The sequence below is a fragment of the Ceratotherium simum genome, chromosome 9, assembly GCF_057802395.1.
Source record: "Ceratotherium simum simum isolate JZ-2026a chromosome 9, ASM5780239v1, whole genome shotgun sequence".
Classification (NCBI taxonomy): domain Eukaryota; kingdom Metazoa; phylum Chordata; class Mammalia; order Perissodactyla; family Rhinocerotidae; genus Ceratotherium; species Ceratotherium simum.
In genome coordinates this window covers 82,227,323-82,299,411 of record NC_141908.1, presented here as the reverse complement: position 1 = coordinate 82,299,411, position 72,089 = coordinate 82,227,323, and the positions used below count along the sequence as shown (strand labels likewise).

Below are 72,089 nucleotides of genomic sequence, written 5' to 3'. Positions count from 1 at the left end.
CGTTACCAAAAGACAGGGGCATGGATTCTGGATGAGCAAAAAAAGAACAACTGTCCACTATATATCATTCCAAAATGCAATTTAAAAGAAGAATCTTTTAAATCAGAAAGCTTCTTAATGAGTCTGTTAATGAATTTAAAATTTAAATGTCAACAAGTCATGACTTAAATTTAGTGTTCTGTTCTTTGAGTTATTGGGAATAACTTGAGGAAATGCCATACTGTTTATAGATTGTATTAAAGATGAGAATAATTCCCCTGAAGAATAATGTCAGGGAGAGACAAAGGACAGTGGTTGTACAAGCAGGTGAACACGTGGACCTTCTGCGCTTGCCTACTAACCCACTTTATACTCAACCCTGAAGAATTCGATTTACCTCGCCTTGAAATCATTAAAAAATAAATAAATAAATAGGCCTGCAAAAATTCTGCCTGGGCTGCAAAACGTGCACGGCTGCCCTCCATGTTACCATCCTCCTCTCGCTGGCTTCTCTCATGGGCAAATGAAGAACATACACACTGATACAGTCAAGCACACTCAAACATCTCTCCTCCATGGCTTCCTGGGAACCAACCCCCTACCAACACACCCCCAAAACAAACAGAACTGAAGGGGTGTGGAGGGACGGAGGGGACTGTTTACTCATGAGGCTTAACATAATTTCTTTTCTACCCACAGCATGTGGCAGGAGGTGATTTTTGCAAACAAATTAACCTCTGTGCTCTTCAGGGTCAATAATACTTTCCCATTTTACTGGGGAATTTGAATTATTGACTGTCTTGTGTCTTCATTCCCTAGAAGGTGAATTGAAGGAATTCATGTTTTTCAAGTAGTTTTTAAAAAAAACTTGTTTATATCTTTCTAACAATTGGCATTTTACTAGCATTATTTTATTCATCCTTGATTGTTTTGCAAAATGAGATAGTGACTAAAAGCACTAATTCCACTTCCTAGTGAGGCACAGAGAGGATAAGTCTGCGACTTTGAGAACAAACTAGTTTCAGAGTATTCATAGAAACTTCTAGCACAAGCTGGCCCAGTGTTGGATACATTAAGTGTCTGTATTCCAACATCTACATTCCCCTGGATGCTAATTCCTAAGACTTTGAGGGGGAGGCTGTCTTCCAAACTGATCACATGATGATTTTCTGAGGCCCATTTTAATTATTTGTGCCTTTAAAATCAAACTTAAATATTTGAAGCACTCTGAAAAGGAGAGAGTAAATGATCAGACATCTCAGTACTTATCTGAGAGCCTAGATACCTATTCAACTCATCAAAAACATATTTTAGAAGGCCATATTTGAACTCTTTATTAAAACAAACAAACAGCAACAAAATACCTTTACAAGTCGTTGAAAAAAGCATGGTGATGAAGAATAAAAAGTGGGAGGCTTGGGATTCCAGATAAAAATTCTAGCACTGCCTGTTGCCAGCTGTGGGCAAATTACATATTTCCTCTTAAAGCTTTAGTTTCCTCATCCATAAAATGAAGAAAATACATAGTGCAGGTTTTGCGGTGAGAATTAAAAAAAGGCTAATGTATGCAAAGAAGTTGTGAGCTCTCTGCAGACAGTATGAATCACTAGATGCAGCAATTAGAAGAGAGAATCCATGCCTAGTAAGCAGACTAAAATGACTTGAGATTTAATGTCTATTTGCTCTTTTGCAGGAAGTAGATCACCAAGTTATTTTTCTTTGGGTGAAGAGCAGATGAGTTCAAAGTCAATCTCTGGTTCCTCATACCCCCTAAGACTGCTCTCCAGGAAAGGGAGGGTTTGCCCTCCTTTTGCAAGGTCAGTCTCCTTTCATTTTTTCCCCAATCCCTCCCCACCCCTACACCCACTTCTCTTTTATACGTTTAGTTACTTCATAGCTTTTCTCTATAGTCTGTTTTATGCCTTCTTTCCTCCAGTGTAAGAGAGAGACAGCTTATTTGATGATATTTCTCATTCACTAAAGAAAGTGCTAATTCAAACAGCTACAGGGTCTGAAGAGGAGACACTACTCTGACCAGGAGAGCCAATGGCTAATAGCCATTGTGCTAACTTTCAGTATGGATTATTATTATTATTGAGCTTAGAGCACCTTGGCTGTTTGCCCAGCATGTCCTTGCTAACTCAGGGTCACAAAAAAGAGTAACTCTCTGCCACAACTCAATAAGACATGGGATCCGCATGATTAAAATGGCCTTAGCATTTGGAATTCTGAAATAATGGTATTCCAAATTAAATTAAAAATGGGTTAGATTGCTTTCAGTGGAGAATTGCTATTACCCTATACCTTTCTTGTTGCTTCCCTCCGAAGTCTTTATTGACTTCAGTGTTGCTCGGATCTGATATATCTGTCCTATTGTTCGGAGGAATTTCAGATACTTACAAAGACTTACCAAATTAATAAATTAATGGAGGGAAGTTGGAGAAATAAAGAAAATGAGGTGACTTAAATACATACACACATCCCTAGCGGAGGTTGCTGCTGTGGTAGACACTTCCTTTAATGAAACCAGAGCAGAATCTATTGTTCAGTAGCCACTTTCTGAGTGAATGTGTTTAGTCGGGACATGAGACCACTGGCCCTCGGACAACTCCTGCTCATTTACCCTACAGCGACCACGCAGACCATTTTGATAATTAAATTCCCAGAAAACCTGTTCTGAATTACCCAATAATTGACTAAATTTGTATTTAGATGCCGTTGCTGATGAGAACAAAGCACCACGCAGCAATGCTTTCAGTTTCCCCATGGTTTTATGACCTTATTGGACCACCAGGGACCTGGTACATCCCAGGAGGAATACTTTTCAATTTAATTAACCTGCAGACATTTAGCATAAAGAGTAATAAATAACAGACGAATACTCCCCTTTCTCCTATTTGTCCCTTACAGAGAATTACAACTACTAATAATATAATAATTGACATCCACAATGAAAATACACAGCCAGGGAGGTGATTAGACAGGGAGGGGTGTCAAGTGGAGCCTCAGAGGGCTGCTCAGGTCGTCTCTACACTAGAGCTGGTGACGGAGTTCTTGGCTTTAAGCCGCTACCTTGGAGGCAAAGAGAGAATTCGCTACTTTCACAGGCGGATTTCAGGAGTCTCAGGAAGGGGCACTGCCCTGCACACCCCCTTCCTTACCAGCACACAGAGCCTCTAACTAGAAACAAAGCCATTCTATCCATTGTTACATGGAAGGTTTCGAATGTGAAGTCTCCCTGGCGAGGGAGGGGATGATGTAAGTGCATCAGCAAAGAGGGGCAAAGAAATGACTAATGTCACATCTCTCCTGAGAGCTGATTTTAATGAGCAAAGCAGGGAGAAAGGCCTGGGTTTGAAGAGGGATGGGGAGGGAACCAGAGTCCAGGGCTTATCACACTTCACACTTTCCCTGGGACTGTTTTGGTGGTGAAACCTCATCCTTTCCTCATCTGAAGGGAAGGCCCTGGTATGTGGATGTGTAGTAAGCATTTACTGTGTGCCAGGTTCTGGGAGAGGTACTTTCCCACACGGGGTCTCTCGTAATTATGACAACACTGCTGCAAAATAGGATTCCTAATCCCCTCTTGCTGGAGAAGAAATTGAGGCTGGTGTGCATAAATTAATTTATCCAAGATCACCTGGCTTCTAAAGAGCAGAGCAAGGATTGGAGTCAAGGCCAGCCTGGTCCGAAACCCACATGTTTTTTATTCCCATCATGATAGCTCATAACAGAGCTTGATCTAAAGTGTGGGGATGATTTTTTTTTTTTTCCAAAATATCAACTCAGTCAAAATTTTGCCATTAACCTTGGAATATTTTGGTGAAAGGAGTCAGAAGGACTAAGTCCATTTTATAGATGAGATCGAAAAAGGGTATGCTGGGACCAACCCTGGTTTCTATTGCAAAGCAGAAAGTAATTAGGGCTCAGTGTTCTGATGTGATACTCAATAGCCGATTTGACCCCTCCCTTTGGGTCTCAGGTACCTCAACTCAATCTGTGTACAAGTGAACCCATCGTCTTGTATTAGCCCATTACCCATACTCCTTTCCTGCCCTAACCTATTCCCTCTCGTGTTGCCTTTCTTGACTAGTGGACACTGTCATTCATCTTTACTCACTTTAGACAGGAATCTAAAAGTACTTCTATATTTCTCCCTCTACTGTACCTCCTATTCTGCCCCCAAATCTAATCAGCCCTATTGAGTATACTTTCCAAATTTCTCTCAAATCAGTTCTTCCTTTTCTCCTTCTCCGGTGTCAACTCCTTGGTTCATGCCCCATCATCTCTCCTCTGCATGAATGCTATCATCCGCTAGATGAACTGGCCACACCACATCCTACCTTCCCACGCTGCCCAGTCACACTCAGATTGATGACAGACTGGTTTCTCCAAAATCCAAAGCCCAATGCATAGAAAATGCTGAATGAATGAATGATAAACAAAAAAAATTAAAAACAAATCTACCCTCAAGTACAAATATTAGAATAGCAACAAGTTAGCTAGAAAAAAATACAAGCTGTTTGTACCCCTTTAAGTTGAGGTAAGATATACACACAGTGAGATGTAAATCTTAAGTGTTAAGTTCAATCGGTTTTGTCAAAGTATGCACCTATGTAAACAACACCTCAATCAAGACATAGAACATTTCCATAGTGCTGGAAATTTCCCTCACGCCTTTACCTGATGACTAATGATGTTGAGTATTATTCATATGCTTATTGGCCATCCGTATTATCTGCTTTTGTGAATGTCTGGTCATGTTTTTTGCCCGTTTTTAAATTTGGTCGTTTGTAATTGTGGATTTGTGGGAGTTCTTTATAAATAAGAATGAGAACTTTGTCACATAAAACTCATGTGAATGTATTTTCCCAGGCTTACTTTCTCACTTACTTAATTGTGGTTTTTGAGGAAGAGAAAAATTTGAATTTTGATGAAGTCTATCTGATCTACTTTTTTTCTTTTATGGTTAGTGCTTTTTGTGACTTGTCTAAGAAATCTTTGCCAACCCCAGGATTCAGTGATACTCTTCTGTTTTCTTCTAGAAACTTGACATTTTAGCCATTATGTTGAGGTCTAGAAGCCATTTAAAATCAATTTTGTGTGTATTGAGAGGTAGGGGTCACAGTTTTTTATTTTTTCCCCATGTAGATATCCAACACTATTTGTTGAAAAGATTTCCTTTCCCCATAGAATTGCTTTGGTGCCTTTGTTGAAAATCAGTTGACTGTATGTTTCTATTTCTGGATTCTGTTATGTTCTACTATCCTGGTACCAATTCCACACTGTTGATTAACATACCTTTATAGTACATTTTAAAACTGGTAGTGCAAGTACTCCAACTTTCTCAAAATTGTTTTGGATATTCTAAATCCTTTGAATTTTCCTATATATTTAAAAATATTATCCTGTCAATTTTCACAAAGAAAAGCCAATTGAGATTTTGATTGAGATTGTGTAGAATCTTTAGATCCGTTTGGGGAGAAATGACGTCTTAACAATAATGATTTCCAATGCATGAACAATGATATATTTCTCCATATTTTTTAGGTTTTATTTATTTTCTCATAGATATAGGTCTTGCACACCTTTCATTCAAAATATTCTTAGCTATTTGATGTTTTTGATGCTATTTTATATATTTTTTTAATTTCATTTTCCAATTATTTGCTGCTAGTATACAGAAATATATTTAGAATATTCTACATAAATAATCATGTGAATATGTGAATAAATTTAGTTTTGCTTTTCCTTTCCAATCTTTATGCCCTTTATTTCTTTTTCTTGCCTTAAGATTTCCAGTGCAATTTGAATAGAAGTGGTGGAATTTGCATGCTCCCAATGTTAGAGAGAAGAGATTTAATGCTTTACCATTGAATATGATGTTAGCTTTAGGCTTTTTGTAGATGCAGCTATAGATCAGGTTGAGAAAGTTCCTTTATATTTTCTGTTTACTGAAAGTTTTTTTCATGAGTGAGTGTTGAATTATGTCAAATATTTTCCTGCCTCTATTAAGATGATCACATAGTTATTCTTTTTCTTTCCTGTTAATGTGGTGAATTATATTGAATGATTTTTTAATATTAAACCAGTTGTATGTTCCTGGGATGAACCTCACTTGGTCATGATGTATAATTCTTTTCATATGTCACTGAATTCAATTTGCTAATATTTTATTAAGGACTTTAGCATCCATATTCATGAGAGATATTGTTCTGTAATTGTCTTTATTGTAATGTCTTTGTCAGGTTTTTCCACAGGGATATGTTGGCATCATAAAATGAGTTGAGGAGTATTTGCTCCTGTGTTTCTCTCCATTGCCAGAGAAACACATCTTTGTAACTTTTTGGTTTGCTTTTTGTTGCTATAAGGCAGTGATTTTCAAATCATCTAAAGAGCTCATTAGAACAAAAATTGGTGGGCTCTTACCCCCAAATTCCTGATTCAGTGAGTCTGGGTAAAGACTGATAATTTTCATTTTTAACAAATTCTTAGTGATGCTGATATGGATAGTCTGTAAACCAAACTTTGAGAGCCACTTTTCTAGGGCTTAAAACATGCATCTTTCATTTATCATAATTTACTTAGAGTTAATATTGTACCATGTCACATAAAATGTATGAAAGTTTCAACAATAAAATTCAGTTTAATTGCTATCTTTTGTGCTATTGTTGTCATATGTTTTATATGTACCTAAGTAATAAAAACAAACTACAATTTTATTTTTTTTACTTAAAGAGTGATTTTTTTCAGCAAAATTAAGAGAAGGAAAATATATCTTTTATATTTAATCTCATATTTACAATTTTAGATTCTCTTTATTTCTTCTTGTAGATCCGAATTTCTAACTGTTATTGTTTCATTCAGATTGAAAAACTTCCTTTAGCATATCTCCTAGTGCCCACATGCTGGAGTTCTCTCAACTTGCACTTGTCTGAAAAATGTCTCATTTCACCCTCATTTTTAAAGGATATTTTCACTGCATACAGACTTCTGGTTGAGCGTTGTTGCTATTGTTTTCACCACTTTCAAAAAGTCACCTCGTTGTCTTTTTACTTTAATTGTTTCTGGTGAGAAATCAGCCATATTCACATCTTTATTCTCTTGAATATAAAATGTCTTCTTTTTTCTTCTGGCTGCTTTTAAGATTTTCTCTTTATCTTTGGTTTTCAGTAGTTGTTGTGATGTTCCTATATGATTTTTTTTTTTTTAATTTTACTTGGGTTTGTCAGGCTTCTTGGATTTAAAAATTGATATTTTTCTTCAAATTGAGGAAACTTTTAGCATTTATTCTTCATATATTCATCTATTTTTCTGCTCCACTCTCTCTCCTTCCCTTTTGTATCTCCAATTACATATGTTAGACTGTGTGACATTGTCCTACAGACCAATAAATCTTTGTTCATTTTTTCCCCTATCTTTTTCAGATTGGATAATTTCTCTCGATCTGCCTTCATGTTCACTAACTTTTCTGTAGTCTCCCATACATTTTTAAGCCTATCCAGTGAATTTTTCATTTTAGGTACTGTACTTTTCAGTTCTAGAATTTTATTTATTCTTTTTACAGTTTCCATTTCTCTGTTGAGATTTCCTATCTGTGTATTTATTATGACCACCTTTTCTTTTAAGCCTTTGAACATATTTACAATAGCTGCTTTCATGTTTTTTTCTATCTTATCTAGGCTATTTAGGGATCTATTTCTCTTTATTGCTTTTGTTCCTTATTATGGGTCACATTTTTCTGCCTCTTCTCATATTTCTTAATTTCGTATTGTATGATAGACTTTGTGGATGATTTGTTGTAGGAAACTGAATTATGTCATCTTCTTCTAAAGAATGTTGAGTTTTCTTCTGGGAAGCAGTTAAATAACTAGATGATCTTTCAGGTTCTGTTAGGCTTTGTTTTATCCCTTTTTAAGGGCAGATCTATTTTGGTTTTGACCTTAATCTTGTATTGTGGCCCCTACTCTAGGATATGATTCTTATTCCTGAAGTGTGGCCTTTCAGAGTTCTCCACCAAATGCGCCAGGTGCCCAGTGAGGTCTCTCCATCCTGCATGCACCAGAGCTCCAATGTTTGCTGGCCCTGCACCACTCCCTATGTCTCCATCAGCCCTCAGCCCTGCAGCAGCTGCTGTCTACTAGGGCTTCATTGAATCTCGCCCTACAGAGCTTCAGCCCAGCCTGGAGCCAAGAACATGTGGTGAATCCCACACAGACTTCTGGGAAGCCCCCTCTTGGAGCTCCCTTTTTTTGGTACCCTGACCTGAAAATTCCAGGGACTTCTGCAGTCTAGAGTTCTGATCTCTCCCTTTTCAACTCAGCAATACTGCCATTCCACTTGGGCTCCAATTTTCTACATTGTGGCAGGAAAATGCCCCCCACCAGAAAGCCATGGAGGTTCATCTTATTTGTTTCTCTTCTCTCAGGGGTCACAATCCTTCACTGCAAGTTGTTCAATGCTTGAAAAACAGATCCTTATATACTTTAACCATCTTTTATACTTGTTTATTGTGGGAAGGCAAATCTGGTACCAGTTACTCCCTTATGGTTGGGAGCAGAAGTTTGAAAGTTGTTTGTATCCTTAAGTAAAGATTTTATGACTAACCACAAATGTGTTTGGTGAAAACAGTGCAGTAGAAACTGAAGTTGTCTCACTGCCCTCCCCTCTGCCCCACCCTCACCCCCCATGCACACACACACCAATCATCTGCAAATTCTGAGCTCTGGTTACTGCTGGGTGTTCCAATGTGGCTAGGACTGTGTGGCTAAGACTTTGACTCCGATGGTGTTTTAAATTTTATTCATGAGTTGCCATGAATTAAAAATTTGAGAAGTTTGACATAAAAATCCAGAGTTTCGAATTCTTTTTTACAATGGAAAGATCTGGTGGTACTCGATGTGCATGGCAACAGTAGCCTGGAGCAGACTAGTTGTTTCCTTCTTCAGAGAGGATATGTGTTTTCTGGTCTGCCACAGTCCCAAACCAGTCCCTTTCACTCAGTCATGTTGTCAGTCTGATCCCTGTAGCTATTTGTATATGTGATCCTGGCATACAGGCAGATAATCTGACACATAGGTAGTATGCCCACAATATCCAGTGTGACCCAACCCATCACTGCCACATTCCCATGATAGCTTTATCCCATGAATACTCCCAGTTTTCCTAAGCTCCTTCTGGGGATGTGACTATCTCATTAAAGAAAAGAAATAAAGGAACAGGGAGCAGAGATGTGGAATGGAGTTAAGTTTCGCCAGCATATCCTGGTCTTCATGCAGGTGGAAGCTCATCAGTAAGTGGTCAAGGGCCAGCCACGCTGTCTGCTTCCATTCTGATTCCAAGGTTAAGACGTGTTTATGCCTTTCAGCCAACAAACCTCTCCCTTGCTTAAAAGCTTCTCAGATATTACTTTCCTGGAAATTCAATTTGGCCCTATTCTGAATTTTATACCTGTAGTTTTGCTTAAAAACTCAAAGAAATGAAAAACCATAATTGTTTTCCTTATGCAATAGGAAAATGATCTTTGTGTTTTATAATCAAAACATTGCTTTTTTAAAAATTCATTTTGTGTGCATATGTGTTTTTAGGGATAAAAATATTAACTAACATGTTCTGAATACTTACTACGTACTAGGCACTCTGCTAAGCATTTTATATGAAAGATGAAATTTTACCTTCAACAACAGTTCTGTGAGGTAGGAATGAATCTTCTGTTTTTAGGGATGAGAAAGTGAGGCAGGGAGAGGTTAAATACCTCGACTGAGATCAAATGGCAAGTAAGTAATGAAGTTGGAATTTGAAATCTCTGAATTGAAAATGAAAATCTGAACCAGGTGTAAACTGGGTTGTGCCCTTTGACTCCCTGAGTGTCATGGTTACGAGCAAGAGTGTCAAGGTCATGGTGCAGATCCCCACCCGCTGCCGCTCTCGCAAGTCCCCACTGGCACAATCGGGAGGAGCCTTTCATACCTAGAGTTACACTGCATGGTGGCCCTGCTGATTCGAATATTCACTATGAAAAGGAACCCTAAAAGTGCACAGCTCTTTAGAGTAGAAGCCGGCAAAACATGCAGAATAAACCACAAAATGTCACAATGAAATGTGCAAATCACACAGGAAGTGAATATGAGCCTTTGTGCTCTCCCCTGACTTTACAGCTCGTTCCTCGGTGTTGACCAGCCAGCTCTTACACTCAGAAAGTAGGAAGGACAGGGGCTTGAAGAAAAGCCCTGTAGTGTTCTCAGGGCCAAAACGCCCTGGAAAGACCTGGCTGAGGAGACCAGTAAACCATGAGGAGTGTTCTCTTTTCTCACTTCTCACTCAGGGTCACGAAATATTGAAGCTGGCAGGGGCCTAGGAAGGTAGTTTTCTCCAGCCCTCTCATTTTCCAGATGGGGCAACTGGAGGCCAGAGATGGGGTCTGACTCCCCAGCGACCAAGTTGGTGATGGCAGAATGGAGTCTGGAGCCCAGGCCTCCTGGCCCTCCACTCCAGTGCTCTTTGCACAGGACCACGGTGCCTCCGCCGGGCAGGACTTAGGGTCTGCTCAGAGTTGACTCTGCTCATCCTTTGGCTGTAGGAGCAGAGGAGGAGCAATGCATACACGAAGGAGCTGACAGTGGGAGAACAGCGATGATTCAATCAAGAGCCAAAACATCACGTTATTAAAAATAGAGCTAACTTTTTCCCTTCTATTACCACCCAAACTTTTTCATAGAAATTTCCAAGCCGTCTTCCAAGAGATTGGAAGTAAAGGGAAACAGAGAGTATAGTTTTATTTTATTGGTTACTTCTCTGATAATTAGTGCCAGGAAGCAGAGAAATTAATATTGTGAGGGTCCCGAGGACACAAGGATGGGGTATGTAACTCCTCACTTGTTTCAGCGCTTGGACATGGTGCCTGTGGCGTGATGCTCTTTCACGTATAGTGCCCCATCGTCACAAGTGAAGACATGCGCTTGCAGAGGTGACCCGATTTTCCTCAGGTTGCATGTCTACTAAGTCCAGAGGCCCTAGCACCTCTGTATTTTCCGTTATTCTTTCTGTGCATGTGCAACCCTCAAATCAAATCTATCTAGACTTAAAGGAGACATCGGGATGGGGAGGCAAATTCTGAGCAGTGGACAGAGCTGGGATATTCTACCTATAGACAGATACAGGCTTACTAGCTGCATGGCGATGGCCAGTCACTCAACTTTGCGAAGCTTCAATTTTCTCATCCGCAAAATAACAACAATAATAGCTGCCTCATGGACTAATATATGGACTAGATGGTCATCCTTACATTACACAAAATAGTTTTCACGTAGTAAATGTTCACGAGATGTTAGAACTTCTCCCCAATTCCCTGTCCACATAAAATACTCAAGAGTGACAAGAACAGAAGATCTATAACTGGTTAGGTATAATCAAATTATCAACAGAAATACCTAACCACAACTGCAGTGTGCCTTCTGATCACACTGCTCCATGGCACAGCTCTGTTCCCCTCTTTTTATGACTTTTCAGATACTCCTATTGGCATGAAATAAGGCAGAATATAGCTTTTTAACCTTTCCTAAGCCTCTCTATTTAAATCCCTCAGATAAAACTCTGCCTCTACTTTGATGTGCTAAGTTAGTATGTGTATGGATTTTCAAGAGAGAATAGTTGAAAAGAATAAAGACTATAAACAGGCCTCTCTTCTGAGGCTATAAACTTGGGCACATACTCATGTCAGTCATGTTCTCAGGTTTGGAAATGGAAACAGAGGTCTAAGATGTTACGTTACACATGTCAATAATAAAGCATACATTCTAGTTAAAGATAAGGATATCTTTCATGGGCTTATAACCACAGAAATGATCATAAGTGAAAGTATCTAGTAAACTGCCAAGAATTAATATAATGAACTGTAATCAGATTTGTAGTGGAAGACCTTTTGTTGTGTCTTCCCAGACCTCACTTCACCGTTTTCTAAGAACTGTCCACCCACCGAAATGGGCGGGCTTTTGTAGCTGTATTTGTATTAACTAACAATTCTTTTACTGATCATAGCTGATTGAATCAAAGATGGACAGTGGGCCCAATCTGAGCCAATGAGATTCTCTCCTAGGAGTTTGGACCTAGGGTGGTAATCAATTAGTTGGGAGCCTTGATGCAAGGAGGGGATGTGGTTCTAGGGCTGGAACCATGATGTCCCACCATGTGCAAAAGGAGCTGGTGTGAAGAGAGACAAAAATAAATTAGGTACCTGGAGAGAAGTAGAGGCAAGTGACCCCACAGAAAAAGTGGCAATGGCCCTTCTGGTTCTCATGGATCATCCAGGCCCTATTTCCTTCTTTCCTGGAGACTAAGGGTTGTTGAGTTCTATGAGATACACGTGGATCCTTCCAAAAAATTCTCATTTTCACACATCTGAGTTTGTGTTACTTGTATAAAAATCTCTCTTGACTAAGACAGTGTCTAAGATGATTAAGTGGTCAAGGTTATTATCCAGCCACTCTCCACTGGAAGCTTCTTGTTGGGAAGGCTGAGTTTCTCGTGCAGCAGTCCAGGGGAGCAGGGCCTCTGCCAGACATAGCTGCAAGAATCTCTTTGTTCAAGTTCACCTGCTGCATGGTTCTATTTCTTGTCCATGTACACGTATTCTCCCCAACTAAGCCGGCAGCTCCTTTAGGGAGACGACTCTCCTTATTCATCTTCTCATCCCCTGTAGCACCTGGACTCTGATGCTATTGAATTTGCTGATGGTGTTTGTGTAAAAAGAAAAAAAAAGAAAAAACTTTCTACTTCAATAATCTTCCATTTGAGCAAAACTTCTCTTGCCTCGATTTAGGAAATAATCACATTTCTTTCTTTTTTTGTTGTAACAAATCTCCTCAGCTTTGTGTCAATGAGGAGATAGGTTTATTTAGCCCATAATTTCCACTGCAGAAAATCTTGGGCCCAGATTGCCCTGCAAAAGCAATATGTTCTGTTTTATTTTTATATTACATTATATTTATTTTAATTGCATTCTCCATCTGGTCAAAGATAACATTAGGCACCATAGTTGGAGAAGAGAAACAAAGAGATATCTAACCATGATAAGAGCTGGGATTATTATTTTTTAAAATCCGGGGGTGCTATAACCTCCAGGAATTAGGCAAAAATAGCCTTCCTGTTAGAGAGCTCCAGAAGGGTTCTGGAGAGGAAGAGAGATGAAGAGAAATGCACCAAACGGACTGCTAGTGTCCTCTGGGTGGCCCAGAGTGGACTCTTGCACCCAGCCCACACCTGGAACCAGCTCTAGGGCAGGGTGGGCCACTGTGGGAAATGGTACACAGAACCCTACGCTATCTAGAGCGCTCTCACTATTTCCAAAGCAGTTTCAGTAGGACAGTACAGTTTCAATCACATGTCTTATTAATAAACCTTAGAAGAGACCCCCATGGGAAAGGTCATTTCCTTCGCATTTCAGGAGATGTTTTTGCAAAACTCAGCCAGCAGTTGAAGGTCTTCCAAATGAAGCTGATGTTCTGTCCATGGGTTAGTACGCCAGAAACCAGCTCCTAAAATCGGATACCTGCAGGGGGTGGCGAGGCCCTCAGCTTCCAGAGGTTAGCACGCTGTGTGAGGGGCTATCAGGGACACTGGATCATCTGTTCCTGCTTTGAAACCTGAACAAATGAGGGAACTTGGGGCAGAGTTTACATGTGAAAGTTTGCCAAAAATGAGTGGGCGGTGACATTCCTGACTGTAATCCATTCCTCCTCCCCCTCCTTGTGGTCTATCACTTAGGATAGTTTACGTTTCAGAAAACAAAAACCTATCTGAAACTGGCTGAAGCAAATAATGGAATTTGTTGGTTCACATACTGGCGGATTCAGGGGTACCTGGCTGCTGGTGTGGTTTGATGCAGAGATTCACCAAATTCTCAGGGGTTCTGTTGACTTGAAAGCCTTCTGTCCACCGTTAGTGTCAGATCTTTTCTTCAGGCTGGTCCCAGGCTCGGGTTCCAGAAATGGTTTCACAGCTCTGAACATCACATTCTTTCCCCGTGCCAGTCAGAAGTAGAGAAAGCATCTTTCCTAGTCTTTAACGCTTTTAAGAGCAAGGAAGCATTTTCCCCTGAAACCCTAAGGAAAAATCTTATGTTTTATTGGTCCACATTGGGTGATGTGCTCGTCTCTAAAGTAATGCCTGGGAAGGGGTGGATGGACTTGGCAGATGGGCTTCACTTTGTCAGAGCTCATCCCTGGAACAGCAAGTAGGGTCACTCCCACTGCGAGTGAGGCTTCTCCCCAAAGGACTCTGGGATGCTGCCATGATGAAAGAGGAAAAAGGCAGCAAAATCCCAGGTACCTACTACAATTCAGAGCCACGATGAGTACCATGGCCCGCCTCTGCCCAAAATGGGCCCCTTTCACCTGACAGTTACTACTATGGATGCCAATTTCAGCATATGTTACAGAATAATGAAAGAATATAACAACAAAAGGCAGAAAAGGAAAACTGGTATTTTTGCAGCCTGCAAGGTTGGATGGGAACTATCCTTGAAAGAGCATGCTAGAACAAGGAAGATGGATTTAATAATTAGAAGCAAAGAACGCTGTGTAAACACAATAGGTTCCACACCGACATCCCTTTTAGCAGGGAACTTTCCCAGCTGCTGTGAGTGTTGGCTGCTCAAGTCGTCTTGTTCTCTGGGGATGACCTGCCATTGGCTGATGGGAGCCGCCTTGCCTTGCCCAGGAAGTTAACCCCTGTCTCCCTCCGTACCCCCAGCCAATCACTGACTGATAGCATACAAGAGTCCCACCCCCCTTCCTCAAGCTGAGACACTCTGTGGTGCAGTTTGTCTCCTGAGCCCCCTGGGCCTTGGTCCAAGGCTAGACTTCAGCTGAGACCACCTCCCGGCTCAGCTCTTTCTCCTTCCTGTTGATTCCCCTATGGCTTGCTCCTGACGAGCAGCCCCTCAATAAATTACACCACCTGACTCTCTGTCTCAGACTCGGGTTCTAGAGAACCTGACTTAGAACAGAGGCCACTTGGTGTAGAGGAGAAAAAACAAACTACAAACCAACAAACAGATGGGAGTAGGAGCCTTCGTTCAAGATGGGTTCCACAAGCTGACGTGTGGTAAGAATCAGAAGGTGCTTGAATTAATTAGGACTTTGCTCTTTCCAAGTAACAGAACCTCCTCCCGCCACCAGTGACTTAACTGGTAAAAGGGAGGATGTATTACAAAGAACTGGGGTGCCACAGAGGACTGGGGCTGCAGGCAGCCTCACTGGAACTGTTCGTGGTCTCGGTGGTGGCAGCGGTTGCTCCTCCTCTCTCTCACCCTGCACCTGCTTCACTGTGTTCTTCTCTGCTTCCCAGGCCACATGGGGGAAACACAGTCATGCCAGAGCTCTTACACCCAGGAGACTAGACTGGACTCTGCTGTTGCAACGTTTTGTTCCTGGAGAAGGAATTTGATTGGCCCATTTGTATCACCTAAGCCCCGGACCAATCAATCGTAGCCAGGAAGCAAAGGTTTGGGGTGGATGTAGCATTCTACAGACACAGCCTGGAATCCTGTCCCGTGGCCACAGGAAAGAGAAGAGGCAGTTCTCCAAGAAAGGCCACTGGTCAGAAAACATTGCAGTGTCCACTGTCCTAATGGAAATTACATGTCCAGGGAGCGTCCTTTCAGAACTTGACCCCCTGAAGGTGGTTCCTGGCTCTGTCCTAGTCACAGCAGCTGTTAATGACAGAGGTAGTGCACTGATCAGATTCAGGGGACACTTCAAAGTGGGAGGAGTAACTAACTAATATGTCAGGTGACAAAACAGGGATATTGAAAGAGTTTGGTAGATTTCAATAGTGCCGAAAGCAATAAGATTATAGGTAATAGAAAACTAAAGAATCTTTAATCAGTTATAAGCCAATATGACCTCAATAAAAAAAGAATCTTTAATTAGGTCAACAATTTATTTTGTAATAGGATGGGAGAAAACTGACTTGACAATGGTTAGTTAAAAAAAGAATCTAGGAATCTTAGTTGACCATGAGCTGTTGGAGCGTGACTTGGCTTCTGAGAAAGGTTTCGCCATCTTAGGCTGCACTTAAGAGAAAAGTATCCACACCAGGGGAGGAGCCAGGGGTGTGGGAGAAGTAGGTACTGCTGTGCTCTGCACTGTCAGACCAGAGGTGTATTCAGTTCTGGGCTCCATTCTTTAAAGGCCTCAGAAACCCAAACTCAGGAAGTGGAGGCATGCATGTTTATGTAGCACCTCCTACTTACTAAGCTTCTTATTACAAACAGAGAGAGTTTAAACTACAGTCCCCAGGTTAGATGGGTTATCTGGAAATACAAACTTATGAGAAATGGAACCAAGAATGTTTTGACCAGAGAAGAGAAGACCCTTAGTAACAGGAGACTTGTGTCCAGATATTTGATAAGTTGTCACGTGGAAGAAGAAATCAGGCTGATCTCTGCTGTTCGAGAGGTTAAAAGAAGCACAGGAAGTGTCGAGCAGAGAGAGGCAGAAGCAGGTCTCTGCTCGGTAAGGATTAGGGATGTCCTATGTGAGGAGACAGGCTTCCTCTCCGAGAGCCTCCACAGTCCCTGCAAGTGTCCGAGACTGGAGGTTAACAATGGTAATACTGGCTGCAATTTACTGAATACTCCCTACACAACGGGCTCCATGGCAAGTGCTTTATATATGCTATCTCAAACCCTCACAACAATCCTGCAAGGCAGAAAATGTATTACTCCTATTTTAGAAATGAGGAGCCTGAGGTCTAGAGGGTTAAGTGACTTGCTTAGGATTGTATTACTTATAACTGGCAGAGCCTGGATTTGAACCCATGTCTGTTTAATTCCAATGGAGAGATGTTGCCAAGTAGATTCCTGCCTTAGAAGGAGGCTGGATTAGACAACTATTAAAGATACTAATTTTACTAATTCACTGGATATCAGTTTCTGTTTGGTAAAGTCCATGATCTTTGAAGTCTTTGAAGACAGAAGCGTGATTCTAAGTAGGACCTTTTTTTGGGAGAAGAGGCCAGATATTCTACCTCAATGAGGTCAGAATTAAAAAAAATAGATCTATCAGTAAGCAGTGGCTGCAGTAATAAACAATTCCAAAATCTCAGTGGCTTAAGCCAACAACTCCAGCAGAGGGGGGCAGGGGAGGTCTTCCACGACAGTCAGGAACCCCAGTGGATGGAGGCTCTAACTGGCCCATGCTTACGTCATCACAGCAACAGCAGGCAGACAGCACAGCACACTGTGCACTGGCTCTCGAAACTTCTGCCTCGAAGGGACACGCATCCTTCCACTCACGTTTCTTTGGCCAACATGTGGTCACACCTAACTTCAAAGCAGGTGAGGAAGTGCAGCCATAGCACGAGACCAGAGATGGAAAGCCATAGAGACTTGAGATTGGACTAATGGATTTCACTCTAGGATTTTGATAGCAGCAAGTATTAAGAGGTGATATTAAGCATGATAATTAAGAATTCCTGAAGGAAATTGTGAAAATATAGTGTGGAATTCATTCCCTGAAAATTTGGGGGGTAATAAATTAAGTCTCATGATCCCAAATTGCCAGAAGACGAGCCAGGCTGGTGGTCCTCATTCTGTGCTGTGGAATGCCTTAGGCGCCTCCATGAGAGGTTGGGTGGGGTTCTGGATCGCCCTCCATTTCTCTCCTTAACTATTTCCATCTGTTTTATTTGGGGGTGTGTGTGTTTCTGTGTTTGATGGGTTCTGCTTCTCAGCATCCCTTCCTCCTTTCTTAGAGCACCCCATTTCCATTTGGAGAATTCCTTCCTCCACGTTGTTCACAGCCTCAGGACCTCCTGCCCACCAGCCATAGAGGCCACTGGCTCCATTCACCAGAGGCTCTCACCACCCAGGTACAGCCATGCCTGTGATCCAAGCTTCACCAGACTCCCTCTCCTTAGACTTGACCCTTAGACCAGTGACTACAAGGGCAAGAGAAACGGGCAGAGTTCCTTCAGGGCCACTTCGGTTCCTGCTACTCATCCATTCCCAGCCTCGTGCACCCATCCTGCCTTCAATCACCTGAAAGCACTGACATCGTTCCAGTAAATTCTGTTATGCTTTAGTCAGCTCATTAGTTTCTGTTGCCTACAACCCAATAATGCTAAGTGGATGAAGTTTCATTAAAATTTGTTTTTGTTTGTTTTTTTTACAGAGTTCCACTGCTAAAAGATTAGAGTTTGGACAGATGATTTTAGTTGTTGTTCCTGGTCCTGTGTATTTAAGCTTAAAAAACAACAGAAGAAAATGCTTATTGTAGATCTGGCAGTTATCTCAACGCAAATGTTACTGCCAACAGGAACCACAGGGAAACCTAGGTCAGTAATGCACTCGTGTAAGAAATGTCTCAATATTTTTCCCACTGATCTTCCTGTGCCGGCCTGTGAAATTTAACTCTTTCTAACATCCACCCAGTCAAAAGCTGCAGGCTTGCACATTCTGGAACTGTGTGATCAGGGTCTCCCTTGTGAACCTCACCCATACTTCTCTCTTGATGGAGGAGAAATAATACTGTCCTGCACACTTGCCAGATTTGAATGAGGTGCTTTTTAGGTTTGTGCCATTTCTGTACAATGGAGACACCATTTTTGGTGAATAATTTGTATATTCCTGGCACCACCTCCCCAGTCTTCCTGGCTGATATTTATGAGTTTAAATATGGCTAATGATATAGCATTCCTGCCAGATGGTCAACAGGAACTACATGGATTCAGATATTTGAGCATCAGACAAATGCTCAATTCCTTTGATTGAGACTCAAACATAAAGCCATTTTTGGAAAATAATTCTGAGGATTCGTAAACGGAAGTGACCAGCACAGACAAATGAAACAAGCCTGAGCTTAGCCTAGACTGTGCCTTCTTCTCACCAGGGCTGGTGACTGGCGTCTCATCAGGGCAGGCCGTGTCTTAGGACCTTCTGTGTTCTGTGTGGGACACCTGTCATCACGTAGGCTGCAGAGTTAGCATGCATTTCCTCTGTGCTCCGCCCAGGGCTCACTTCTTTTGTTTATAGGACTTTGCTGCTTCACCGTAAATGTTTACAGGTTCTCCTGGTCATTTTCGTTGCCTCCTCGAGCTCCACCGTGTTCCTCTCCTCAAGTATTTTTTTGCAGTAGTCTGGACATTCTGCCTTGTGCTCCCAGAGGAGTCTTCATTTTTCTCCTGCTCTCTGCTGAGTCCCCCTGCATGTCAGCCCACTTTGTAGTCCTCTGGGCCTCCCTCTCCCTGTGCCCGACTTCATTATTGATGGTGCTCCTTGAACTGCCCCATTCTGAACTCCCGGTTCTGCACTCTGAATTTTTTCTCACTCTGCAAAATGGGCACATCTTCCTAGCTGCCCAGGAAGCAGCCTGGTTTCTGCGAAGGAAGACTGGCCTCTTGGAAGACCACCACCCCAGCATTCAAAACTAGATTGTATCTGTGAATTTTTGTCTTTTTGCTTGCTTTGTTTTCTAACTTTTGAAGAATCACTTGGATGTTGCAAAGGCAGGCATATTTTGAGTGCTATAGAAACACTGATTCTGTGCATTTATTGTCTGCTCTTTACAGGCTCAACATGAGGATTACTCCTAGAATTAGGTAAGAGGGTGGAATAAAGAGACAGTTGCATGGAAGAAAGGATTTGCAGAGAATGTAGAACAGGGTTCCAGGGGAAGAGGGTTAAGGAAGACAGAAAGCAACTAGTTTTCTCCAAAAGTTAAAGGGAAACCACATACAGACTCTGGAGGAGTTCAAAGACATTTACAGGCCAGCCTCTGCTTCTTTAAGCATCCTTTTCCTACAGGCAGATTTCCTGAACAATACACCTCGCTGACCCCACTGCTCTCTCGTCCACATGGAGGTTTCTGGCAAAGTCCAAGGAGCTATAAATAACAACAAAAAATACAAATAAGAACCTGGAAATAGAGATCCAGCTCCCAAGCTATGAACACATCTGGTAAATTATGTGACATTACTGAAGTCATTGCAGTCCTCCTGGCCCTGATCCTCCTGGGCTCGTCCCCTCCTATAAATGTGCCAGCGTGAGCCGCACCTCAGCCAGCAGCCTCCTGCGGGGGAAAGGCACTTGCCTCCCTCTCTCACTGCTCTGTCCCTAGGTCTATCCTGAGATGTCGTCCTCAGCTCCTGGGAATTACAGTATCTGTCTGCCTCACGGTGAAGCGGTCAGCAGGAATACATTTCTCACGTGTGCGTCACACGGTAATTCTGTCCGCGGCCAGGACCGCCCTTCAGCCCCACATCGCCATTCCCCTCGCAGTCTGGACCTGGGCCGGCCTGGGGAACGGCTCTGCCTCTCAGGGAGACAGACTGCTTTGCTGTGCTCTTCACCCCGAACAAGGGGACCTTTCATTTAAAAAGGAAAGATGTCTAATTTCCCCCTGAATTAGAATAATGAAACATTTCTTGTAAACCTGGAAATTAAAATGCAGACGATATCTGTCCTTCAATTCCCTCGTATTGGTTTTCAGAGGTGAACCCAGGAACAGTTGTAAATATGTATCAGGATGCCTCAGGCCTGGAGGTATTGAAACACCGCTGACAGCAATGCCAAGTGTGGCCCTCGAGTCTCCCAGAGCCCCTCCCACTTCTCCCCACCCTCCACCTCACTTCCATCTCCCTACCCTGTTTACAATGACTTTGAGACTGGCAAGAAGCATTTTGAGGTGACACTCGAGCAGCTGTGTGGTCTGGAATGCATTATAATATTACGTCTCAATTACAATACTCTTTGGTTGATGCAGGCCCGGCCGGGATCCAGCCTTAGAGCGCACTGCCACCTCCTGGAAAACCCTCTCCACACGAGGCCTGCCGTCATCGCTCCTCCAATGCCACCAATGGGAAAACAAGGCCTTGGTCATGGCCTTCTATCTTTAGAGCCAAAGATCTGGGCGCACAGAGCCATCTTCTCCTGCCCCTTCCAATTGGAACGCACCAATTCCTGAAGGAAACTCAAAAGTGTTGTATTGTCGTCTTAATTAAAAACAAATAACTAGGTTGGGGAGGCCACTGGTGTCGAGACTGTGATCATTACCTCCTCCTTCTGCTCCCACGGCTGGTAACAGTCTGCTTCCTGTGAGTGCGTGGCGCAGTGCCATCCTGCCCTCGGGATCGTGGGGGGAAGCGGCAACCTCATCTACTCCACTTAGGCCAGGACCGAGGATGCCGGGCGGAAGTCACCTGCTCAGGCAGAGGGTCCAAGGAGACCACCCTGAGTTCTTCGGCCGTTTGCTCCGTGGCAATTGTTCCTTGAGATTCCACCCTACGGGCATACTGGGATAACTAATGAGATATTTTCAAAATACACTGAAGACACAGGAAAACACTCATGGGTTCCATTTAAACTCACAGCATACGAGGGCCAGCACACACGACTGTGTCTTGGTAGCACAGCAGGTTTTCTGAAACACAGCTTCACTGACCAGAGCTGGTGAGTTGTCAGATTTTAGTTAGAAGAGCAAGATACATTTGGGGAGATATCAGCCACATCATCATGCACAGGAATGGGGTAACGGATTTCTCTACCAATGGCTTTCCTTTGAAATAACAAATAAATGACTATCTGCATAAAGACAAATAGAAAATATTCTCATTAACTGAATTAATTGATTTCAGTTAATTAACTGAAGCTTAAAGTCAACTAGCTTCCCCCTGAATCAGTAGTTCTTATCTTTTGGAAGACCCTTTGAAAAATCCGAAAATTTATGTATCCTTTCCCCAGAAAAACGCATACACACTCTGCGTGTGATTTGATCAAGTCTGTGGAGCACCATCGCCAAAATCGCCAGAGCCAACGTGACCTGGACAGCACGCAGTTCAAATGCCTTGTGCTGCTAGACTTCTTTGCAAGCCTGGCCTTGAATTTTGGGTTATTTCAGGGAGAAGTGGGGGCCACAGGAATATTTGCAAATGAGCTCACCGCTGGGTTGGCACCTACCGGGAATGGCCAGGGGTACTTCCCCTTCTCTTCCATTCCCTGGCCTCATATTGAAAGCAGGTTTAAATCTTTATCCTTTGAGAATCCTGGACTTGCAGAGGCACACGTCTGAAAAGCTCTGACAACACCTTGATTCAGCATGGCTGCAGGAAAACAAAGCTGAAACAGGGCTTCTGCCATGGTACCTGTTTGGACGTGCCCTTCGTCTGTACCCCTGGAGAGAAACCCTAATGAAAGTGATGGGGAACACAGCTCTCCCTGTGGCAGGAGGAGCAGACACCACCTCCTCTAGGTCATGGTGGTCCCCGTAAGCCTCCAGGGGACTCTTGTGTGTGAAACAGGGGGCCAATCTCAGGGCACGCAGGGGAGACGAATTGTAAGAACCACATTAAATTAGCGGTAAAATACAGATGTACAAGATTTACTCCAGGGATTCAGGCTCCAACCAAAGGCCGTGTCTGTGCTCCTTGTTCTCGTCTTTATCATCAGTTCCTGGAAGGAAGCCTTTGGTCTTCCCTTCCTAATCTGTTGGCAGAGGCTGTGTGGTCACAGGGGTAGTTTTTGATTTGAGCTTTCAAAGAAGTCTTCACCTTCCAGCTTCTCTTCCGGCTGGGCCGCTTCAGCAGGTCCCTGGGAACTCGCTCTTGTTTCTGACTCTGAAAGTGATGGAAATGGCAGTCTCTATTTATACAATACTTTTAATTTTTTTTGGAATTTTACTGATTTAAACCTCATTTCTTTCCACTTAGTGGGTGGGAAAACTGAAGCACACGTAGATGAACATAATGAACATCAACTCCTGGCACACAGCGATGATAACAATGGATAAGTGCTGATCAGTTCTTGTGTATAGGGCACTTGTTTAGCATTTCATATGCACTGTCTCATTTACACTCTCCCCAACGACCCTATAAAAAGGTACAATTATGGTCCCTTCTTTTCAAGTTATTTGAGAGAAAATTCAGAAATTGAGAGAAGAGTCAGTCAGCTATCGTGGCAATCATGCTGTGTAACACAGCTACTCAAAGTCACGCATCTCTGGGTTTGCAGGAGGTTGGCGGTCTCAGCGGGATTTAGCTGGGGCGGTTCTGTTCCGTGTGTCTTCCATCTTTCTCGGACCGGCGGGCTAGCTGGGGCATGTTCTTCCTATGGTGCTGGTAGAGGTGAAAGCAGCAAAATGGAAACGCATGAGGCCACTTGAGTCTTAGGCTCAGAACTAGCATGGGGACACTTCCACTTATAGGAAATTAGCCAAAGCAAGTCACATGGGTGAGTTCAAAGTCAAGGAATGGGGAAGTACACCCGCCCAAGATGAAACCATGGCAAAAGGGGGTGTAGGGATGGGTAAAGAACTGGACCCAAACCAGCTAAGGGGCAGGGGTGGGATTTGGACCAAGGCTGCCTGGCTTAAGACTCAAGTTCTAAACTACTATGTTATGTCATGTGGACTTAATAAAGGGCCACTATTGTTGTCTTAAAAACTCAACTTGTCCCTCCATAGATTAGATGGCTTAATGTAGACAAACAAATGAGAGTAGGAGAGGAAAGCTATTAATAAGAAGAAATGATGGAAGAATAAGAAATGGGACTGAGAAGGAGGTTGTAACTGTAGCAATAAGTCACAATTACCCAATGCTCACTATTTACAGAATACTTGCTGATACTTTACATCACCATTTCTGAGCAAATGAACAGAATGTCCCATTTTGTTTTCTGAGTGTCCATGTTGGCATGTGTCAAATTTTTTGAGACTCAAAGTCACTTTTCAGTAGTAATTTGGGGGATGCATGCCATTGTAGTAGTGTCCCTAACCTTAGATAAGCCAGGGACACTGTGCTCTCCTGGAGAGGGTGCAGGGGCCAGAAACATCAGGGTCTGACCTCAGGAGGAGCAGCAAGAGAGCAAGCCAACGTCCATGAACCAGAAGAAGACAAATAGAAGGGACGATGCCTTAAAATGACTTTTGGGAACTAATGGGATTGGAATAAAATAAAGGCAGTGGACAAAGAGATGAGTGAACATATAAGAAACCTTTGCTATGGGGGGCAGATGATCTATTTCCTTTAACTTTGGACCTCAACTCAGAGTGAGATGGCTGGTGTCCACTGCAGATAATCTCATGGGAGAGCAACCCTTGTCAGGACCAGGCATCCAAATGCCACGCTCCAGCAAGAAGCCAGTGAAGACTGCAGAGGCAGTCATCACAAGGAGAGGTGACTGACTCCTCTGCCATGCAGTACCTTCCCACGGGGATTATGACTTTCCCCCTTTCCTCTCTTTTGGGAGCGATCTCTTTGGATAACCTCCGACAATGGTCCCACTCTCCATCTCCCTATTCTAACCTGAAGTGATATATAAGGAACTACTGACAACCCTCTCTTTGCTCCACACTGGACATGTGTGTGCCTCATCATTGTGACGCAGAGACCTGTCTTACAGAGGGAAAGGGGAAGAGAGCCCAGAGAGGCCACGGAGGACCAGAGTGACTCTGGGGTCAGCCAAGGAAAAAGGCAATGAGAGGAAGAGGCACAATAGAAGGTTCTTACAAGAGAAAGGAGACAAGCCCCCTCTTCCTGGTGATATCAGTGAGGCTTGGGTCTCAGAGCAGGTGCAGAGGCCCAGCAGGCAGCCCAGATGTGGGGGACCCCTGGGGGCATTTTGGGAAGAGTCGCTCCTCTGTACACTGCCTCCCTCCTCCACCCCAGCCCCCCATGGCAGGTGTTTTTCTTGAAGGGCAAACACCTCTTCAGTGATGTCACTGTGAGACATCTTACTGATCCCAGAATGACAGAATGCTGAGAAGCCAGGAGCTAAAAGACAGAATGGTGGGAATATTTGGTCATCGACAATCACGTCAGACATATCCTAGGCTTGTCAGCACGGGGAGGACAGTTAGCAGCTCGATATGCTCAAGAACGCTTTACTTACTGTGCCTCTGTGGTGAGAGTTCTCTTCCCATATTTCAGAATTTCCCATGAGAGCCAGGGCTGGGGTAGTACGAATACTAGTCTTAACTCCTCCCATTTATTGGGCACTTACTCTGTGGCCGGTAGAGGTGGTCTAGGGTGGACAAGTGACTTTGTCCTGGAAAATCAACATCGTTCAAAGTGCTTTACAAACATTATCATATTTAATCTTCCCCCAACTGTACAAGGTAGCCCCCTATTATTCCCACCTTATCAGTGAGGCAGTTGACACACAGGTCCAGTAACTTGCTCCAGACATCCAGCCGTGAAGTAACTGATGAGCTTTGAACCTAGACACCAAGGCTTCAGAATGTTTGCCATTAACACTGCTCCGTAGTGTCTCTCACATCCACGAAACCTGGGAATGGTCCATGAAAAGATCTACCTGAAGAATTCGTGTAAGGGCCCAGAGACACCGTGGCTACAATTGACTAGATGCTGTGAGTAGAATGCACTTTGGCTTGGCTTAGCTTTGGGGGACACTTAACCTAATTTTGGATGGATGCCCAGCACACAGTTCAAGAAATAAAGTGTTTGACTTGCTTCTTGAGAACATGATGCCCTGAATCTGCTAGGGTGAATTCTTAGGCTTGTGCGAGGCCCAGCACGCTTTCTCGGATCGTTTCAGCTGTTGCTGTTCGACTAACCAGGGTCCATTCACTCTTCCTCCAGCACAAGCAGCCTGATTTTGTTTCCCGTCTCAATCTGCGTGGTTCCAGGGAGCTGGTCTACGAGTGGGCATGTGACCCGGGCCTTGCTATCAGCATCTTCCAACTTCTTGACCTGAAGAGGTTCATTCAGTCCCTACCTGAGAATTTAATTGGAATTAGTGGAAAAGAGAAGCCATTTTCCTCCCAGGTTTCCGAGAGGCTCGGAGACAGGCCGGGAGGGGGTTGCTGGGGCCACCGTTGCCCCTAGATGGGAAGAGGCTGCTTTAGTAAAACCAACAGAGAAAAAGCTGATGGAAAATCACTAAACCTGATTACATCTTTGGAATGTCTGGATCCTTCTGTTCCTGAACCACGTCTAGACTTTTCCATTGCATGAACCAATAAGTTTTTTTTTTTTTTTTTTGGTTTAAAGCCAGGTTGTTTTGGGTTCCAGTCCCTTGTATCCAAAAAATTCCGCCTAACACATCTGTGGATCCTTGGAAGAAGGCACTCCCCTTAATCCAAGGGTTAAGAACTCCATTCCTTCAAGAGCAGAGTCCTGGCGATTTCCTCCTGTTCTCAGGGAGAGCTGCTGACAGCAGACGCTCGACTTTTTAAGGGGCAAAGAGCCAGAGACAGCCAGGTGTTCCCTGACCGAGATGTAATTCCAGCCTCTTCTTCCCGGCTCTGAGAGGGTTTGCTGAGGCGCAGGCTCCCTGCACTGGTGCCCCGCGAGCCCCTGGCTCTACCCAACTCCCCCACCCCGCCCCCTGCCCCAACCACCCCGCCCCCTGCCCCAACCACCCCGCCCCCTGCCCCAACCACCCCGCCCCCTGCCCCAAGCCGCCTCTAGAAGACGGGGAGAAAACCCTTCGCCACGGAAGCACAGTGAACGGAACCCACGGGACCTCCGCTTGCAGAGTGTGTCTCGCGTAGGGCGCGGATAAGGCAAGCACAGACGTGTCCGGCTCTGCTCCAGCTTTCAGAGGGGCGGGTGGGACCCCCGCCCCCCACGCCCCGACGGGGGCTGAGTTCTAGCTCTTGACCGCAGTCTCCTCGCTCCTTGCCCGTGAGGTGCGGGTTACTCGTCCGCATTGGGGCCCTGACTCCAAGATCCTGGAGCGAGGAGGCTTTCGTCTTTTCACCTTTTACCCCCTTTTACTCAAAAAATAAACCCGGGTGCCCGTGCCCACCTGGTGCAGCTTTGCCGGAATCGTGAGCCGAGTGCTGTGGTTCAGTCTGCCAGTGTGTTTCCCGGGCCAGAGCGGCCGCATCACGCGGAACCCGGGAGGAATGCGGACTCTCCGGCCCCCCTGCTGGATCAGGAACCGAGAGGCGCTCCAGCATCCCGGTCTGGCGAGCCATCCGGAGGATTCTGCGGCACGCCGACCCGGGACAGCCGCTGCCCTGGGCTCGTGCTGCTCAGAGTGCCATCCGAGCACCGGCGGTCTCAGCATCACCGCGAGCTCGGTGAACACGCAAACTTGCATGCCCCGCCGCGGATCTGTGGTGTGGCTCAAGAATCCGTGTTTTAACACGCTTTCCCGGAGAGTTGTGTGCGCTCAAGCAGTGCCTCCTCAACTTTCAAGAGCATCAAATGACCGAGGGATCTTGGTAAACTCGAGCCCTGATGCCCGAGAATCTGAATTTTTAACAAGAGCCCAGGTGAGCCTGCTGCTGCTGTGCATGGACCGCACTTGGAGCAGCGAGGGCCTGGAGAGAGCACGAGGGCCTGGAGAGAGCACGAGGGCTCGGGCCTGCGGGGAGCGTCTCCAGACCACCCCTCCACATCCCAGATCAGGCAGAGCAATTCTGCTTTTATCTGATTTACATATCATGCTTTAAGGAAAATTTTTATTTAAATAAGAGTTGTGCTGCAAACAAATCTTTTAAGCAACTGTGTTACAGAAAAGAGTAACCTTTAAAGGGACACACTTGCAGACCTAATTATAAAATAAATGTCATAGGGTAAATTAGCCTACCTGTAGGAGGCGGGTGGATATTACATTTTTTAACCTTTTTAAAGCTTTTATCAAGTTTCCATATTGATGAAATTTTGAAGTGTGAGATTGAAATGAAGGTTGCTTGTGACTAGAGACTTGATTTAACTTAGGAACACAGAGACGGAGCTTCAGCTGAGGCCTCAGCGGGACACTTCTGCATTTCCTGCTTCCTGTCTGAAGCTAAAGGGTCTTCCTTTGCTCTGTTCACCTTCTGGCCCCGGGGATCTGTAAGTCCGTTTTCAGCACTGGTTTGTCATGCCTTTCCAGGTAGGGATGAAACCAAGATGACTTAAGACGAGTTCTCACGGTCTTACAATGCTACTGTTTTTCTAATCAGCCACACACAATAATTTCAACCCTCCTTTGTCCACATCTCCATATGCATATAGACCCCACACTGAATCTTTCTGAACAACATCTCTGATTTCTGTCCCTTGGTTTCCATTTTTATCGCACCAACTCAAGTCTTATTCAATTTATATATGTACAGTGTAGTACTTTCTGAACTGTTTGCCTCAGACTTCTCCCCTCCGTCTCACTCTAATTCATCCTTCCAGACTAGTCTTCACACAAAACGTGTTTATTTACCCTCTTTGTGCAGAATCATTCGTTCTCCCAGCAGCCTCTGGGGATAACAGCTGACCTCCTGTCTGGCATTCAGGACCTTCAACCACCTGCTCCCACCTGGCCTTTCCGCCCCTCCTCGGGATCCTCTGGCCAGTCAGCTGGGGATTTCCTTGTTATTCAGACCCGTGAATACACATTGCTCCTTGCCCCTCTTGTTCTGTGGTTGCTTTTGCACCATCGAGGTAAAGAGAAGACTTGGTTCACCTTTGATTTGCACCATTGTTTTGGCGCTGACTTGCACAAATGTATTTTGAATAAAGAACAAATCCTCGGAAAAACATAAGAGCTCCACGGGAGAGGAGCACACAGGTAGGAGAGGAGTTGATACACTCACAATTCAAACTCTTTGGAGCTTTATTTATTATTATTATTATTATTTAAACGAATGACTCAGAGGGAAATAAGATTTCTATTTCAGGGTAGCAAGACTACGCAGTCTTGATTACAGCGGAGTGGAAAACTGTTATAAGTGGCTATTATTTTCTCATAAAGTCTTATCATAACACCAAATACTTCAAAATTTATGAGTCCCTAAATGCTAATCTTTTTTCCTTTGCCTTCAATAGAGACCCAACCGGAATGCATACATTTTCCTGAAGTAAAATCTTATTTGGAACAAGATTCCTCATGTCCTGGAATGACATCTTCAAAATGAGAATATTTCTGTCCACATGACATTCATAATGCCCAGGCATATTCTGAATGTTAAATAATGGTAATACTTTTATTAAAGGCCATTTTAGGAAATTAAGAATGTATTATGTTTTAGTAATAATTCCCAAGGGAGTCGTCTTATGTTGGGTTCCCCAGAGGTGGACCTAGAGGTGAGGATTCACGTACAAGCGGTTTATTCAGGAGGTGCTCCTGGGAGAAACTAGTGAGGGCTGTGGACAGCAGGGCAGGGAAGGGAGGAAGCCCAGCATGGGCGCAGCCTCAGAGAAGGTTCTTGGGAGGGTAACTTCCATCTTACCCCCAGGAGCCCTGGAACATGAGTTACACTTTGGAGTTTTCCCAACCACTGCAAGGAGACTGGGCTTTCCTTCTCCAGACACGTCAGTCACCATCCAGGCAGGGGCTGGGGGTTTCTGGTGGTGGGTGTGACTCCCACACACTTCTAGCTCTCGGTCTGCAGGTCAAGTATGTGCAGGAGTCCAAATGTGGTCATCAGAAAAAGAGTCGTGTGTGAGCTGCTGGCGGAAAGACACATCAGGGACAGAGAGGGATGCAGGAGAAGCGGCCTCAAGGGATCTGGTGAAGCACTGGTTTGGCCACTGGACAGTACTTCTAACATCCTAGAACCAGAAAATTCCTGTCCCCATAAATTATTTGGTCACTCAACCACTATTAAGAACAGTGTGACCATAAGCACGCTATCTACCTTCTCTTTGTCTCTGCTTGCTCATCAAGTAAATAAAAGTAGCTAACTCAGGCTTCTTATCAGTATTACGCAAGGTAATACACATAAAGTATTCCAATCACTGCATATAGTAACAGAAACTAATAATTACTAATTTTAATTTTTTAAACTCCTTTGTATTTAGTATTGCAATTTATATACTTGGGCAGTGGGCTTCTCTTTAGTGCCGTAATAAAGGTATGCCAGATTCAAATTGTATGCAGAAGATAAGAATAATACCGGGTGATATGAAGAATATATTTTCAGTACATATCAGGAGGTTGCTGAACTGCATCAGAAAGGACGGAGGACAGGAGCTTGGTCATCCACAGTGGAAACAAAAATATAACTCATTTTGACACTGATGTCAAGAAAATAGAGCTAGAAGCTTGGATATCACCTTAATTTATCATTTTGAATCATTTTAAACCCTAAATTCAGCTATAGGTCAAGAAGATCTAGCTCCTTTCTAGGAATAGTTATGGAAAATAAGCATCAATGAAGTTTGGTGGAAGGAAACAACTAGTAACAGAAAATGCAGTATGTTCAAACTTCCTAAAAAATAAAAGAAAAGGCATCACGGAGACACTTTTATTAGCACTGAGATAATATTAAGCTGAACCATGTAAAGTGACTAATACTAGGACTTCTTTGACCTATGAAAACAGTAATTTCATATGATTCAACCTAATTCATAAAGCCTGTCGGGACACAGTCCTCCAGGGGCTTCTCTTGCTCCTACACGTCTTGGCTGTGCCAAGGATGCAGGCCCTGACCACTCTTTACCTGGGCCATTTCTCAGAGTCGTGTTTGCATCAAACAAGCAACTTGAGCAATAAGGCAAACTCTCTCTCCGGGATAAAGATCAGGCTTGCTTACTGCTTGCTATAAAAGCAGAGTCCTCCAACTCGGGGTTTCTCTCATCACACAGTTCTCTGCATTTGCAGGGGTCCCCTGAGCTCTTTGCATCACCCCCTTGGAACTTGGGCGCAAGGGGAACCAGTGTAAACATGCTGATGCTCATGCTGCTTCCTGTGCTGAGTAACACTGTCCTGTCTCTGACTCAGGTGTCTTGTGTCTTCTGACATCTATGAAAGAGCAACAAGCTGACTCCTTAGCTTTGAAGTAGGGTCAAATCAAACCCCAGCCCAACGAAGCCACAGTACAGGACACTCGCAAGATCGCATTAGTTGCATCAGTTGTGAAGTTCTCCCAAACTATTACCATTTAAGACCAGGAGCTTGAAAACTTCCTGGAGAAAGAGCAGTGTGGTCATCCATCACCTTCCTATCCTTGCTCTTAGGATCCTCTCACAGGAAGTCAAACACTTTGAGAAGAAATAAAAACAGGTCATGGCTCTCAGTCTCCCGTACCCTCAGAGCATTGTGAAGCCCCCGGAGAAAGCTATGCTCGTGTCCTGGCTCTTGGAAGAATCCACGTGGGAGGCTTCAGGCAAGCTGATAGCTTGCGTTTCCATCTGTTCCTTTCCAACTTGACTTGGCCATGGGCTCAGCCTTTAGACATGAATTCAGCTTTGTAGATCAGAGCTCCTCTTGTTCTCAGAGTCCAAATTGTTAAAAAGACAGCCTTAGAAACTAAGACACGGGCTAGACTAAAGCTGATAACCTGAGCCTCAAGGCACAGCTCCCCTGCTTCCTTCTTGAACACGGCATTGGTGGCCACACTAGTTTTCTTCCCTCCCAGGTTGGTCACAGATGAAACCCAAGCATTTTCTCTGGACAATGCCACAATTGTGGAGTTGGTGTTTTTATGTAAATAGCTGTTCTCTGACTCATTAAGTCCCATTGCCCCTGATATTTTCCTGTCTGACCCTTATCAGCCACACACTGGCAAAACAGGAAGAAATACAGAGGACAAAGAAAGGCATGAAAGGGTTATAACCCAGAAGTATATGGTGACTGTGACCAAGGAAGTTGGGAATGGGTGACTGAACACCTAAGGATGCCCTGTCACCAGTCACAGCTACAGCATTTGTCCAAAGCCTGACAAGTGCTCAGCACCGTTTCAAGGTGTCCCCAGAGATCCATCGGAAATGACAGTCACAGACGCTGCCTTAAGAGTACCTACAGCTTAACAGACAAGACGCACAACTAAATGCCTGCATCCCAGAAACACGCGGTCTGGCCCCGGCTTACCCCTCTTCTCCCTCTTTCTCTCATAGCACCTGTCACAAGCTGCAGTATTTACCTTGTTTATTTGTATTCTTGATTATTATGGCCTCCCCAAGCTGAGGCTTGCCTGGTATGCAACAGTGTGCCCATTCCAATTACTTATGGCCACCACCCACACTCTCACCCACTGGAGTAGAAGTTCCAAGAGGACAAAGACCGTGACTACCTTATTCACCATTGTAACTCCAGAGCCTAGCAAAATGTACCTAATAGATTCTCAAAAGGTATTTTTGAATAAATAAAATGTTAAATAAATAAAGAAAACCAGCAACAGCTGTAGAGAGAGACTGTATAACATCTTCTGAATGCTGCTACTAACTCAAAACACAAATTTAAATGCAAACCTGGTTCAGAGGCACAAGCAAATTTTTCAGAATTTAGATGGAAAAAAATCTCTAGACCCCAGGGCAGCTGCCCTGAAACTGACCACAGATGCGTCAGCGGGCACAGCCAAGATCAGCAGAACTTCCTTGCTGACCTATAGCTTTGTGAGCCACTGAATTTCAGAGTGTTTTGGTCTGTAGCGTTATTGTAGCAATAACTAATGACTATTACATTCTTTTAAAGTAATATAAATTAATTACCAGCAAAACAAACATTAAAATGCAAAGGTGATTCATCTTTATTGAAATAGAAAGTGCATATTTTTAGTTAAATTATTTGGTTCATCTATGACTGCAGACCAACACCTTTCCTGCAAGCACATCTACGTCACCAGGGTGAGCAGGCCTGGGGAGGATGCACTTAGAGAAGAGACGTGAAGGACGTTAGCAGGCTCAGCACCACGGCGGTAGATGTCACCTTTCCAGCACTGTTTGAAGACCAGTATTTCGCATACACATCATCCACGATGGAGAGAATGGCCTCCATGGTCTCCTCACAAGTGGCCTGAATCTGAGTTTCTGGCAGAATAAATCCAAACGTACCATTGTCCCTCAGCTCTACAGTGTATGAGAAGGGGATCCCAATGTCATGAGCCCAGTCTTTGGAAGACCCTGATGTGGTGTCTACAAATGAAACCATGAAGGCAGAGTTAAAAATTGTACTATGAGAGCACAGATTTCTATAGCCATTTCAGGGAATAAAGTTTCAATCCTGCAAAATAAATAAACTCTTTCAAGTTAGGGTCTCATGGTTGGCTAGCTGTCTTCTCCCTCCCCTTGATATTAAGCTGCTGTAGGGCAGGAGTTACATTTTGTTCAGCCTCTCTGTCCACCCCTGCCCCTTCCCCACAGTGCTGAAGATTATCCCTGGCACATAGCAGAGGTCTGGTTAATGTTTCTCAGCTGAATCAAAGACTGAACAACCTAATATTTCAAGGAAACAGTGAATTGACATTAAAGGAACAGAAACAAAATGACCAACAGGAACATATTGTGCAAATATTCTCTAGGTGGTCCTCCGGTGGGTGGAAGAGGTGGTGGTTGGGGGAAAACAGTGCACTCTCCTTTCAACTAAATTCTTCTTCTTTAGATCCTTTCCCGAGGCCCCACCTGCTCTGCTTTCTTAGCCTGATGGGTCCCCTGGGAACTGAATTCACCGACCAAGGGTCACTGAAAAACGTCCTTCCTGTTAACTCCTGTGCCTCTTCTCAGCTCTTTTTAATTGAAGCCAGAGGGAGTCCTGGTCTGAGCCAATATATTAGTTTTTTCTTTTAGCTCACACCTCATCCCTGGGGAGCACAATTCTGGATCTGTACACTCCCTTTTATCCTTGGTCATTCTGATTTGTACAACTTCCTGTTGATCCTAGGAACTCTCCTCTCCCTCTCCTGCCCACCCCACTCCCCAAAGTCCACTGTTGTTTTGTGCCTTCGATACTATGGAAGAGGTAAAAAAAAGATACTTACATAAAATATCTGCACTTGCTCCAACTCTATAATTGGTTCCATGCTTTGCTTTCAATGCATTTGCTGCCTTCTGTCCAACTTGGATCTGTAGGTGGGAAATGCAGAGACAGATATCTGGTGTGAAAATAAATCCAACAATCCAGAGGGCTTGGTATTTTGTCCAAATGCATCTCCAGAGTTCTAGACCATGTCCCTAACTTCCCGTGGGACATCTGTACCAGGTAGCCTGCTAGTACTTCAGACTCCACGTACTCAAACCCAATTTTACCATCTCCCCAGAATCAGGCAAGCCTGAGTCTCATATTTCTGGCTGACCATGTTCCCTAAACACATGTAAAACCCTGCAGCCCTCTTTGATTCTCCTTCTTTCAAATAGTTACCAAGTTGCATCTCCAGCACCATCACCCTATCTCAGTTTCATTACCTCTGAAAGGGACTGTTGTCATTGCTGGGGAAGAAGGAGAATCCCCCACCCCCGCCCTTTCCCTTAAGGTTCTTATGGCTGACCAAACAATTAAAAAGGCAGGGTAGCAGGAGAAAATAAAAAAGTTTAATAACATATATACATGAGAGAGACCCAGGGAAACTGAGTAACTTGACAAAATGGCAGGGGTTCTCATCTTAAATACTATCTTCAGCTAAAGACAAAGGAGGATGTTGGGGGTGGGTGGAGTCAGGTATGGGAGATTACCAGAAAAGCACAGTAAACAAGAGTAAGGTTATTATGCATATTTAAGTCCTCGCCTTCTGCAATGATAAGAATTTCTAGAGATAAGGTCATTCCCCCCTCTTTCCTGCTACAAAGAGGGAGATACCTTTACAAATGGAGATATCCCATATAAATGTTAAGTGCCTCTTCTAAAGGATAACTTCTACTTTTACTTGGTTTTCAGAGCTTTGATAAGAATGGGCTTAGCAAGGACCCTCCCAGCCTATCCATATCCAGAGTTATCTATGGTGATGGCCTGTCCTGGGGACAGGCCGTCCATCTTAAATTTCTTTTAGGCAGTTGGTCAGGGGGGGAGATCAAAGTTTCTTTCTGAGTCTTCTGAGCCTGTATCTTCTTCAGCTCGAAATAATCCGCATACCGGAGTGGCACATCTTGCGGCGGCCTGCCCTGAGCCCCATCATCATCTTCTAATGTTTCCCTTCCCTTCCCTTCACTATTCCTTATCCCAGCTTATACCACCTGGCTTCCAGGTGAACTTCTGTAGGGTGGAAGTATGACATGATCCTGCGGAAAAGCCTTCACCTGTGCTCAGTTGCCCACTGAGTTCAGTACAAACCTCCCAGTCTCGTATTTGAGATCCTCTATGATATGGCGCTAACCCATCTTTCCAACGTCATATTCTCTACATCCCAGCCTAGGTGATAGTCAAACTCAAGCTCTCCCATTCCTTCCCAGATGTGCCCATTTCCTCAGACTCCCTATCTTATCTCAGATAGTCTCTCCACCTGGGATGCCTCCCCTTTTATCTCTGCCCAACCTCAAAGGAATTCCTCGAATGCCAGCTCCTCCATGAGGCCTTCCTGATCACCTCAACTGGTTCCCTCCCCCACCTTTTCCCCCACAGCCCTTTGTTCATGCCTTTCTTATCACTCCCCTCTTACTTTTCTTTATAGGCATTTCACACTTATCTCCATGGGCTCATAGAACTTCAGAACTGGAAAGTACATCCTTCCCCACACCTGCCACCACGTCCCCTGACGTCACTGAAAATGCCTCAGAACGCAATGCAATGACTTCTAAGGTCTCAGCCTTGCTCTTGGCAGACCCTTTCCTGAGATCAAAGTCACTAACTGAGATTCAAGTGTACCGCTGTGTTTATTCACCTTCTGGTAAGTCTCCTTGCACACCCTCTCAACAGTCTCTCTAAGCACTCCCTGCCCCAGACTCCCTAATGCTCTATTCTCTCCACCTGATGGTATATCCCACTCCTTCCCCAGATTCTACACAAACACCGCCAGGACCCCCGTGCCTACTCCCTGCCTGGGCTGTGACCCACCACTGCTTCACCCTGAGGGCAGCCAGACTGCACTTGCAGGTGGATCAGCTCCCCTGACTTCTGAAAGGCCTAGTTTTAGATCCTGCCTCTCCCTTCCTGGTCCTGTGCTGTCCAGCTGAATCCTAAGGTGTGACAGGGTGGTGCTTGGGTAGAGTGGGGGAGGCCCAGTGAAATTCAAAAGGGAGAGGAGAAAAGGCAGTAAGTGGTGGTGGGTTGTACGCAGCAGTGGTGGGCAGCGTCCTTAGGGCACTGGGACTTCTTGTGTGTGGCTAAGATAAAAGAAAAAACATTAAATTGAACATGTTTTCAAGCTTTTTGCCTCCTCTCCACTCACTACTGAGAGTTCTGTCTTTGGCCATTCACCTCCCATCTCTCTTCCTGAAAAGAGACTGTGAGTTGGCCTTAGTTCCTGGGCTTGTGTTGTCCAGAATTGGGCTGAAGAAGTGCAAGGAATAAAGCTGGTTTAGTCATTTACACTGGAAAGAGGTACCAGAGCTGATTCTGGAAAGAAGAGGAAATTATAAGAAGGAGAGGAGAGTCAGAAAGGGGATTTCTGGAGAGAGAAATTCTGGTAAGGAAATAAGAATGGAATGTAGAGAGAAAGGACTCTGGGTAGCTGCTGTGTGTGGGTGGGATGGAGAGCCGGGGGCTTGGGGAAAGAGTGGATGTGATTCACCAGCTACACTCCCTCTGAAGTTCTCTGAGAGTCTCTGGTGGAGATATGAATTGCTTTTTATTATTTCTAATTCCCATGTGTTTCTGTGTCTCTTTAAATGAAGCTCCATGCTGACTGTTCCACTGGGGCCTCCCCTTTTACTTGGGTTACATGGAGCAGCTCCAGGCCACCTTTTCCATCCAAATGGTGTCCTGCATTTTTCTCTTTCCTGCAGTTCACCCCAGACAACTATTCCTTCTTCCCATCACTAGCCTTTACTTGTTTTACCCTTTATAGTTCCCTCCCTCAAATCCTCGCTGTGGGGTGGGAAACTGTTTTCCTAGTTTCTGCTTCTTTATTGACAAAAAAACATTTTTTTTATGATCCCACCAGCAATTACTATGGGGACATAGATAGAAGTAAGAAATATAACATATCTGAGAATTATACAGTTGTGATCCTTAGCTTAGAAGTTCAGTCCTTTCTGAGAAGATGAAATGGAAATCCCCTGGACTCTGACTTCCATCTCTAGGGGTGGGACTCCTGATTCTTCTCTCTCCTGACACTATACTGCAAGGCATGGAGAGCCAATTTCTCGGCTGCCCTTCTTCTCAGCCTAAAGGCACTTTCTGGTCAAAATAATGAAAATCCCTTTGCTGGTAGTACATAATTTACATTGCTAAAGACCCCGAGCCTGTTTAACAACTCCTCCCCTGCCCCTTCCTATAGGCATATAGTCACAGGCAGGCACACAGACTGATTAAGGCCCCCGCCATGTGTGGGAAGATGGAGCTTGGGATGAGACACAGGGGTTGATGTGGGAAGAGTTCACATGGAAAGAGTGTCAGTGTCTACAACATCAGATTCTCATAGCTATTCTGATTTCCAGAGCAGTTTACAATGGGCCTGAATAACATTGTGCTTCCCTGTATAGTGATTCAAGTTGTCTGTCACACAGTATAAGATTTATCATGATTTCTACAAATTTGGTTTTGTAAATATGTAGAGATTAACTACTAGTCTCTGGTGGCTGTAAATAGTACCAGAAATGGAAACCTCCTTGGACAGTTGGCCGGATCTGTGTCTTTTTGCACTCTATCAAGCTTACCACTAAGAACCTAAAATTTTTGCTGCCAGACGCTTCAGTAAGGTTGACACTGGGGCAACATTCTCACACTGTCTTGTTGTTGAAAAGTCTTGAGGATGAATGTTTATGTTAACTCTTCAGCACCTGAGACTGTCAGAGATACAGAATGGAAGCAATCTTTCTCAATTCAGTTTACCGATTTCCACACAGAGTACCAACGGTCTAGTGCTTTCCGCCTCAGAATTACCTTCCAGTAGTGGCGATGCAGTGCCCCAGGCCCCTCCTGCCTTCCTGCTCCCTTCAGCCTGTGGCCGGAGGGCTCTAACCAGACAGTCAATTAGCAGCACACAAGCCTCTAACCTTTGAATACAAATCTTGCAAAATGGTCAAGTAGGATCTGTTTTCCTGAACCAAAAAGCGAATGAAATTCCCTAGAAAAACACTGCGGTATACGTGCCTCTTTTTTCTGCTAGTGGAAGGCCTCTCCCATCAAAGATCTATGATGGCCTGTTTTTGGTTGTTCATTTGTGTTTGTCACAGATCCCTTTAAGCAGGAAGTAGACATCTATGACAAATATCACAGAAACTGGGAAATAAGGAGGGCTCTGGGCTTCTTAATGGAAATATATGTTTCTGCAGCTTTCTTTACTGAAGAAATAGAACTTCTGGGGCACAGAAGTGAGGAGGAAATAGGACACAGTGGGCTGGGCATCTGATAACAGCTCCTAGAATTTGCAGACCCTTTCTGAGCAAGAGAGGCAGTGTGAGGCGGTCAGATGACGTACCTCTGGAGACTGAAGACATGCATTCCAGCCCGGGATCCCCACTCCCCTGTTGAGAGGGGCTCTAGAAATATAGTTAGCCCAAGGTCTCAATTTCCACATCTCCAAAGTGAGCTTATTATATTGTCGTGAGGGTCAGATGAGACAATGGCTGTAAAATCCCTTTGTAAATTGTAAAGATCTGGGCAAATGTTAGTAATTTCCACATCTTGCAAAATGGTCATGTAGTACAAATGTCCAAAACCAACTGCAAGAAAAATATTGGGGGCCTGCTGGATAGTTCTGACTGCTGAGGGAAGGGTTCCCTTCAGCAAAGATCTGGGGTGGTTTTTCTCTTTGTGCCCGGCCCTGTGTGTTGTGGGTCCTGCCCCAGTGGGAGAGGGTCTGGGGGCATAACAGAACCAATGGGTCACCAGGATTCTCTGATCATAAGAACAGAGAAAACTTAGCCCCCATCCTTCCTAGCATTTGTTGATAATGAGGAGCTTGTTTTAAAAAATAAAAAAGATAAACAGAAAATAAGAAGTGTTAGTGAGAATGTGGAGAAATTGGAACCCTGGGGCACTGTTGGTGGGAATGTAAAATGGTGCATCTGCTATGGAAAACAGTGTCATGGTTCCTCAAAAACTTAAAAATAGAACTACCAAATGACCTAGCAATTCCACTTCTGGGTATATACCCAAAAAAATCAAAAGCAAGATCTCAAAGAGATATTTATATACCTATGTTCAAAGCAGCATTATTCACAATAGCCAAAAGGTGGAAACAACCCAAATGTCCATCGATGTATGAATGGGTAAAGAAAATGTGATATGTACATGCAATGGAACATTATTCAGCCTTAAAAAGGAAGGAAATTCTGACACATGATACAACACAGTGAACCTTGAGGACATTACACTGAGTGAAATAATCATAAAAAGACAGATACTGGATCCCACTTACATGAGGTATCTAGGGTAGTCAAACTCATAGAAAAAGAAAGTGGAATGGTGGGTGCCAGGGACGAGGGGGACCGGGAGTTGTTATTTAATAAGCTTAGACTTTCAATTATGCAAGATGAAAAAGTTTTGGAGATTGGTTGCACAATAATGTGAATATACTTAACACTACTGAACTGTGCACTTAATGGTTAAGATGGTAAATTTTATGTTATGTGTATTTTATTTCAATTAAAAATTGAAAAAATAATTTAAAAAAAGATAACGAATATTACAACAATTCTAAATGTACCCTCCCTTTGATTTGTGTCTGTTGTCCTCGGGTTCACAGCAGGGGGATGAGCCCAGGCCTTGTGAGCACCTCAGCCACTAGTGCCTGGTGAACACGGCCGCAGGGAAGGACCCCGAAGAGACAAGGCCGCTTCCCTGATCGGGCGTGGATGTCGCCGGCACTTCCCCTTGCAAATATCCCAGGCAAATACCAGAGGCAGAGTTTAGGAGAAAATAAAGCATTGCGTGTAGCAGAGAAGAGAGCAGATATTATTGGCTGTGTTATCTTAGATATGCCATATTCCACTAACAGCTGGCAAGTTCTTTACAGCATGGTTCAAAAGCTATAATTGCTGAACGAAGCTTCAAGAGAATTTGCAGAAATGAAAGCACATTCCTGCAGATTATTAACATAATCGTCTCATTTATATTTGAGACGAATACCTAAGGTGTCTCCCAACTTGACACTTTATGAAACAGGTGGTTAATTACTGGAGGAAAAGCAGCATTTAACCTGAAGCCTTCCCAGCAGGCGACGAGCAAGGTGTAGAGAGCAGGGGAAAGACAAGGGGAGAACAGAGAGAACAGCGGTGCAGGATCCAGAATCTCAGAAATAGAGACAGGGAGCAGAAGGCAGGGATCCCATGAGGCTCCTCTCAAGTCTGCAGTGCCCTGGTCTTACCAGTTCCTCGTGGTTACTTGATTTATTTGTTGTGTAGCCGTAAGGTGTGAGAATGAGCTGCCCGTAAGAGTGTATGGTCAGGAAGCACACGACGTTCTCCTTCTGGCTCTCTATCAGGCTGGAAACAGCTTGAGTCTCTGGTTCAGACGCTGGTCCTGTCCCACAGAACGTGATGTCTTCGCAGTTTTGAGATGCGCCAGTGCCTGAAATACACAGGAAACCACAAAGGAGGCGTCCCGACCTCAGTCCAGGACTGACCGGAGTCGAGTCATTCCTGCTCAGGGTGTCTCGGGTGGACTCAGGGCCTGCCCTTGCTTGTCTAAGTTAGTCCTGGTTAAATAAGTCAACTTGGATAGTCGTTCAAGAAGGAACACAGACAGGCAGGAGGGCTAACGTTCAGATTTAGACACAAACGTCATGCTTACATGGCCCAGGAAGGAAGATGCAAAATGGAATGGCATTTTCAGTAACCTTTACTTGAACTTGTGTTGGGCCCTGAAACAAATGTCTGGGAACCAGTCATTGGGTTCCCAGGTCAGACTCTGACATGGTCTTGTTGGCCTAAGTCTCTCTCCCACTGTCCAACTGGCTTGAGTCTCATGAGAGCTATTTTGCAAGGACGTCAGTAGACTGTCCTCCTTACCAACAATAATGAGGACCATCAGTTAAGCACCTTTTACATGCTGGGCACTCAGCTCAGCCCCTCCTAGGCGGCATCTCATTGAATCCCTACAACCACCTACTGATAAGATGGTATTACCATGGGCCACATTATAAATAAGAAAAAACTACAGCAGAGAGATGAAGCAATTTTTCCAAAACCACACAGCTGCCAAGCCTGAATTTTAACTCTTGCCATCTGGTTTTTAACCAGACTGCTCTTAACTGTGCCTACCTCTTTCTGTGCTTCCAATTCACTGGGCATGTTGAGATTCAGAAACATGAAAATGCTTTAAGGAGAAGAAAACGTTGGCTTTGTTTACTTCTGCCCTCCTGCTGTGAAATAATCTGCAAGGATAATTCTCTGATTTTTCTTTTCTTTATGATAATTTGTATATTTTGAAACAAAGTGATAGGATTTCAAACATATTCACACTGGTCTAGGTCTGCTGTAACCTTGTTCAGCCAACCTCAGAGAGTCCTGCACTCGAGGGTTGCTGGTTCTGACTGTAGAGACAAGCTCATCCCTGTAGAGGAGGACACTGCGAGGAAGTGCAGGAAGCTGTGCAAAAGTGGATGTTTATTTTCAAAAGATATATTTCTAGTAACTCACCTCTTTCTTGGCTTCCCTGCTCTACTTTTTTGTTGTTTATCAATTCATCTGCTCAACATGTACTTACTACACCAGGATATGTTGAAATTTCGATTGAGATCGGTCCCAAAACATGTGCCGTTATTGTGGGATGAGCGGGATTTCCTCCAAAGCCGATCCTGTAACAGAGGAACACAGGGGTGTTGCCATTCTCAGGTCTCATAAATCACAGTGTTAGTGACGACGGGCAGTCCTCCAACATGAAAAATGGTCCCTCAGGTTGTTTGGAAGAATTGCCATAACACTATGAAGCTTGTGCATGTAATTTTTAGTCTCACAGACTGGCCAGCAACACCCAATAACAGGAACATCTGTACAACGAACGTATACACACGTGTAAACCATCAAATTGGAGGGAGTAGTTTGGCCTTTTCCTTATGAGCAGATGAGCAGCGCTTGGTGGACGAGATCTGCTTCATCAGGGAAAGCGGCAGAGTCCTTTTTCAGGTCCAAGTGATACAGGAGGAAAGGGAAATAGCTTGGCAGATGAAAAAAGGCTGTTCCAGGTGTGTCAGAGGTAGTCTCTGCACATTTCCGGAAGCAGAAGACTGATGAGTGGACGTGGGGATAAAGACAGGTTTTGCCAGATGAGCTCGGAGGGAAGGACTCGCTTCAGACTCTGGACCAGAAAGCCTTTGCAGAAAAAGGGGTCCCTCGAAGGACCTTTGGGGGACCATGGGAGAGGGGGAGGAGTGAATACTCTAGAAACAAGGGCTCTTCTTTGTGGAGTGATACGCTTCAGAAACCATTTAAAGAGGAAGCTGTCTACTAAATACACATCTTTATGAGATGTCTGTCCCCTGTGTGCACGATCACAAGGAAACATGAAGGCCGGGTAGTACATCATTTGTGCCCCTCACGCTTCTAGAACTGAGCTAAGGAGGATCCATGGTGGTATGTGAATTTTATACCAACATAATCCCAATTGGTGTAGACAATCCACAAACTTTAAAGAGATGGAGTTGAAGAAAACTTAAGTCCAGCTGGAAAACTAGGAATATGTCAAAAACCAAGAGACAGACACGTGCTGGACTTCAACTCTAAAAAGATCTTTGACCTCCTCAATCCTAAACTTGACTTAGATTATTGGCTTAAAAATATTGTTGATTTTTATCTCAAATGGGGCTTCTTTCTTTCCATGGCCACAGAACATTTTTATAGCTGCAATAACCAAGGTCAGAAAAACGAACCTGAGTCAAGATCTATTCTTAGACTCATCCCAGGACCAAACCCGATGCACTCACAGTTGTCCAAGTGTAGATATAACCGTCTATGTTAAGAACTGGAAGCACATAGAAGTCCAGGTTCTTAAGGAACCCTCTTATCCTTGAGTTGTCCTTATAGTTTTGTAGAATCTGGAAATTTAAGAAGAGAAACATTTGGGAATGATCCTGGGAGGAGGTCTTTTCTCTCATAATTTTCTAACTATTTCAACTTAATTATAAGAGGTGACTGCACATCCACTCTCCACCCTCCAACCCTGCCTCAGTTGTCCTGTTCATTATGGTCGTGTTCTCAAACTTCAGTGAGCATCTGAATCACCTGGAGGGCTTGTGAATCTGCAGATTGCCTGGCTACACTTCCCCCCTCACCCTTAATCCACTGGGTCTGAGGTGGCAGATGGAGACCAAGAATCTGCATTTCTAACCAGTTCTCAGTTATGTTGATGCTGTTGGTCCAGGAACCACACTTTGAGAACAACTCTTTGTGGGTTTCTTTATGTTTTGGTCTCTAAAGTGATTGACACAAAAAGTATCTTAAATTACTTTTAAAAGTTTCTTATACCTTCAAGGGACAGATATAGGTAATACACAGAAATTCACTGTGCTAGCTATTTTCCATACATTAGTCTCTTAATACACACAAGAGACCCCTGAAGTAGTCATCTCATACTCCTTTTGCAGGTGAAAAACTAGGGGTCCTAGTGTTAGGTAATTTGCCCCAGACTATGTGCAAGAGGCAGCGCCAGGAATCACTCATCTCTGACTTCCAAGATGTGTTTTCTACTACATTTAGATATGTTTACCTTCTGATAAAAATGATTTTGGATGTACTAGAAGGCGATCAGAACACCTAACTCAGTGTTCAGTGAAGCTCCTTATGAATTCCTTTCTCCTTGGGTGAGGGAGCAGCTCAGTGAAGAGTCGCATGGCCAACACGGGAAAGAAGCATGCTTTCTAAATAGCCCAGACGTGACAGGTGTTTGTGGGATGTTAAGCAGGATGAGGAAGTTAAACACACTTACTTCTTTCACAAACCACTGGCAAAAAGCGGGGGCAATCCATTCCCTGGCGTGAATTCCACAGTCCATCCAAATGATCTTCTTGGGGTTATTGGATGGTTGGCTGATCTGGAGGGGACATCCATGCTCCGTTACCAAACAATCGCTTATGCTTGTCAGCCACCATGCAGTTGTCAGGCTTTTGTTCCCCCAGAAGTCCCTTTCTTCCTCCACTCCGTGGTTTCCAGCATGAGGCAAGGGTGCAGGGGTGACAGCAATGCCCACACACATGACCCTTTCCTTGGCCACTCTTGCTTTCCTGCCCGTTACCTTGTCTATTGTTCTTAGGATCACATGCTGACTCCCCATGTCCCCCACTCAAAGCCTGGTCTTCCCTACACCCTAAATTATTCCCTAACTGCAAATAAAGGCAGACAACCCTGAGCCACAAACTAGAAGGCTAAATCTCTATAAACCTCATAAAACCTTACCACGTAGCATCCACTCAGAGTGGTACAGTGCACAAGAGTTAATATTCAAGAATAAAAGGTGGCAAAAATGAATCCTAGCTTTCACTTCAACTTCTTGAAGCTGTGAAAGGATCCAAATACAGAATCTCCTGTGACACTTACTAAATTCACTAAATTCCCCTTCCCTCACAGACTCCTCCCCTCCCAGCAGACCCGATCTTCCTTCCCCTCTCCCCTCTGTCATTCTTGTATGTGAGGTCAGCTTCACTGGAGCAAGAAAGATCGCCTCCTCTTTCGAGGGGTGGGGTAGGTAGGAACTGACCCAGCAATTGTGGATTCTCTTCCGTGGAGAGGCAGCTGTGAATACCCCCACGTTCGTCCAGTCACATCTGTTTGGGATGTGTAAGTGGCCTGGACTCATGCTGTTCACTGAAAGCCACCAGGAGCTGGGTTGGTAAGGCTCTCCCTCTCTATCTATGAGAAACTTACAAACTGAGATAGATACGGGGCTGGAGCCTTCATAGTCAAGGAACTTTTTCCTTTTAGCCTCACCCATTCTCAAAGCTGCTGGCATAATACCTAATCCACCTTTTACCTGAACTCTCTCTTATAATTACCCATTTTATGAGCGTATAGATATTGATTATATGTTTATCTTTATTGCCTCCTTATTATGTACCAATTCTATTCTTTAAAATATGTCCCAGGCAGACGCTGTCTAGATGTCTTTTTTGCTGACTCAGCTCGGAGTTTGACGGCCTATCTAGAATCAGGTAGGTACGGGCTCCACACTTAACGTAACCACTCACTTAGCTCCTGGGTGAGTTCTAATTTAGAGCCAATAGACTTTTTGTAGTTGTGGAGAGCTCTCCAACATGGGGATGCGCTCTGGGAGTTAACATGTCTACAGTAAGTAGCAAGAGAGCAATGAACACAGTCAAGCTGAGGCCCAGCTGCTCTGGCAGTGGTCTTCCCATGGTCCGGCACCCACAACATCAGCAGCAGCCGGGACCTTGTCGGACGTGCAGTGTAGCTCTAAACCAGAGTGTGCATCAGATCACCTGGAGGTGGCTTGTTAACACAGGGTGCTGGGCACCCCGCCCAGGGTTCCTGATTCAGTAGACTTGTAGGGGGCCTGAGAATCTGCGCTTCTCACAAGTTCCCGGTAACGCTGATGCTGCTGGTACCGTCTGAAAACCACTAGTGGTGAGTGGTTGTCCACCCCAGCTGCAGGCCTGGGCCTCCTCCTGGAATAATTAGCTCAGGGCCCAGGCATCAGCATTACTCAGAAGCTCTCTGGGTTATTTTAACACGCAGCCAGGATTCAAAAATCACTGGTCCAGACCAGAGAGCCCAGAAGGCATGGCCTTATGGAACAGTGGCTATTTGGCCCCAAACACTTTTCATCATGTCACGTGCAAAAGGGGTAGGGAGCCTGGAGATCGGGTTTTCCCCGGGCTGTGCTGTTATCTGGCTGTGCGACCTTGCACAAGTCACTTCACTTCTTGGGGTCTTTGTTCCCTCAACCATAAAATGAAGGAAACAAAACCAAAGTTTGTTTATGATTTTCAAACATTTTTATGGAAAAAAAATTTTAAAAAGAACAATATATATTTTTAAAAACTCAAAATACACGTGACAAGTGAACTGGCACTGGTTGACACATGAGGGGATTTCCCTTCTGCAGCCCTCCTCTCCACCTCTGTGGGCCCACAGGAGCCACCCAGGCCTTCACAGTGCCAACCACTCAGCCAGCTCGTCTAAGGTCCCGTCCAGCCGCCATCCTCGGTTCCAAGTTCCTGGTCTGGGTGGGGATGAGGAGGCCCAGCATGAAGAAAGCTAGAGCACGAGCTCTTCCGTTTCTGGGTCTGACTATTTTTAAGTCCTACCCCCAAGGTCCCAACTAACCATTCCAAGTTCTCTTTACTCCAGATCTCAATTCCACCCAGATGATGAAAGTGTAAGCATTCACAAGTTTTGAATTTTAAAAGCCCAGTTTGGGATGGAAAAGGCAATGTCTTTCTGCACTGCATCTTTTAACCTTGTCCACGTTTCTGGCTATAGGATCCCTGAATAGTAAACAAATATCCCTTGACTGGGCTGGGGAGACCTCTCTCCCCCAGTGAGGTAATTCTCAGCCTTCTCACTCACCTGCAGATAATACAGGGGCCGGGTCTCATAGGTCATTCCTAGGAAATGCTGAGTCACCACTTCCGTGTACTTTTCACTTATCTGGTTCATCCACTGATAGATCTGAAACAGCAGGGAGGACTGTGGGTATCAATAAGAGGATCGTTTGCTTGCCTTTAATTAAGATAACTGCTTCTTTCATTAAGATAGTGAACTCTGTACTCTGCATTGCGACAGCTGTGTGCTAAACAAACTAGAAAACCAAACCGATGAATTATTACCCACCTCATCCCATTTACATTAAAGATCTCCTCTGTCACCCAGTCTTAGGACACTCTGTTGAGCTTTACAAATAAGTCTTTGAGAATTAACAATTTCAATAATCCACTGATAACACTTCTGCAACGTTGTATAATAATACATCCTTCAAATGGCACCAGGCTTCCAGACTTCCAGGTGGCACTCTATCATGCCAGAAATTTCAGATCAGGCTTATTTTGCAGAATTTTCTTCAGTTTTTATGGATCCCAACAATATCCTTTGCTAATGTCCATGGATCCAAAATTAGAGAAGAACTGGGTATTAGAGAAGATCCAAAATTAGAGAAGAGCCCTTCACAGAACATGCCAACAGAAGTTTCTAAATCAAACCCAAGTTAATCATTTTGGTTCACATGGGTAGACCTGAACTGATGATAATTTAATTATGAGCCTTACACCATGCTTAGAAAGGAAAGGTCTTAGACTTTTGCCTGTAAGTCAATAACTTGGAGTTCTATAAGTGTGAATGAATAAGGAATTCACAAAGATAGGACATGTTAAGACAGTCATCGGCATGTGATATGATACCTACGCACTCAATTTCTACAGAGTTGAAATATCTGAATGACAAGAGTTACGGTAAATAATAATACTTAATTTGCAATAAAAAATATTCAATTTGAAAATCTTTGTATCTTGATTGACATTCATCTTAGCATGGAATATCTACAGATAAAATGCAGTATTATAACTAATAGTACTTAAGTGGGGAGGAGACTGAGAACTCATTGCCGGGGGGTCGTGTGTGCTTCTGTGAGGGCACTGGGTCGGGGAGTTGCCTCGTGTCTCGGGAGAGCTACAAACAAGCAGTGAGTAGCAGCCGCAGCAATTATTTATTTACTGTTCCGTCAACAGTAGCGTGCTCGACTTCATTTACTCTCACAACAAAGCTGCAGCATCAGTGCTGCTCTCCCTCTTTCACATCCGAGGAAACTGGAGACCAAGGAGGTTAAATGTCTTGGTCAAGGTCACAGAGCAAGTGGCCAAGCCAAGTGTGACCCATCTCCAATACCAGAGCAGAAGTTTTCCGTGGGCCTTACTGGACCCTGTACAAAATCGTAGAATCTTCAGTACTTTTAGGTGATTGTTACAGAAGAAAACGTAAATTTTTTCTTGTACTCTTTGAAAAAGATTCTGGAAAATATTAATATATTTCCCAATACTGAGAGAATAAATGGTAAAGACTGTTTGGAGGGCAACTTGTGCATTTATATCAAAAATTTAGATGTGCATATCCTTTAACCCAGTAATTCTATTTTTAGGAATTTATACTTCAAAAAAGTTTTGCATAATGTCATACACACACACACACACATCCTACATATGTGCAGATATAGTAACTAATTTTTTACTGTATCCAGTTTCAGAATCCACCGAACTTATCTTAGTAGCAATAGAAATACTTCTTTGAAAAAGAGTTTTCCTCTCCGGAGAGGAAAAAAAGTTTTCTCTCTTACTGCCTGTATCCCTTGTATCCTGCAAGAAACACCACATTTTCAGCTAAATATGATTCCATCAGAGGGCTTCTGCACTCCTCGTCCCACACCCATGTACACATTGGCCCTGCCTGCGTAAACTGGCTATGGACTTGAACAAGAGCGTGGATTAATGCTGGTCCACGTTCACAAGAGAAAAACTGGTTGAGATGTTCTTTTCCTCCTTTTCCTTTTTGCTGTTAATTTACTTTTGTATTTCACATCACCAGGGTTTGTAGCTTCAGTGGTAGTGATCAAGGGGTGAGTTTGGGAATCCCTTGAACTCAGTGCACAGGCACATCTCAACCTCATGTTTGGAGCCTCTCTAGTCTGTGGGTGTTAACAGTGAATGATCCCCCACCCATCCTAAAGTAGGTGCGACCACCCCCGGCCCTCGGCCCCTATGTATCCTTGCTCACCTCCTCCATGGGGTGGTATCTGTCATAGGAATAGGTCTCCAGGCTCCTCCACGGACTCCCTGTCTTGTCCACAACCTCTCGTCTGTGTCGTGCGGGGAATCTGCAAAGGGAAGAAAGACCGAAAGCAATGAAGCAGCCAGGCTGTCATGAGGGTTGGAAGGTTGATGAAGAAGGTAGTAGAAAGCAACATGCACAGCTTTGGAGGACAAAAGCCAGTGTTGGAGTCTGGCCCTGCAACTTACTAATTGTGAGGCCTTGGGCACCACTGAGTCCCTCTGAGCTGCGGTTCCTCCATCTGCAGGGCGAGAACAGCCATTCCAACCTTGGGGAGGGGTGGGGGTGGGGAGGCTGGGATAGTTCAGTAAGATATTATAGATAAAAGTACATTCAAATTTGTAAAAGAAATAGTGACTAAGATTTATTGAACTGAAACTTATTATGAGACATACACTGGTCTAAGCAATTTAAATCTCATTTACTTCTCTCAAAAACTCTGAGATAGGTATTCTTATTATTCTCATTTCAGAAAAGAAGAAATTGAGTCACAGGGAAAGTGTTATCGGGATTTAAACCCTGACAGTCTGATTGAAGAGCCTTTAATATTAACCACTGTACTGCATAAAATGGTAAGAATTAATCTTTAAACAATGGTGTATCTTTTTTTAAAATCAACTTTGTTTTTTAGGCAGTTTCAGGTTCACAGCAAAACTGGACAAAAAGTACAGAGAGTTCCCATATATCCCGGTCCCCCCACGCACACAACTTTCTGCACTATCAACATCCGCAACCGCAGTGGTACATTTGTTACAGTCAATGCACCTACATTGAGACTCATTATTTCCCAAAGTCCGTAGTTTACATTAGGGCTCACTCTTGGTCTTGTACGTTCTATGGATTGGGACAAATTTATAATAACATGTGTCCACCACTACAATATCATACAGAAAAGTTTCACTGCTCTAAAAATCCTCTGTGCCCTACCTGTTCATCCCTCCCTGCCCCTTAACCTCTAGCAACCACTGATCTTTTTACTGTCTCCACAGTTTTGCCTTTTCCAGATTGTCATAATGTTGGAATCATACAGTATGTAGCCCTTTCAGATTGGCTTCATTCACTTAGTAATATGCATTTAACTTTTCTCTCTGTCTTTTCACAGCTTGGTAGTTTATTTCTTTTTAGCGTTGTATGGTATTTCACTGTCTAGATGTACCGCTGTTTATTTATCCATTCACTTACTGAAGGACATCTTGGTTGCTTCCAAGTTTTTGCAATTATGAATAAAGCTGCTATAACCATCCATGGGCAGGGTTTTGTGTGGACATAAGTTTTCAATTCATTTGGGTGAATACCAGGGAGCAGGATTGCTGAATCATATGGTAACAGTATGTTTACTTTTGTAAGATACTACCAAACTGTCTTCCAAAGTGACTGTAGCATTTTGCATCCCCACCAGCAATGTATGACATTTCCTGTGGCTCCACATCCTCACCAGAATTTGGAGTTGTCTGTGTTTTGAATTTTGTCCATTCTAGTAGGTATGTAGTGGTGTCTCATTGTTTTAATTTGCATTTCCCTAATGGCATATAATGCTGAACATCTCTTCATATGCTTACTTGGCATCTGTGATTCTTTTTTGGTGAAGTGTCTGTTTGGGTCTTTTGTCCATTTTTTAATTGGCTTGTTTGTTTTCTTATTGTTGAGTTTTAAGAGTTCTTTGTATATTTTGGATAACAGTCCTTTATCAAATGTGTCTTTTGTAAATATTTTCTCCTGGTTTGTGGCTTGTCTACTCATTCTCTTGACGTTGTCTTTTGCAGAGCAAAAGTTTTTCATTTTAATGAAGTTCAAGTTGTCAATTATTTCTTTCATGGATCATGCTTTTGGTGTTGTATTTAAAAAGTCATTGCTATACCCAACGTCATCTAGGTTTTCTCGTATATTGTCTTCTAGGAATTTTATAGTTTTGCATTTTACATTTAGGTCTGTGATTCAATTTGAGTTAATTTTTGTGAAAGGTGTAAAGTCTGTGTCTAGATTCATTTGTGTATGTGTGTCTGTGTGTAGAATCCAGTTGTTCCAGCACCATTTGTTGAAAAGACTGTCTTTGCTCCATTGTATTACCTTTGCTCCTTTGTCAAAGATCAGTTGAATATATTTATGTGGATCTCTTTCTAGGCTCTCTATTCTGTTCCATTGATCTGTTTGTCTACTCTTTTGCTAATACCACACTGTCTTGATTACAGTGGTAATCAAGTAGCTTTATAGTAAGTTTTGAAGTTGAATAGTGTCAGTCCTCCAACTTTGTTCTTCTCCTCCAATATTGTGTTGGCTATTCTGCATCTTTTGCCTCTCCATATAAACTTTAGAATCAGTTTGTTGATATCCACAAAATAACTTGCTGGGATTTGGATCGGAATTGTATTGAATCTATAGATCAAGCTGGGAAGAACTGACATCTTGACAATATTGAGTCTTTCTATCCATGAACATGGAACATCTCTCCATTTATTTAGCTCTTCTTTGATATCATTCATTAGAGTTTTGTAGCTTTCCTCATGTAGATCTTGTACATATTTTGCTAGATTAATACCTAAGCATTTCATTTCTAGCAGTGATAATATAAATGATAATTGTTTTTAATTTCAAATTCCACTTTTCGTTGCTGGTATATAGAAAAGCAGTTAACTTTTGTACATTAACCTAGTATCCTGCCACCTTATATATAATTGCTTATTAATTCAAAGAGTCTTTTTGTCAGTTGTTTCAGATGTTCTACACAGATGATCATGTCATCTGCAAACAACTACAGTTTTATTTCTTACTTCCCAATCAGTATACATTTCATTTCCATTACTTGTCTTATTGCATGAGCTAGGACTTCAGTGCAATGTTCAAAAGCAGTGGTGACAGTGGCATTCCTTGCCTTGTTCCTGATCTTAGTGGGAAAGCTTCTAGTGTCTCACCATTAAGTATTACGTTAGCTGTAGATTTGTTGTAGCTATTCTTTATGAAGTTGAGGAAGTTCCCCTTTATTCCTAATTTGCTGAGAGTTTTGAATCATGAATCGGTGTTGGATTTTGTCAAATGCTTTTTCTGCATGTTATGATCATGTGGTTTTTCATTTTTAGCCTGTTGATATGATGGATTACATTAATTGATTACCAAATATTAAACCAGCCTTGTATACCTGGGATAAATCTCACCTGATGGTCATGGTATATAATTATTTTTATACATTGTCAGATTCAATTTGCTAATATTTTGTTTGGATTTTTACATCTATGTCTATAAGAAATATTGGTTTGTAGTTTTCTTTTCTCGTAATGTCTTTGTCTGGTTTTCGTGTTAGGGTAATGCTGGCCTTATAAAATGAGTTAGGAAGTACGACTTCTGCTTCTATCTTCTGGAAGAGATTGTAGAGAGTTGGTATAATTTCTTCCTTAAATGTTTGGTAGAATTCACCAGTGAATCCATCTGGGCCTGGTGCTTTCTGTTTTGGAAGGTTATTAATTATTGACTCCATTTCTTTAATAGATATGGGCCTATTCAGATTGTCTATTTATGGTTTATCTTTTAACAAACAGTTTAGTAAAACTGCTCAATGCCTCTTTTGTGCTAGATATTGTGCTGGCACCTATAAGAGCACATTCATGCACATTATATACTTCATTCTCATTACAACCCTGTGAAGTGTTATCATCCATGTTTTACAAAGAAGTAAACCCAAGCCAAGAGACGTTAAGTAATTTGCAAACAGTCGCAGAGCTAGTAAGTCGTACAGCTAGTCCTCTATCTCTAAGTCTCACAAACGTTTAACAAATGTTTGATTCCCTAGGTAAAGGCATTATTTAAGCATGAAATAGGGTGATATTTTCATTATCAGCAGATACTAAGTGATAATTTATTTACCCAACAAATAAGTATGGTGATTACTATGTTAATAGCACTGGGATGTGAACTTTTGGAGAAGCTGGGTGTGAGCTTTGGATAGTGACCCTGCATTATGAGGAAATATGTTAGAGATCTAATTAACTAACATTCCAATGACTTGTTTCTATTTTCCCACATTTTTTTACCTGAGCATTCGTGGTATTATATCTGCTCTTTCGCTAACGCTTCATTTCCTTATCTGTAAAATGGGCATAATAATACCTTCCCAAAGGATTCTTATGAGGATTAAATAAATTAATGCATGTTGAGCAATGAGCACAATTTCTGACACCTAGTTAATGCTTAACAAATGTTAAAACAGTAACAGTTCAAAACAAAGCAAAGTAAAAATCCATTTTAGCTGCAATGATATTAAAAATAAAAATTGTATGGAGAATAATTTAGCCATCGAACTGGTATTGTCTTCAAATGATACTAAACCAAAAATATTTTGATAGAATTAATTAAAGCTCAAGTTCCATTCATATCTACATAACTACAGTAACTGGATTGACTAAATTTTAGTTTTTTAATCTGGTTCATTTAGCACCATGTACCACAATTACCCACTCTAATAGGAATCAATTTCTCTACACAATTCTATGACTTTAAACTTGGAGCTACATTTATTATTTTTAATTGTTACTAAAATTAATAATAATAATTTGAACGTAACAGAAGCTCTTTATTCTCAAAATTGTAAATGTTATATTACATTGTTGAATGAATTTTACCTTGTTTAGCTTGTCCAAATGAAAATCTCATGAGATAGGATTGTCTAAACAATTAGTTAAAACAAAGAAAATGAATTTTAGAAGGAGATTAAAAGAAACAAATGTTATTAAAATTGTAATAGTTGAGGAGCAATATGTTTCTCTATGTTATTCGGAGATTCATTTCTAATATTTATCATGCATTTGATTTTTTTAATAAGCAGGGGTGCGTCGGAGTGAGCAATTTCAGTATAAAAACGTATATTGGTGCAAGCAGTACGCTGAGGCTGATTGATTTACAAAACATATTATCATTTCATAAGGAAAACAGGTATATTCCGTGGTGTGTTTAAAACTCATAAAAAATCAATCTACACATAAATTTTCAGGAGCACATTTCATGTCTTTATCAAATAATCAGCAAATATATATATTTGATAGTAACAGTAGTTAGATCTTATTGAGCACTATATGCCAGGCACTGGCCAAAACATTTCTATGATCATCTTATTTAATCCATTCAACAACCTGGTGGGTAAGTATGCTTGCTACTCTGTGCAAAAGTAATAATAGTTAGTAGTGATAGAAAAGTAGATTTCTCTCTTACAGAGCTTAAAATCTACTTAGGGGAATGAGACAGAAACACATGAAAAACAAAAAAACTTAGGCAATAAATAAGAAGGCATGAGGTGCGATAAGCTGGTGCCTGATTAACGGCCAATTAAATGGTGCACTAAGTGTATTGAGGATGGGGAGAGAGGATTCCAAACTGAAGCATAGGCAGTCATAATAACCGCCAGCATTTTACTAGCAATTGTGCATACCAGCACCATTCTAAGGACTCCATTTACATATAGATAGGTAATTCTAACATATATATATAATCCTAACAGCAATCCTTAAGGTAAATACTATTATCCCAGGTTGTTGGGGTTTTTTCCTGAAAATTTTGTTACATAGGCTAAATTATACTTTTATTATACCCTACAATATAAGCATAAAATATTTGTTAGCCCATTCCAAAAAACTGTCCATCTCTGATTTGGACTACAAAGAGAGCAAAATAAGTATCAGCATTATAAAGTCACTAGGGAATAATTTTCGTGCTTTTCCAGAATGGAGCGAGGAGAGGGAATGAAGCCAATGAGAAGGGCACCTCCTCAGCCCTCCCTTTCTCCTCGTCCCTCTCCCTGGCCCTCCTGCCTGTCGTGTCCTGCTGGGAAATGAGGTCACTGGAGACGCTTTCACGCCAGTGCTGGGGCCGGGGATGGTGGCTGTTCGGAACGGCCCTGTTCCTTCCTTCACATAGTTCAGCAAATGTCCAGGTCTGTCTTTATCACGGGTATCTACTCAGTGGGGTAGGAAGCGAGTATGCTAAAGAGCAGGGCTGGCATCTGGTGAATTCCTGTTTCAATCAGGCCAGTATTCCCTGGAGATTTCACAATGTAGAAGGGAATAAATTGAAGGTAACTGGACACGACAGAGCACCAACATTTGGCTTTCCCCAGCTCATGTCTGCAAAATGTGTGAGTATGTTGCCTCTGAAGCCCAGAATTGAGTGACTGGGTCCATGTAATATGCAAAAAAAGTGAAGTGTATGGGATTTGTGTGAAAACCCCTGATACTAAAAGGCTTATCGTTTTCACACAGAATTAAACACAATACTTAAACCTCAGAAACCCAAATACTTAGCTCAAGCAATGTTTAAAGCATATACTTAGAAAAGGCAGTTTCCTGTTTCCAGGCAATTTCTTGGGCAATGCGTAATACATCGGGAGAGGGGAGGAAAAAGCTGGCCACTTCCCCAAATTATCACCGGTCTTGTCTCACTGATCAAGTGAAAAGAGGATTGAACTTTGTGTCTTCTTTTTGAACAGGAATTCATAAAATGTTTAACAGAGAAAACGTCCTTTGGGGTACATTATTAATAAATACTGCAGATCAAAGATTGTCTGATGGAATTTTGACTGGAATGTATAAAGAGGCAAAAAACTAATGAATATTGAGACAAATTTTGTATTTTAAGTACTACTTAGTGAGGAAACAGCTACATGAATATTTCATGATGGTAATGTATTTCAAACTTCCATCTTAAAAAAATTAACATACACTTATAGTGGAAAATTTAGAAAGTGTGGAGAGGAGAAAAATAGAAAAGAGAAGGAAAGAATAATCTTCAATAATCCCACCTCGTTGAGGTGACCACTGCTGATATGCTGGCATGTTTCCTCTCCGTCTTCTCTCTGTGCATATGCTTTCTCTTAAACACAGCACAGATTATAGCTATAGATAATTTTGTATTCACTCCTTTGTATTACATATTCCACCAGAGACATTTCCTCAAACCAATGAAAACTCTTTATAAACATTATTTTTGACTGCATAATATTTGACAGTGAGTATATAATACACAGATCATATCTTTAAATATTATCATCTATGCTGGATATCAAAGCTGTTGCCCTTTTTGGTTTTTTGCTATTGTAAATAATTCTGGAGTTCATGACTTTTTGAGTAAATCTTTGTGCTCGTTTCTGATTATTTCCTTGAGCTACATTCCAGGAAGAAGAATTGGGAGGTCAAAGAAGATGAACATTCTCAAGGCATTTGATTCATATTGCTAAACCCCCAATGATTCTACAGATTTACACTTTTATTGAGAGTATGCAATATGTATGAGAGACTACCTACCTAAATGCTCGAGAGAAAGATGACAATGCTTGTGATTTTTAACTGTAGATTTCTTAGGCTATCGTTACATCACAGGTAGTGAATAAAGAGTATCAAAAATGGCAGCTAACCTATGTTTTGAGTTGGTAGGAGCCATATAAAAGTAGACATCATTTTATATCGTAAATGACAGTGAAAATGAAAACAGCCCATAAGCACCAGGACTAGCGGATTTGAGACGCTGTCCTCAAGTGCAGTCACGAGGACTGTTCAATGGAAGCCGCCTTGTTGGAGACCCCTGCCTGAGCCGAATCACTGTCATGATGTAATCTGGGCTTGGCAATCATGTTTTAAAATAAAAGTTTTATGCATCTTCATTGTAGAATATTTTCAAAATGAAGAATAGTTGAGGGAAAGGAAAAAAATTATCAACCAAACATAACAGTGTTCATTTTGGTACGTATTTTTTCTTTTACTTTTCTAAGTATTTTATTACGTTTTGTATCTGCATATTTCTCTTATCATAAAACATGCATTTTCCCATGCTGATGAATAATATCTGTTGTCATATATCACATATCAACATTTACATAACCTAGTAGGGGACATTCAGGTTAATTCCAAATGTTACAGTACTTAATATAATATTTATATGATACATAAAGCTGCATCTCAGTGCATAAAACTCTCTCCATTCTTAGTTTATTTTCTAGGTATACATTTCCAGATGCAGGGAAACTAGGTCAAAGAATGTACAAGTTTTAAGGCTTTTGATATTTTTAAGCAAGTTGATTTTTTCCCCAAAGCCCTGTGATATGTGTAAATCTTTGTCTCTGATTTATGAATGACAAAGCTCAGAAGGAAAGATAAATGCAGTATCTATATGAAACCAAGTAAACTAATGGAAAACATGAGATGGCAGTGTCCACACGGGCTTTGGCTCACGTAGATCCTGGACTCTCTTTCTAATCTCAAATCAGACTGTCCATGAAGCTAAGCCACAAGCTGAGGTCACACAGTTAGTCTGGGGCAAAAATCAGAGAGGATTTCTCTGTTCCGTGAGAGCAAGTTCTTTGCAAGATTCTTTAACCATGAAGCAAAAGAGGAGGCACTATTTCTCACCGCACATGCTCGATGGGATATGCCAAATGAGCAGGGTAATGAGCAATGTATGAATAGAGGAAAACATGCTTTATATGGAAACTACACACACATACACACACACACACACATGCAGAGTTTAATACATATTATATATTTAGAGAAGTCATGGTTCATTATGAATAGGAAGAGAACACAAAAATGTGCAAATGACATGAACGGGCAATTTAAAAACTAATAAAATGAGTAATAAACAAGACAAAATGCTTATTAACCTTGTTAGAAATCAACAAAATGGAAAGTAAGTCGACTGTGGGTATTTTTCACTTGTCAAATTGGCAAACACTTTAGAAGTGCTGTCATACAGTGTCGTTGGGTGTGTAAACTGATGCAGCTCTTCTAGAGGGCAATTTGGCAATGTCTAACAAGATTCTAAAATTTTTCTCAGCTTCTGACCCAGTAATTACACTTCTCCTAACTTATATCAGGGAAATAATCAAAGATTTTCAAAGAAAATTTTAAGTAGCTGGATGCTCATCATGGCATTATTTGCAAGAATGACAAAGTAGAAATCAACTAAATGCCCCATAGGGTAGCAATGATGAAATAGTGAGTGTAATGTGTTTTAAACAAATTATAAATATTATGAGAAAATTTCTATAATACAATTTAACTGAAAAATTTTGACAATAGTGCTATATACATAATTATCTATCTATTTATCTATCCAAAAAATTAACTGTAATAATCTCTTGGTGAAATTATCTGGTAGTTGTAAAAATTTTTTCTCCATAATTAGAATAATGTGATTTACCAATTGAGAAATTATGTAAATGAGGGATATAAAATTTTCACTGTAATTTCCTTTTTTCAATCATAAAACATGACATATCAGTTGGTATTTATCATACTTTGTGCTAGGAAATGTTTTTAGATATTTATTCATTTATTCAATGATTATTAGAGTAATGTTCAATGAGAAAACTTCAGTGATCTTTATTTTCTCACCTCATGGTGGTGTGTATGGGTAGGAAGAGGGGAGATTCTAGCTGCATTGATCTTAAAAAAAGCTTTCCATTTACATAATCTGAATCATAACAGACAGCCCATCTTCCCATTTCACACTCACCTATCATATCCCAGCCCCCTGGGAACCAGCATTCCCAGGAGATAAAGGGTTCCAAGCAGAGGCTTCATTCTTCTGCAAAGAGAGTGAGAAAATCCTGAGCTTCTCCCGCAGGTCAGCGGATCAAGTGTCTCTGAGAAGGCTCAAAGGGTAGGCTCCCACAATCAAGATAAGATAAGTCAGTCAGTGGATGTCTCAGCAGAAAGAACAGGTGAGCAGGTGCTTCGTTAACTCCATCATGTCTTCAAACAGCTGTTTTAGCAGTGAAAGACTCTACCACTCGATTTTTCATTTCTCCTCTAAAACCAAATTTACACAGTTCTTGGCCCCACCAGATCCAGAATGAAATCTCCTCCCTATGTCCAGTCCTCTTTTCTAGGAATCCCCATCACCTGTACTCAGGAGCTGAACACTCTTGCTGTTCCCTCCGCACAGGTCACTGGGCATAATAGGTGGTGTGTCTTCTGCTCTGGTCATGGTGGGCAGGGTTGTTGTTCAGAATCTCCACTCTCCTCTACAATCTAAGGCTTTATTTGGCGTCAAATGCTTCTCTTGTTCTAATGGGCCACATCACCAGTTTCTTAAACAAACCCAAGTCTCTTCAAATCTGAGCAGTGAAAATATTTTAAATCTTTTCCCAAGTGGATTTTCCCACATACCCCTCTCACATAAAGGACTCTATCAGACACCTTATCATGTTTTCAGACAAACCCAGGCTGTGCCTGAATCTCAAACCATGACCAGTAAAAGGAAAGGCTCAAATCAAGATCATTGCTAAAAGACTAATGGACCAACACAAACTTTAGTGCAGAGAAGTAGAGAGTTTAAACAGAGCCCTGGGCATCTGGGGGCCTGGTCTAAATCCTTTGCCCTACATTCATTCATTCATTCATTTTACAAAAATGTAATGATACCCATTATATACCAGCACTAGTACAAAGATGAGTACATGCAAGATGAACGAGGCAGAGTCTCTGCCTTTATGGAACTCACAGTAGAGTTGAGAGAGCAACAATAAAAAAGTACACACAAAAAAATACAACTTTAAGTAAGGGGAATCAAATTAAGGAGATAGAGGATGGTCGTGGGCCACGAGTATACTAAAATAGAGAGGCCTCTCCTGCCTGATTTAAGATGATTTTTGAGTTAAGTTCTACATGATGTGGTTCAGGCAAAGGGCTGTAGAAAAAGTGTTCTAGGCAAAGGCACAGTACGCGTCAGGGACCTAGGGAAGAAATGAGCTTCATGTGATTGAGGAACTGGAAGAAAGCTAGTGTCTGAGTGAAGTGGAAGCAAGAGAGAGTGATGGAAGACGAGGTCAGGGAGATAACCATGGGCCATAGTATGGACTTTGGATTTTATTCCAAGAAATCATTGAAAAGAATTGGTTTTATATTTTAAAAGATTACTCTGGCTGCTACATAGAGAGTAGGCAGGAGAGGGAGAGGAATGGAAGCAGAAAGACCAGCTGGGAGGACACCCAGCATTCCAGGGGAGAGGCAGTGGGGCCTCAGGCTAGCCAGTCGTGGTGATGATGGTGCTCAGGGCAAGCTGCCCCAGGAAGCACCACTCTGGTATGCGGATTATTTCGAGCTGAAGACAATAAGGACTCAGAGAGCTCAGGAAAAATATTTGAGTTTCCCCTCCCAAACTGCCTAAAGAATTTAAAACCAAAAAATCTGTTTTAGGAAGGGGATATTATCATGACTGCTATAAAAGATAATTTAGGATAGAGGTTACAATAGAAAAGGCACCAACAAGCCCATCTTATCGGGAGTTCTGTCTCTCTGGCCACATTCTTTGGATGGCCCTGCGAGGAGTTGTCAGACAATCATTTACAAGGGAAGTCTCCATTTGTAAAGGTATCTCCCTCTCTGTATTGGGAAAAGTGGGGGGTGAGCTCATTTCTAGTAACTTATCAATGTGGAAGGTGAGGCCTTGGGGCTGTATAATAAACCTTACTCTTGTTTACTGTACTTTAGTGGTAATCTCCTGTAACTGACTCCCCCCCACCCCCAAAATCCTCCTTTGTCATTGGCTGAAAATGATATTTAAGACGAGAATTTCTGCTATTGTGGTGAGAAACGCAGTGTCCCTGCTTTCTCCCATGTATACATGTTATTAAACTTGGTATTATTTTCTCCTGCTAACCTGTCTTGTTGATTGTTTGGCCAGCCAAAAGAACCTTAAAAAAAAGGACAGAGAAAAATTCTCCCTCTTCCCCCGACAGTGACATGCTCAGACACGGTCACACGGGAATTGACTTTAGAAACAGACCTAACAAATTTGGTTATGGAATGAATATGAGGTGTGAGAGAATTAGAGAACTTAAGAACTCCTAAATTTGGGCCCAAGAAATGGAGTGAACAGTGGTGACTCCATGAGACGGGGAAAATTGAGGGAGGAGAGGTTTGAGGGGATCACAAGTCAAGAGTTCTGTTTGGCTCTGATAAGTCTGAGACGCTGCTCAGACGTCCAGGGCGTGGTCAAGTGGGCAGCAGCTGTGGCAGGCTGGGATCAGAGGGAAGCTGGAGTGAGGTGCATACATTTGCGACTCTTCAGCATGTAAGAGGTGGTGTTTGAAGCCACATGGAGGAGCTCATCTAGGGTGTGAGTGTAGATTGAGAAGAGAAGAACAAAGACTGAGCCTTGGGTGGGTCTACCACTTAGAGGTCTTGATAGGAGAGAGGAATCCAGCAACAGGAATTGAGAAAGAAGAGCCAGTGAGGTAGGTGGAAAACAGAGACTGTTGTGTCCCAGAAGCCGAGTGAGGCAAGCATCTTAAGGAGGTGGAAGTTTCCACCAGGGCCAAATATTGTTAAGAAGTCGAGCCAGAGGAGAACTGAGAACCAGCAATCTTATCCAGCAGGATAGAGGCTCCTGGAGACCCTGAGAAGAGCAATTTCAGGGCCTGTGAGGCATGTGGTAGGAACAGAAGCCTGACTGGAGTTGGTTAAAGAAGGAAAGGGAAGCGAGAGAGGAGGCGGCGGGTGTAGAAAACTCCACCAGCTCAGCTCGCCCAGTGGAAACTTCATTGTTATGATCGTCCTTGATCGCCTTGGGGTATTGTCAATTCCCAAATCTTGACTTTGAATTTTGATGATGTTCAGAACAAGGAGTAAAATGCAACACCCACGACACTCTTCCCCTCACCCGAGTGCAGGGACAAGGTAGCCACCGGGGTTAAAGGGAGCTGTGAGTCCCACAGAGGGAGAAGGGGACAGAGGAAGTGAGGGCATTTTCTTTCCATTCTCCTGCTTGTTGGATTGGGACCAAGATGGACTCAGAGCAGAGGGATGTGTGGGTAGTTTAAATAAAAAGCAAGATTAGAACAGGCTTTCTCCCCAAAAGATACATAATTCCCTGCAGTTATTCTAAAGAAAACAAACATAAATAAAAATAAGAAATACATAAAAATGCAGTCAAATAATACAGACAAATTGTTAGTAGAAATCTGCAAATAATTTTTTAAGATAATGTTTTGAGGACATTTGGCATTTCTACAGAGTTTTCCTAACAGTCACTGATAATTGGATTTTCCTCCATCTGCATGTCCAATTTCACTGTAATATGTGGTCTCCTGCCAACCCACTAGCCAAAGATTATCTTTCTGCAGCCTTATGGAATGCAAGCAGCAACCTCGAGCGCTGGGGCCAATGAACTGGAACCACGGACTCCTCACTAACAAGGGTGAATTATCTTCACATCTTTCCGGATGAGTAGATTATTCCTAGTCATTGTGTTTTACAGTTTTCTAGTTAGTCATCTCAACACAATTTATTCACAATAATAGTGTTTTTTATTATTGCTGTTTTGTAGTTCCTAGAGCAGTAAAATTTATTCTCCACTCTATTATTACAATATTTGACTCCTAATGGAATTCTTGTTTTTATTTGATTGTGTTTTAAAGCTGTAACAATAAAATTTACTCCCAAAAACATTACTGCAAGTTTTATGTTCTCTAAACTACTTGATAGAATGCCTGCAAACACATGTGGTTCTTCAAGCCACATGAGAGAAGGCCTGCCAAAATGTAAACATTGTTCTAGAAGAAAAAAGGGAATTGGTTTACATTATGGTGAGACCCATGTTATTTGATAGGGTCAGTGAGAGGATAAAAAAAATGCAAGGTCCTTGGAGACTGTTGATTTTGAGGAAGATTAAATTCTAATTGGCAGGAATATTTGTTTAAAAAATCACCCTCTTTTTATCATCTGCCTAGACCTAGACGATTCCACCATCTTTATCCTCCAAAATAATGGGCTCTCAAAATGATGCCCGTGATTTCTCACGTCCACCTGCCATACTTGTTGGAGAGAGGCTGCTATGAAATATTATTACGAAAGGCCAGGGTCATTTTGCAGGTAAACAGCTTCAGTGACTTAAGAATTGGAAGGCACACAGCCAGGCCAGCTCACCATCTCTGCTGCTCCTTAGTTGTTCTCATTGACTCTGAAGCCAAGGACACTGCAGTGGACCTCATCACTTGTCATATACCTTTCATGCCTGGAACACTGAGTCAAAGGGCTGGAATGTGAATTACAGTCCATACAGTGGAGCAAAGTACCAGCAGGGCTCAAGAGAGAGGTGTGTCAGACTGGCAGAAATTAGGGTGCGGTTCAGGACTTGGTCTCGGGTGTATGATAAGTTGACTTATGGTCACAAGCAGGGATGGAAGCAGATTGGGTGGAGATACAGGCTGGCTGTCACTCAGAGATTACAGCCTTAATCGCAGAAGAGGCAAAATCCAGATTTGGTTTCTGAGAAGGCATGAGGGACAGGTTCTTGTTCTGACGGAGCTTCAGAGACTGCTGCTACCATCTAAGGCAGAAAATGAGTTGACAGGTGGATACATGGATGGACGTGTGAATCCGTGTCCACGTTCTTGTCAGATGGCATAAACCCATTGGCTACATCTAGCCTCTCACATGTGCAGCGGGGCTCTTAGCTTTCTGTGGCCTTCTGCTTCCCTTTGGCCAGCTGTGGCAGCTGTGGGAATGCCCCCACTGAGATCTACTTTCAAGAAAGAAATTGCTGCAATCTCCAGTGCCTTCAGAATCTGGCTCAGTATTCAGGCTGAGACTAAGTGCTACCTGAACATCCCCTAACCAATGACTGAGCACAGAGGTGGCACAAGGGCTCACCACTGTACCTATACAAGGTTCCTCTGTGAGCAGTCTTCTTGGAGCTGCACCACCGTCAAAGCCTCTTCCTACCCAAGCCTCCTTTCTTCCCCCTCTCTTTAACGGGGTTCAGACCTTCAGCATGGTCTGAAGGCTCTCCTGGCCTTCTGCTTCCTCTCCCTTTTCTCTTTCGCAAGGACCACCCTCTATAAATCTCTTCCACTTCCAACTCCATCTGGGCATCTGCTTCTCAGACGCTACGGTGGTAATCATTTTACAATATGTAAGTGTATCACATCAACACATTGTACACCTTAAACTTACATAATGTTATATGTCAATTATATCTCAATAAAGCCAGAAAAAATATATACAAAAGGAAGGCATCCCAATTAGAACAGGCTTCCTTTTGTTCTCTGAGTTTTTCCCCAAGTTCATCACCCTACACCTTCTCATTTCTGTTTACCATATGTATTTAGATCATTACAGATTATTACATTCATTGTCAGAACCTCGGTGCCATACTAGATGGGCCAGGTGCAGAGCACTGGGTTAGAATCAGAAGCCTTGGGTTCTAATTTTGGTTCCACCATTTACCAGCCATGTGATCTTGGGCAAACCTCACCTGTCTTCCTTCATAAACAATTATACCTCTGGCCTCCCTCTCAGAGTTGTGGAGCATATTAAATGAAATTACGAGAAAGCCCTCTGAAGATTGTAAAAATCATCAAAAATGTATGGTGTAATTATCATTGACACTAATAACAAGGATCGGTAACTAGATTATAGTTCTACACAGGATTCTTCCAATATGATAACTACACTATATAGAAGAGAAAAACCAAACTCCCCAAAAATAAAAATGTGCAACTATTTTCTTTTCTACCATGAAATTTCTGAATGTAAAGGTCACTAGAGGATTTTCCTAAAAGTGTGGGGGGAGCTTCTCAGTTTTATATATATTAGAAAATAAGATTTTTTAAATGCATTTCCAAAATGCAGCATCTGTTTAAAATGGGCTATATCTTAGCTACTAAAATCAACTGTATGTATTCTGTATAATCCTAGCTTTCTATTTATAAAATAAGAACATTATCCAGCATAATTGACCTCATATAAAAACACCCCGAATGTAACATAATTCCTATCTTCCTATTCCTGTGAATTTCCCTATAGCTCTGAAATAATTTCTATAAGAGGACAGGAGTGAGACTCCCCCTTAACTTCATAAATTGAGATTAACTTTATACATGGGAAAGTAATTGTTATTAAACTTACTATGGGGTTTAATAAACCCAAACACATTTGAAAAGTTCAATTTCACATTGTACACCAAGACCACCAAATTTCACAAGACCTCATCTCGTTATCCTCACGCAGGGAAACAGCACCGTCTCTAGCAGAGTGTGTCCCCCACCCTCACTTTCCTACATCCTGCTTTCTTCTGTTAGCATTTCCGCAACTCCCTAGAAGGATGTCACGTGACTCGCTGGGAAGTCCTTTAAAATTTAAAGCACATTATAGAGTTAGGAAGAAAGCTTCTAGAGTTGTTACTCTGTCCCAGACACTGTGCTTTAATGCACAAACAACACTGATGTAGTTGGATCGATTGTTGACCCCAATTACAGAAAAGGAAACTGAGTCACAGAGGTTACCTTGACCATGCTGTCTAAAACCGAAAATCAAAAATCAGAAAGTGGGCTGGGCGTCAGCAGGACCCAGACACGGTTAGAAAGGCAGAATCTCAGAGCCCAGCCCAGACTCTCCAAGGTAACAAGGTCCTCCCGGCGAGTCCAATTTTGTTAGCTTTGTGTCATTTGTTTGTTGTGGGTCCTGTTGGTTTCTATTAGCATCTCCTTGACCTAGAGGAGCTGTGTTACTGCTGTGCTTGCTCCTCTCTCAGCCTGGAGTGTTCTTCTCTGAGACAGCCAACTAGCCTGCTCTCTCTCCCTTTATGAGAGTGACCGTCGGGACCTGGTTTTGACCATCACATTTATTCCCAGTTCCTAGACCAGAGCCTGCATATAGTAGGTATTTGGTAAATATAAGGTGAAGGAGTGAATTCTATTTTCAAAATTATATAATGTAATGGCAACATTAAAAAGTTATCCACAAACCACCCACCTGAATCAAGCTTTCCCCCATTCTATTAGTAGCAAGTCACAGAAGCCCCCTCCGCAAATCACCTGTCTCTCTGAGCCTTGATTCCTCATCTGTAAAACAAGGATGCAAACACCTCTGTTGTGGGGTTACTAGGAGGGTAAATTAACAAAGAGCACATGTAAATTGGGTAGCACAGTAGTTCACTAACCTGGTTTCATTTTAGAATCACCTGGGGAGTTTTCCCTGGCACCTCTCTCCCCAGATGAATTACATTCGAGTTTCTGATAAGGGGGCCCAGGTGTCAGAATTTTTGCATTTCCACGGGTGATTCTAATGGGTAGTCAGATTCAGGAACCTCTGGCACCCATTGCCTTCTACATTGCGGATGCCAAAGATGATTCAGCCTTGATTCTTATTTTTCCTATCCAGGCCCTGTTAAGGAGCACATCTCTGAAGAGGTCATGCTGGCTTCCACCACATTGTATCTCAGGTTGCATCCTCCCCTCTCAAAGCAAGTTCTATCTTCATCTCTTCTGGGCTTTCTGAAGTCCTAGCTCTGAAATCATACCTTTTCTCTGAAACCTGTTTTCGTTACTCCAACCCTGATGGCAATCTGAAGTCCAATGGCAATCTGAAATCTCTATTATCAAGTCTAGTTACTTGCCCCTTTCTTTCATGTGTAGTTTGCACCTGTTTCATACGTGTCCAATTGGCATATCTCCCATGCCTCCAGCCCAGTGCTAGTGAAACCCTAAACTAGACACTGAAAAAGGATAATTTCTCAAAAACATAAAATTAAGACTTTTGCATAGAACAAATACAGGTCAAAGATTATATTTAACACCACCAATTAATGAGATATCCAATAAGATGTTGCACTCAGTTCAGAGAAGAAGTAAAAGAAACACGGGACAACAAGGAATGTTGAAATGAATTTACAAAAAGATGTAAAATTAGTCACTTGTATTCCACCTAACACTATTCATTTGTATCTCTACAGACAAGAATCATTTGGATTATTGTTCATTTTCTACAATGTACAGAGTTGTAAAATAGATCAAAGACAATGAAAGAGAGATAACCACAAACAGTGCTCTAGACAGGGTCTAGTTTTTCCGTTGCAGATGCCCCGTGATCTCTGTGGTCCATGACATAGCTTTTCACCATTTCTCCTGACAGTACTCAGCATTTTTATGGTCTGTTGACTGCTGGAACAGATAGAACGATTAGATGAAAACCAAGTAGGAAGCTCCACTTAGAAACTTGAGTGAGATCAATTCAGCTAATGGTGTCTTCATATAACTGCAGGCAAGATGAAGCCCAAATCCAAGCTTTATCTGGGGTAGCCCAGACTTTCCAGATGTCTGTACAAATTTTGCTGATAAGGAGGTCAAATTTCTGTGTTGCTTGGAAAGCCACTGTCGTCAAGCTGGGAAAGAGAGGGAATATGCACTGAGAAGCGCATTCCAGTCTGTGAGAGAGAAGAAGGAACACCACAGAAGAAACTAACATTCTAAGAGCATGTTCTTCAGGTACTTGTTTATGCGATACCTCAGTTTCCCATTGACTCTGAAAAGTGGTTAGTTTTGTCCCTGTTTTTCCCATGAAGAAACTGAAGTCCAGACAGGCAACGGGATTTGCCCAGCTGAGGGCAGGGATTTGAACCAGATCCATCTTTGCCAAGATCCACACTCTTTCCCACAGTTTAAGGTTGCAGATTAAGTTAGTTCATTTATCTGTTATTTCCAGGAACCTCTAAAACTTTTTTCTTTCTGAAGCTGTTGTTTCACTCTGAAAGGGAAAAATTGGTTATTGCTCAATGTGGTCTGGATTTATTCTAGGAGATTAAGCAGCAACTTAAAATTTCATTTTTGGTCACTAATTTCACTAATACTTTACAAATTACTTTCCAAATATCTGAATGTTTCCCAGATCTACCTCTACCTCCTTCCATTTCTTATTTAGTTAAAATATTTGAAACGTAATCACTTTCCACAGGCACTTTACAGTTGTAGGAAAAGGTACTATAAAGTACCAAAAGCTTGGGCCGTGCTGATGCTACAATGGAGCATTTGGACGGAAGATCTGTGTATTGCCTTATTGCTCAGGATCTGTGATTAGCAGACCAAGCTACGGTTGCATGGTGCAGGGAGTACAGTCTCTCAGCCTTATGTGGGGAGCACATGTGCTTGAACCCTTGCTGGTGAATACGTGGACTCCGTTCCCAGCACTGCTGTTCAACTCAGGAGTTACTCTTAAGTCTTTTAAACCAAGTACCCAAGTCAGAGGAAAACTCCAATTTCACTTCTGGACTTTGATCACGAGTTTTCCACGGTAAGAAGCGTGCTGCTAATCATCTGTATTCAGCTCGTTTCGCACTGTGCATCTTCACATCACCCACACCTTCTTGCTGTACTTAGCAGTTGTGCAGGATCTCTTCGTGTTGAAACAGCACAGCTCACTTAGTCAGTCTCCCTGCCATGTAACATTAGGTTAGATTAGGGCAACGTGGCTGGGGTACGTGGAGTTTTAAAACTGATAATGATAAAATAACTATGGCCTGTTGGTTGTTGAAATATATATGGATTTTAACACTCACTTAGCTGTCTCAAACCTATTTGGTCAACTTGGTTCATTCTAAAATGTATTGTTATCAGTCTAATGTTAGTCACCAATCACTTGATCAATGCACAAGTATTTGGGATGTATTCCTTAGGACTCACCAAAGGAGAATCAATAAATCTACAATTACCTTATGAAAAGTTGAACTAAATTGTAAGTTATAAGACTCCTGCAATTGTCTCCTGATTCATCTACCTGCAGCTTCTCTTTCTCCCCTCCAATCTGTGTCTACTCTGATCCCAGAGAAAGCTTTCCAAATCCCAAATTTGGTTACGTCTTTCCATGACTTCACGTTGCCTTAAGGGTTAAGACAATCTCCTTGTTGCTCCCTAGGGCCCATGGTTTGACCCTTTCCCCTAACCCTACCCTGGTCTAGATAAGATCACTGTCCCCTTCATACCCCAACTCACTCATTCCTCAGGGAGCTCGTCCCCAGCCTCCTCCTACTCGTAATTGGGTTACATCTTCCTATCATATGCTTTCCTACTAGCACTAATTGAGTCCTTGATAGCACTAATCAAGGCTGCAATTTCATACTTATTATGGGATGATTTGGTTATTGTCCGCGTCTGCCATGTATATATATTATATATTACATATATTGTCTGCATCATGGACTACAAACTCCATGAGGGCAGGGATCTGCCTCTTTCTGTTCATCACTGAATTTCCAGTGCCTAGCACAGTCCAGGCCCAGAAGAGGCACTCAATAATTATTGAATTAATAACTATGAAGAGCCACCAGTTATACACAAATGTAGCAGTTCCTTCTTGGTCCCTACAGCTTCGTCTACGTATTTGCTGGTTTGCGTTGTTTGAGCTTTTCTTGTTTTGCTTTGCTTTGTTGCTAGTGTGACAAGATTGCATCATAGAAACGGGAAGGAGGAGGCATGAACTGAGCAGGTGCTGGGGCCTTTGCGGGGTATTTTCACATGATCTCTTTAATCCTCATAATCCAAAGTAGGTATTATTTTTCCGATTTTACAGAGATGAAACGGAAGCTTAGAGATATTATACAACGTTACACCACTAGGAAATGGCAGAGCTGAGTTTGAACCCAGACTTGCCTCTTGCTGCTGGACTTGGCATCGGAGACCTTGCTTGGTCAGCAGGCTGGGAAGTCGTCAACTGCATCATCTTAGCAAGGCTTTGGGCCTCAGTCTCCCCCTCTACAAAATGAAGGCTAGAAGCCAACGTGGATGTGCATTTCTTTCATCACTAGTACTGATATATAGTGTCCAGGTGATGAGCTACTATTCTCTGGTAAAGCCGTCAGCCTCCTTTGACAATTATTGATGCAGGGTGGATTACAAACATGGCTGCAGTCCACCCCTTCCTCGATTTCACATGCTGTGGTAGTGCCCTCCCCTGGACTCTGGCACTGACCATGAGACTCTTCTGGCTCACGGAACATAGCCACCATGAGGCAAGCAGAGACGTGCAAGTCCATTGGTGTGCTGGGGTTTGCCCTCTGGCTGCACTTGGAACCCACCTGCCACACATGAACAAACCTTGATGAGACTTCCAGATGATGGAGCAGGTGCCCCCACTGCACCAGCCAACAGCCACCTAACCCTGAGAGGCAGGCCACCTAACCGACCCCCGATGCCTGAGTAGCCAGCAGAGACCCCAGAAGGACCCCTGGGCCAGTCCAAATACCAGCCCATGGACTCACATGCTAAATTAGTGGTTACCATTTTAGGCCATCACGTTTTGGGTACTGACTTTATACATATTTTATTTCTTTATTTTTAACAGTGAGTTTATATTTTATGTTGATCTTGTAATTTTCCCATTCTGAGAAAAAGTGTCATATTTCTTAGATTTATTCTATTAAATGATGTAAAATTTATAATTTAACAGACACATATCTACTCTTCATAGGTGAGAGAAATACACTTTTGTTTTCTTCTAATTTTGACACCATTTAACCCACTAATTCATTTAGAATTTAATGAAATTTTAGAGATGAGGCATGGATTTAAATTATTTTTCTCCATATTAATATTCAGTTATGACTCCTTTATCATCTAATAGCTCCTTTCTCAATTGTTATGTTGCTTCTTGATTTCCAAGTATTCATTTCGTATAACGTATTAGTTATATTCTCTGGAATTGCTATGGCTTTCTGTGAACTAACTTTTCTTATAATTTAGTACCATAATTCTATTACAAATTTACCATTCATTAATATAAAATATATTGGTAATAAGTAACCTATAAAAGTTGTCTAATTATAGTAGCGTAATTAATGAAAACCCTGTGAGTAGCAGCGGAGCCCTGTCTGACAGAGCGGAAGGTGGGAGGACTCGCAGACAGAGCGGGCAGGGCTCCGCCTCGCTGTCCCCGGGGCCGCAGGGGGCCGGATTCCATTCGGCGGCGGCACTGACAACGTCACTGAGGGCCCTTTAGGACCGCAGAGAGCAGTGTCTTTCCGTCAGTTTCTACTGCCGTCCTGTCTTCCGTCTGGCTCCCCCACGGTTCTGCCTTCTCCTGTGGTTATTTGTGTCACTCCTGCAGCCTCCACCTGACTGTCCTTGAGAGTAGGGTGGGGTGTGCCTCCCCTGTGCTCAGAGTGTGCCGCAGAGCGGATGTTCAGTACCCGTTTGTCAGAGGTATGTGCAGTTCCATTATCCCCCAGACGCTGGTTCCAAATCAGTCTTCCTGATCCTGTGAGTGCCCCTTGCTCCTGACGCGCCCTGTCTGTACAGCTCTCCTCATGTTGCCCCACCTGGGAGTATCTAACAGAGTGTCTGCAAGATAGAAAGGGTGACTCTTGGACGGCCTAGAAAAGACCACTAAAACAGGCATGTAAACTTACCTGACTGGGACACCAGTAGAAAGTTTCTAATTACTAGTAAAATAAATGGGTGCAAGACCTGGCGACTGTTGCCAGGGCAATGCCAGCCTGCTGGAGGAGACCCCACGTGCTAGGCCCAGGCCCTGCAAAGACAACTTGGGTATGGTCCCTGCTTTGAAACCAGGATAATAACAGTGACCAAAAGCTACGAGAGTTGCACAGTTTAGCCGTATAATTGTGCAAATCCCATTTCAACTGCTTGAAAGAAAATTATCTGTGAGAATTTGATGTCAATATTGTCATTTAAAAATCAAGTTCAATATTCTCCTCTCCCATCCACAAATCTATTTTTCCAGTAGAATCTATTTGTTGTTTAAACTTTTTTCCCTCCTTATCGTTGACGATGGGAGGTTCCCACTGGATTGTGAGGAATGCGCAGAGAAGCAGGATTTAAAGCCCAGGAGCACATTTGGACCCACCAAGAGCACATCCCACCCCGGCCTCGACTCTAATGCTTCCCATGAGCACTCCACGCCCACGGCCTCACCCCAGACCTTTTCCTCCTCTTGGCATGCACCACCTCTCAGAGCCTATCCAACGCAGCCCTCGCGGAGCATCATGTCAACAAGACTCTTGCCAGCGCCCTGAACATCTTCCTCCCTGCTACACCCACCCGAATATCTTCTCATCACTCGGGATGACTTACACCATCTGCATCCTTTGCTTCTCTACTCTGGCTTCTTAGAGCGACGGGAGAAATCTCACAACTGCCATGTTGCTGATGCTTACTCAGCCAGTGTTTATCCAGCATTTATTATGCACTAAAGGCAGTAAAAGAAACTACACCAGCCTTAGAAGAATGCATCAGTAAATAGGAGATAGGGTCTCTTCCTTTTCAGAGCATAACGTCTGATGGGGCGGGGAGCTCAACAATTACACCATAGTGTGATAAGTATTATTGTATGGAAGTAAGAATGCCATGGAAGCCCATAAGAGGGCATCTAACCTAGAGGCTCAAGGGTCAGGGGAGGCCATACCACTTCAAATTCATGGTCTTCAACTCCAGTGGGGCCCTTGGCGCCACTCAGCAATTATTTTATTGTTGTCTAGTCAACCGCAATTCCCCTGAATGAATGGTGACATCACGGCTCTCCTCAAGACCCCCCAGTCCACTCTTGTCTTACTCATTTCTCAGCAGATGAGACAGCCTCTGACTGCTCTGAGGAGGCCCAGTCCATGTTTATAGATCCATTTCCATCTCATCTCCTCCCCTCCTGACTCAGTAGAAAAGGTGCCCCTCTCTTAATCCTCTCTCTCCACCACTACCCCCCAATTCATCTGGGACCAGGACCTTGACAAATTGGTTTATTTCCTCCCTCACTTATATTTTTTTTATGTTCAAGCTCTTCCTCTCAATTACTCAACCCACAGCTAATAAACATACACAAGTCTCTGTTTCACAAAAAGTAAGTTATAAATAAATTTAAAAATAACACAACCCAAATGCTCTCAGG

At 42.8% G+C, this 72,089-nt stretch overlaps 1 protein-coding gene across 1 annotated transcript; it reads right to left on the bottom strand.

Moving 5' to 3' along the window:
- Positions 1-32,383: 32,383 nt before the first annotated feature.
- CPO (carboxypeptidase O) lies at positions 32,384-57,998 on the bottom strand. Its single transcript, XM_004426840.2, has 9 exons — positions 57,931-57,998; positions 48,388-48,487; positions 46,195-46,296; positions 43,598-43,702; positions 42,597-42,707; positions 41,381-41,471; positions 40,041-40,243; positions 33,618-33,702; positions 32,384-32,775 (listed from the first exon to the last, which is right to left on the bottom strand). The coding sequence occupies exons 1-9, from the start codon at positions 57,996-57,998 to the stop codon at positions 32,513-32,515; spliced, it is 1,128 nt and encodes a 375-aa protein (XP_004426897.1). The 3' UTR covers positions 32,384-32,512.
- Positions 57,999-72,089: the final 14,091 nt, after the last annotated feature.

What these genes read in the sequence shown, in the direction of transcription:
- CPO (XM_004426840.2), bottom strand. Translation starts at nt 57,998, where the DNA reads ATGAAGCCTCTGCTTGGAACCCTTTATCTCCTGGGAATGCTGGTTCCC. An exon ending in GATACCACCCCATGGAGGAG is followed by an intron (nt 46,297 to 48,387) that starts GTGAGCAAGGAT and finishes CTGCTGTTTCAG; the next exon opens with ATCTATCAGTGGATGAACCA. An exon ending in AGCAAGTGCAGATATTTTAT is followed by an intron (nt 32,776 to 33,617) that starts GTAAGTATCTTT and finishes TTTCATTTGTAG; the next exon opens with ACACCACATCAGGGTCTTCC.